Source organism: Nerophis ophidion, linkage group LG27 (assembly GCF_033978795.1).
Source record: "Nerophis ophidion isolate RoL-2023_Sa linkage group LG27, RoL_Noph_v1.0, whole genome shotgun sequence".
Classification (NCBI taxonomy): domain Eukaryota; kingdom Metazoa; phylum Chordata; class Actinopteri; order Syngnathiformes; family Syngnathidae; genus Nerophis; species Nerophis ophidion.
In genome coordinates this window covers 12,080,124-12,152,212 of record NC_084637.1, presented here as the reverse complement: position 1 = coordinate 12,152,212, position 72,089 = coordinate 12,080,124, and the positions used below count along the sequence as shown (strand labels likewise).

At 39.2% G+C, this 72,089-nt stretch overlaps 2 protein-coding genes across 2 annotated transcripts; both read right to left on the bottom strand.

Moving 5' to 3' along the window:
- Positions 1–1,094: 1,094 nt before the first annotated feature.
- LOC133544026 (thymosin beta-12) lies at positions 1,095–4,702 on the bottom strand. Its single transcript, XM_061889014.1, has 3 exons — positions 4,539–4,702; positions 3,698–3,810; positions 1,095–1,851 (listed from the first exon to the last, which is right to left on the bottom strand). Exons 2-3 carry the CDS (start codon positions 3,795–3,797, stop codon positions 1,820–1,822), a joined length of 132 nt encoding a protein of 43 aa, XP_061744998.1. The 5' UTR covers positions 3,798–3,810; positions 4,539–4,702; the 3' UTR covers positions 1,095–1,819.
- A 15,920-nt stretch (positions 4,703–20,622) lies between these two features.
- Positions 20,623–57,524, bottom strand: LOC133544023 (ribose-phosphate pyrophosphokinase 2). Its single transcript, XM_061889012.1, has 7 exons — positions 57,217–57,524; positions 37,718–37,901; positions 37,199–37,297; positions 26,477–26,601; positions 26,224–26,397; positions 25,989–26,148; positions 20,623–21,254 (listed from the first exon to the last, which is right to left on the bottom strand). Exons 1-7 carry the CDS (start codon positions 57,336–57,338, stop codon positions 21,162–21,164), a joined length of 957 nt encoding a protein of 318 aa, XP_061744996.1. The 5' UTR covers positions 57,339–57,524; the 3' UTR covers positions 20,623–21,161.
- Between the last annotated feature and the right edge of the window lie 14,565 nt (positions 57,525–72,089).

The following is a 72,089-nucleotide window of genomic DNA, read 5'->3' as shown; positions in this document are numbered from 1 at the left end:
GCCAGTGTCTTCGCAGAGAGACGAAAATAAGGCACTTTAAAGGTTTATTTAGGGATATTCCGAGACCGGTAAAATTTAGAAAAAAACTTCAAAAAATACAAGCCACTGGGAACTGATTTTTATTGTTTTTAACCGTTTTGAAATTGTGATAATGTTCCCCTTTAAGGGTTTGTAGGCACTTTGGGACTAGTCTGGGTCAAGGCGTCCTAGCCACTAATCCAGTGTTTTTTGACCTTTTCTGAGCCGAGGTAATTTTTTTTTCATTGAAAAAATGTACACCACCAGCAGAAATCATTAAAAAACTAAACTCAGTTGACAATAAAAATTCAGCACAATTATTGGATATGACTATAAAGCACAAACAAGCATGCATGACTATAGCTCTTGTCTCGAAGTAGGTGTACTGTCACCCCACACTGACTTATTTGCACTTTTTTGGGCTTTTTTCCTGTGTGTAGTCTTTTACTTGTTTGGTGGATTTTCCTGTAGCAGTTTCATAACTTCCTTCGAGCAATATTACCCACATCAACTTTGTTTTAGCAATCAAAAATATTTCAATTGTTTTTATCCCTCTTTGTGGGGACATTGTCATGTCATGTTTGGACGTACATTATCTTTGCTCCGCAGTAAGTTTTTGCTGTCCACCATTCTGTTTTTGTTTACTTTGTAGCTAGTTCAGTTTTGATTTGTTCCCCATAGCCTTCTCTAAGCTTCAATGCCTTTTCTTAGGGGCATTCATCTTGTTTAAGCATTAGACACCTTTTTACCTACACCCTGCCTCCCGCTGTTTCCGACTTTAGCTACCTGCTGATATGAAAGAGTATTACAGGGTTACTCTGCCAAGCTCTAGACAGACACTCAACATATTTGCAAACTATAATTACTGGTTTGCAAAAAATATTTTTAACCTAAATAGGTGAAATTAGATCATCTCCCACAGCACACTAGTGTGCCGCGGCACAGTGGTTGAAAAACACTGCACTAACCCACCAAGCTTTGCATTCAGATGTTTTAAGAGGGGACAGGAGGCAGATCTGGTTAAATGAAATTCTATTAGACAGTTTGTAGATTGCAAACACTTGACAGCACACATCTTAGTAACAAATCTTTTTTTATTACAACATTTCACGATTTTCCATTTCTTGCAATGGTTTGGTGGCAGAGTAATGCGATTCCAAAGACTAATTGGTGTAAAAAGCACATGGAACCAATAGACTTCTCCCCCCCTCTCCTCCTCAACACATCCTGACTCAGACAAAAAGGGACAAAGTGCATTTTAACCGTCAACAAGGTCCATTAGTTGCCAGATCGAGTTGGAATCCATTTTTTTCCATCCTCCAAAAAAAAATATACCATGAAGAAAACGTACAACTATCATTTTGTGGGGGTTCAATCACATTTTTTGGGGGGCCAACATATTTCCAAAAAGACAAGATAAGGAAAAGCTTGTCAGCTTTGGCGCAAAAGCAGCCGTACAAGAAGTTGTGGTGGCGGTGGGGGGGGGTGTTGAGACAGTGATGCACTTCCTGGGACTCAGGCCGGGCTCCGCCCCCTTCCCTGGGAGGCTCAAACCGCCTTCTTCATCCCACTAAACATGGCGGCAAGAGATGACTGAGGGGGGGTGCGACAACCACTGAGAAAACATCGCCCACCCACGCGAGAGAGAGAGAGAGAGTGTGTGCAGCACGGTTATTGTTGTCGTCATGTCGGTTACAAAGATAAACAGCGAGCAGAAGTGACTGAAAACAAGGCAATGCAGGAGGGGGGGTGCAGGGGGGTGGGGAAGGGGTGGCGGTTGCACAGGTCATGGCGAGGGGCTTCACGACGTCGCCGCCTTCTCCTGTTCGATGGCTGCGGAAGACAAAGGATATATTTTATCGAAAAATAGGAAATATTGCACGACTTCATATTTTGTTTACGTTTTGTAATCGATCGTAAGAACATTATGTCAAGACAAAAATCATTTAGTTCTACAATCGGAATCAGAAAATGTGCTATTTTCATTTTATCTTTTGGAAAAAAAAGTCATGAATTTTGATTAATGATAAAAATTGGCAATTTTTTTTAAAGACAGAAAGTCAATTCAAGGCAATTATCGCAATTTTATAAAAATGTGCTTGATATCCAAATTGAGTAAAAAAAAATGGTAACTTAGTTTTAAATGACATTTTTTTTAATATTGTTTACTTACCAAGTATTTATTTTTCTGATAATTAAAAGGGATTTCAAATATTCTTTAAAATAAAATTCAGGCAAAGACTTTTTGGTTTGCTAATATACAATTTGACTGCTTTACTTCCACTTTAAATAAACACTAACATAATTTAGATGTGACATTTAAAATTGTACTTATTCTTTATATCCACAGCCATGCAAATAGAAAAGCAGTTTTCCCTTTTTAAAAGGTTTCAACAATAAAATTGTTAAATTATTAGAAAAAACAAAGTTAAATAAAGGTGAAATGTTAGATTTTTCAAGTTTAATTTGCTAGAATTTAAATTCTTTTAATATCTAGATTGAGAACACATCAACATGGAAAAATTATATAATTGTAAAAAAAGAAAACTAATACTTTCTGGCTTAAGAATTTTGTCCTGATAGTCAAAAAGTTTATTGAAGATATTATTGAATATCAATATTAATGCAAATACATTGTTTTCCAATCCACAACAGCAAAAAACATTGTTTTAAGTGCTTTGGTTGTTCAAATAAAAAGTAAATTTTAATTTAGATGCTGTTTAAAATGTAATTTTATTCTTATTCGGATTCAAGCAAATGTCAAAGTTTTATTAGGATTCTTTTCCTACTTTGTGTAATACACAAAAAAATACAATACTGGCTAATTTATTTTGTTTAATAGTCTAATATATTATATTACAATTATAAATTTAATATTAAAATTACTAAATATCCTAATTGAGAATATATTTCCCCCACTTAATATTTAAATTTAGAATACTTCAACATGGAAAAAATTAAGGGTTCAAAACAGTAAAAAAAAAAAAAAAAAAATTAATTCATTAAACTATTTCTGGTTACACTAATCGTTCCTATTAAGTGATGAAAAATATTCAAACATGTAATGTCATTAAACATTACAATTTATAATTTCTTATCAAACACTGAAAAAAAAAAGTTTTTGATTGTCAAAAAAGTAATTTTTTTCATGGTGTTACATTGACAAATATTGAATATCCATAGTCCCAAAATTATTCTAACATACAATAAAGGTCTTAAACATTTTTTTAATTTTAGTCAAGTAAAGGCATAATTTTATTTTTTTTAGGCAGGGGGTTACATTTGCTATTTTGTTTCAATCATTGTTGAATATCCAAAAATTGAGAAGACCTTAAAAATACATTACGTGTTCCTTTAATTGTGAAACAAAGTTTCAATAATTTTTGCCTAAAGTCATTAAAGGTGAACTCAAATATTCACAAGGTTTGACTTAAGTTCTTGACTATAATAGTGTTTTGTAAATTGTACAGGATTGCTTATTTTTATTGGTTAGTAGTCTGTTTATTTCAATTGTTAGTGTTATTTATTTTACCCTATATTTGTTACCACTACCATACCCTGAGTCTTTAATCTCGTTATATGCAAATATAATGACAATAAAGTCCATTCTATTCTATAATCAAATCAACTATGGGCCACTAATCCTCCCCCCGCCCCCCCAGGGGCCACACACACTTACTTTCTTTTGTGGGAAGGGGATTTTTCTCCTGGGTCTCGGTCTTCTTCAGCTTGTTCTTGTCGAAGCTGGTCACCTCGGAGATGTCGGGTTTGTCGCTCATGTTGGCGGAAGGTCTGCCGAGAGCACAAAACAAGAAGTGAGGAAACTTTAAAAAAAAAAAAAAAGTGAAATGTGAGGTTTTTTGCAGGTCGAGCATGAAAACATCCACTTGATGGTCAAATCGGGGCGTTGTCTTCCATTGTGTCGGACACTTCACTGCTAACACTACTTTGGGCCAAGTCTTGCCTTCTTTTGTTCACCTCCGGCTGGGATTTGATTAGCATCCAGTAAACATTGATTGATTATCATAATCATCATCATCATCATCATCAGCCATAATTAAGTCCAGGCGTTAAAGCACATTTGCATAATAACGCAGAGGGTCAATGCATGTTTGCAACTATTTCTTAGTCATCGACGCTCCTTTTGTTTGCCCTCATGGCCAAATTCACGTAGTCACTTCCTCTCCTGCACCCCACCCCCCTCCCATCCCCCGCTGTGCAACATGAAGGAACCACCGCCCATGTTGCGCGTATCTTCAATCCGAATCGTGTTGAGCAACATATTCGCACCGTGGACGCCGAGACAAGGGAAACATGCGTGTGCGTGATTCTCTTCCACACACACACACACACACACACACACACACACATACATACAAACATACATAAACACACACAGCAGCCATGCTGTGCTATTAGCCACTCGGATCATGGAATTAGCTCTCCCACTTACGAGACAAAGAGAGCAATATAGTGTTTAATTGGCGACACCCGCATGAATAAAAGAGTGATTATCTTACCGATGACTGGTCGGGTGCTGGCGAGAGTTCCGATCAAGTGCGTTGCAGCAGTAAAAGGCGCGTCCTGGCGCAGGCGTTAGATATAGTCATCAATATGCTAATGAGCTGTGACGTCACCGGGCATCTTGCACCGCGCCGGCCCCCCCTGCTGGTGACTCGACGTAACTGCACCTTCCTGTGGCGGGGTCAAAAATGGCTGGTGTTGCCAACGAAAGTGTATCTACGTCCTTGTGTGGACTTTAAACAGGTTAGTTTCCACCCTTGGGTCGACTTGAATATGTACTCACTTATGTTATTCGAGCGGGATAGACTCGGGCTGTGTTTCAGTGTACGCACTTTAAATTCCTGAGGACGCGAATGTTGACAATGCAGAAGTGCACCTACCGGAAGTGACGATTACAACAACTATCCACTTCCGCCCTTTGTTTTTTTTTTACTTTTTGTGAAACAAATATAACATATGCAACAAATAAATCATGTTTTTTAACATGAATTAATCATAAGTAATTCGATACAAATGAAAATCAGGGAATTAAATGAAAAACAAATGGATGGATAAATGGAAAAAAATACATGATAAATGATTACTAAATAGTTATGGGATTTCTTGAAGCTTCTGTTTGTCCATACATTTAAATAGATGAGAAGTAGCAGTTGATTGGGAAAAGTGAAGGCTTTGTTTTCAGAAATAGAAAATGCCAAATACAAAAAAAATGTCAGTAACAATTAACATATTTGGGACATTTTCGTGTTTTTTTATGGCCCCGAAATGATCATTTTTGGACCAGGGGTCACCAACGCGGTGCCCGCGGGCACCAGGTAGCCCGTAAGGACCAGATGAGTAGACCGCTGGCCTGTTCTAAAAATAGTTTAAATAGCAGCACTTACCAGTGAGCTGCCTCTATTTTTAAAATTGTATTTATTTACTAGCAAGCTGGTCTCGCTTTGCTCGACATTTTTAATTCTAAGAGAGACAAAACTCAAATAGAATTTGAAAATCCAAGAAAATATTTTAAAAACTTGGTCTTCACTTGTTTAAATAAATTCTCTTTTTTTTTTTTATACTTTGCTTCTTATAACTAGAGAAAAAATACATCCTTAAAAATGATTTTAGGATTTTTAAACACATATACCTTTTTACCTTTTAAATTCCTTCCTCTTCTTTACTGACAATTTAAATCAATGTTCAAGTAAATGTATTTTTTTTATTGTAAAGAATAATAAATACATTTTAATTTAATTCTTCATTTTAGCTTCTGTTTTTTCAACAAAGGATATTTGTAAAATATTTATTCAAACTTATTTAAATAAAATAAAAATATTCTGGCAAATCTAGAAAATCTTTAAAATCCAATTTAGATCTTATTTGAAATTATTTTGAATTTGTTTTAAAAATTTTGTTCTGGAAAATCTAGAAGAAATAATGATTTGTCTTTGTTAGAAATATCGCTTAATCCAATTTTTTATATATTGTAACAAAATGCAGATTGGATTTTAAGCTATTTAAAACATGTCATCAAAATTCTAAAATTAATCTTAATCAGGAAAAATTACTAATGATGTTCCATAAATTACTTTTTATTTTTTTCAAAAAGATTCAAATTAGCTAGTTTTTCTCTTTTTTTTTCAGTTGAATTTTGAATTTTAAAGAATCGAAATTAAAGATCAACTATGTTTCAAAATTCATTTTTTCCCTGTTTTCTCTTTTTTTAAACAGTTTAATTAAGTGTTTTTTTTCATCCTTTATTCTCTAAAAAAAACCTTCCGTCAAAGGAAAAAAAAAATGTATGACAGAATGACAGACAGAAATACCCATTTATATATATATATATAGATTTATTTATTAAAGGTAAATTGAGCAAATTGGCTATTTCTGGCAAATGTATTTAAGTGTGTATCAAACTGGTAGCCCTTCGCATTAATCAGTACCCAAGAAGTAGCTCTTGGTTTCAAAAAGGTTGGTGACCCCTGTTTTAGACAATCAGGCGAGTTTGCCGTTTTAAAGTGTGAATTAATGCAGTACGTATAAGAGGGTGATGAATGAGGATGTTTTAGGGCGCATGCTCGCTGCCCTCAAACATTCCGGGCGTGCTGAGTGCAACATCCGGGTACTTGCGGCACAATGTCGTTTGACCTTAGTTGTGCACTCAATATGGTAAGTGCAACTATGGCTTGGAGACTGACGTGGCTGTGTTTATGTGAGCCAGGCTCCCCCTGCTGGTGACACTAGAATTGTAAACAATGCATTGTCAGCACATTCAGCACATGAAGACTCAGTTTGTGTGCATGTCAATAGACATGATGTGTGGCGAGGTTCATTTTTTTATGATAGAGTACTAGAGTACATTGTCTATTTAAAGGCCTACTGAAACCCACTACTACCGACCACACAGTCTGATAGTTTATATATCAATGATGAAATATTAACATTGCAACACATGCCAATACGGCCTTTTTAGTTTACTAAATTGCAATTTTAAATTTCCCGGGAGTTTCTTGTTGAAAACGTCGCGGACTGTAAGGAAATAATAGCGCTGCGCACACACACAGCTAAAAGTCGGCTGCATTAACCGCATAATTACACAGTATTTTGGACATCTGTGTTGCTGAATCTTTTGCAATTTGTTCAATTAATAATAGAGAAGTCAAAGTAGAAAGATGGAGTTGGGAAGCTTTAGGCTTTAGCCACACAAACACACGGTGATTCCTTGTTTAAAATTTCCGGAGGTGAAACTTTATTATGGATCAGAGCAGTCAAGCAAACATGGATCCCGACCACTTGTCAACCAGCAGTTTTCGGTGAGAAAATTGTGGTAAAAAGTCGCCACTTACCGGAGATCAGCTGAGCTTGTGCCGTCCATACAGCTGCCGTCGACTTCCATTAGAGAAAGGTGTCAACACACCCTTCCGACTATCAGGTACTATTAAACTCACTAAAACACTAGCAACACATTAGAAAGATAAGGGATTTCCCAGAATTATCCTAGTAAATGTGTCTAAAAACATCTGAATCGGTCCCAATGCAATAGCGTTTTTTTTTTTCTAGTCCGTCGCTATCAATATCCTCAAACACAAATCTTTCATCCTCGCTCAAATTAATGGGGAAATTGTTGTTTTCTCGGTCCGAACAACTCTTTTTGTTGGAGGCTCCCATTAAAAACATTGTGAGGATGTGAGGAGCCCTCACACCGGTGACGTCATCGTCTGCTACTTCCAGTAAAGGCAGAGCTTTTCTGTTAGCGACCAAAAGTTGCAAACTTTATCGTGGATGTTCTCTACTAAATCCTTTCAGCAAAAATATGGCAATATCGCGAAATGATCAAGTATGACACATAGAATGGACCTGCTATCCCCGTTTAAATAAGAAAATCTCATTTCAGTAGTCACTTCCTTTGAAGTCTAAAAGTTCCACTTAGATGTAGGGCAGACTTGGGCAAATTAAATGCGGCCCGTTGAGCTTTTCAATCTGGCCCACCGGACATTCCCAAATATATATATTTTTTTATATGTTTAAGATGGAAAGTGTAGCTGCCAATATGATGCGCAGTCATTTTTTCTAACGACCGTAAGTCTTGAACTATACTAAGTATTTCAATGGTTGGAATTTGCGCTTATGGATGATGTACCAGTTACTATGGTAATCTAATTAGTTACTATGGTCATCTAATTAGTTACTATGGTCATCTAATTAGTTGCTATGGTAATGTAAGTCACAGCAGCTCACACGAGGCACCAAGCAGTGTGGGTGGGAAGCGTTTCCACAGACGCGGAAGGAGATTTTCACAACAAAGTTCTAAAGCTTTGTGATGTATCAGATATATCAGATTATAGGTGGGTTTATTTTGTACCCTTCGCGTTACATATTTCACGGTTTGTTACATTTTTGTTGCGTTTCACTTGATCGTAAAATGTGTCGATCGAAAGGGGGTGTGACGTTCATATTCTGTCAATATTCAGTGTTTTATCCTTCATAGGAAAATGTAAAATTCCATGTTTTTTAGGGCGGTCTGTCATGACGTTTTTAGCATTCAATTAGACATTATTGTGAGGTTTTGTATTAGTGTTCCTAAATATAGATATATACCGGCCCCCAGACACATTTTTTTTCTCTAAATGTGGCCCCCGAGTCCAAATAATTTCGTAAGTTTTTCAACTTGTTTAAGTAAGGGGTCCTCGTTAATCAAATCATGGTAAACTTAGCAGACTTTGTGTTAATAACAAGAGAAAATGAAGGTAGCCAGCAATTCTATTTTGCATCCTTTTCTACTGACGTTTTCCTCAGGGTGCATGAAAAAGCATGAAGAAACACAGACTATTGTGTCGACCAGAGAGAAGATGGAAGGTATATTAAATAACATTTACGTTTTATGTGGCTTTCAAAATCCTGGAAATAACTTGAGTCAATAAAGTATCTTTCTGTCTAAGAATATAAAATAAAATGAAAAAAAAAAAATACTACTTCCTGGCGTAAGTAGATTGTCCTGATATTAAAAAACATTTATAATATTTAAAAAGTTACATATTATTGAAAATCAATATGAACAACCTCTAAAGGCCTTAGTGGCCACATGCGTGGACAGCACCTTTTAGCTCCTATTTCCAAAATTGTGTACACTACTGAATTGGGGTCTTATGCCGACATATGGACACTTATACTGCTATTTGGTGGTGTCAGAAGAGTATAACATACAATGGAATTTGGGGTAAAAAAATGTAAAAATAAAAATTTGCATGTCACTATACATGAAGTACACGTTTGTGGACTTATGGACTAAGTACATCATATTAAAAGATGATTTATAGTTTTTATTGTAATTAGGGTCCAATAAGCCTAAATAGCAAAGAGAAATAAATAAAAAAGCACGTAAACAAACAGCTTGGGCCTTAAGAGGTTAGTTAAGGCAAATACTTTGTTTTCCAATTTACAATAGTAAAAAAAAAAAAAAATTGTTTCAAGTACTTTGGTTGTCCTAATAAAAAGGCAATTTTAATTTAATTTAAATGTTGTGGTTAAAATATTGTATTCTTGAAATCCGGATTCAGGCAAATGTAAAACAAATATATGGATTTCTTCTGCTACTTTTCGTAATATGCAAAAAAGAATACATTGGCTAATGTATTATTTGTAATAGTAAATATCTTATTACAAGTATAATTTGTGTAAATGTAATATGAAAATGTATTGAAATTATTACTAAATATAAAAATGAAGAATTTTCCCCCCACTTAATATCCAAATTTAGAGAAAGGTTCAAAATTGTGAAAAACAAAAAAGAAAATAAATGAATTAAAAACAATAATATTTTGTGGTTGGTATTTTTTCCTGATAGTAAAGTGATTACAAATATTTAAAAAAGTTACATGTATTGATATTTCTAAACATTAAAATGTATGTTTTCTAATCGAACCAATTGTGTAAGAATAAAAAAGTTTGATTGTGAAATAAAATAGTTAGCGACAATTTTTTTTCATGGTGATACATTTACAAATGTTTGTTTAATCTTGAATATCCATATTCACAAAATGATTCTATCATACAATTGAGGTCTTTAAAACATTTTTTAGTCAAATAAAGGCATCATTTTAGATTATTTTGGGGCAGGGGGTTAAATTTGCTATTTTGTTTCAATCATTGGTGAATATCCAAATTAAGAAGACCTTAAAAAATACTATATACATACATACATATACAGAAATTAAACAATGAAACAAACCGTGAAACAATCAAGATGTACGTGCTTTAAGTGCAGACTTTGAGCTTTAATTTGAGGGTCTTTACATCGCCAATCAGGTGAACGGTGTAGGAATTACAACACATTTTATATGTGCCTTCCACTTTTTAAGGGACCGAAAAGTTATTGGACAAATTAACATAATCATAAATCAAATTCGCACTGTTTCATACTTTGTTGCAAATCCTTTGCAGTCAATGACAGTTTGAAGTGTGTAAGCCATCGACATCAAAGGACGCTGGGTTTGGTCCATGGTGCTGCAGCTGTCTTCACTTCCAGAAAGTTCTTTGGGCATTTTCTCTTCAGCAAGTGAAATTCACAGGATTCAGGTTTTAAAGGGGAACATTATCACCAAACCTATGTAAGCGTCAATATATACCTTGATGTTGCAGAAAAAAGACCACATATTTTTTTAACCGATTTCCGAACTCTAAATGGGTGAATTTTGGCGAATTAAACGCCTTTCTATTACTCGCACTCGGAGCGAAGTCACATAGGTAGTCAATCCCCCATTTTCTCAAACACATTACAAACACCAAGTCAAATCAGCTGTTATTTTCCGTTTTTTCGACTGTTTTCCGTACCTTGGAGACATCATGCCTCGTCGGTGTGTTGTCGGAGGGTGTAACAACACGTGCAGGGACGGATTCAAGTTGTCTTACGTGGCGTGTGCATCGATTAGCACGGCCTGCTAATCGATGCTAACATGCTATTTAGGCTAGCTGTATGTACATTTGTAGCTCTATTTGCATCCAGCCTTTCCCTCCACCCATGTTTAATGCCAAACAAACACTTACCAATCGACAGATTTAAGTTGCTCCAGTGTCACAAGATGTGAAAGTCCAATTCGTTTGGTCTTTCACATTTTACCGGCGATGCTAAGGCAGACATGGCACAGAGATGTATGGATGTATGGATAAAGTCAACAAAATCACAAAGGTGAGTTTTGTTGATGTTATTGACTTATGTGCTAATCAGACATATTTGGTCGCGGCATGACTGCCAGCTAATCGATGCTAACATGCTACTTAGGCTAGATGTATGTACATTTGTGGTTATATTTGCATCCAGCGTTTCCCTCCACCCACATTTAATGCCAAACAAACACTTGCCAATCGACGGATTTAAGTTGCTCCTGCACATTTTACCGGCGATGCTAAGGCAGACATGGCACAGAGATGTATGCATATCCTGCAGATGCATTTCCAACAATAAAGTCAACGAAATCCCAAAGGTGAGTTTTGTTGATGTTATTGACTTATGTGCTAATCAGACATATTTGGTCGCGGCCTGACTGCCAGCTAATCGATGCTAACATGCTACTTAGGCTAGCTGTATGTACATTTGTAGCTATATTTGCATCCAGCGTTTCCCCCCCACCCACATTTAATGCCAAACAAACACTTACCAATCGACGGATTTAATTTGCTCCTGCACATTTTACCGGCGATGCTAAGGCAGACATGGCACAGAGATGTATGGATATCCTGCGACACTCAATCGATGGTTAGAAGGCGATCGCCGAATAGCGTCAATAGCTATTCGCTCAATAGCTTTAGTTTCTTCTTCAATTTAGTTTTCGCTATTTGCCTCCATACTCCAACCATCCGTTTCAATACACGTGTAATCTGTTGAATTGCTTAAACCGCTGAAATCCGAGTCTGAATCCGAGCTAATGTCGCTATATCTTGCTGTGCTATCCGCCATGTTTGTTTGTATTGGCATCACTAGATGGAAAATGGACGGTGGCTTCACAGATAGCGAAAATCAGGCACTTTAAAGCCTTTTTTCGGGATATTCCATGTTGGGTAAAAATTGGGAAAAAAATTTGAAAAATAAAATAAGACACTGTGAACTGATTTTTATCGGTTTTAACCCTTCTGAAATTGTGATAATGTTCCCCTTTAAAAAACTTTGGTTGTTTTTGCAGTATGCTTCGGGTCATCGTCCATCTGCATTGTGAAGCACCGTCCAATGACTTTTGAAGCAGATAATATTGCCCCAAACACTTCGGAATTCATTCTGCAACTTTTGTCAGCTGTCACATCATCAATCAATATAAGTGATCCAGTTCCATTAAACTACCATCACCATGCTTCACTGATGAGGTGGTATGCTTTGGATCTTGAGCAGTTAGATACTCTTCTAGTTCCATCATTCTGCTACAAGGTGATCTTTGTCTCATCTGTCCATAAGATGTTGTTCCGGAACTGCACAGGCTCTTTTAGATATTTCTTGGCAAACTCTAATCTGGCCTTCCTGTTTTTGAGGCTCACCAATGGTTTACACCCTGTGATGAAACCTCTGTATTTCCTCTGGTGAAGTCTTCCCTTAATTGTTGACTTGGACACAGATAAACCTGCTGTAGCTCCTGGAGACTTTTCTAGATCTGGCCAACTGTTGTGAAGGGATTTTTCTTGACAAGGGGAAAGGATTTGTCTGTCATCCACCACACTTGTTTTCCATGGTCTTCCAGGTCTTTCGGTGTTGCTGAGCTCAGCAGTGCGTTCTCTATTTGTAAGGCTGTACCAAACAGTTACAATGAGATAATAATTATGATAATATAATTCACAATGAGAATGTTCTATTGCTCAATTATTGTGCAGAAATATGGGGAAATACATATCACAGCAACATTATGCATTTATTTATTTCACAAAAAAGAGCAATTCGTATCATTTTTACAGTAGGTTATAAAGACTACACAAATCCATTCTTCATTAGGTCAGGATTGTTAAAACTAATAGACATTGTAGAATTGCATACTCTATTAGTGATGTTCAAAGCTCACCTTCAGCACCTCCAAAACCTCAAATCTAGACTCCAAACATCCCAGAACAAGCTAGTCAGGTTACTTCTAGACCTCCACCCCAGATCACACCTCAATCCAACCCACTTCTCCAAGGTGGACTGGCTCAGGGTGGAGCACAGAGTAAAACAACTTGCACTGAGCCTACTCTATAAAATCTGCTACACCTCCCTGATACCGAAGTACATGTCAAACTACTTCCTTAACGTAAATGACCGCTATAACCACAACACTAGGGGGAGCTCCACAAACCACGTCAAACCCAGATTCCGATCTAACAAAGGTTTTAACTCATTCTCTTTCTATGCCACATAAATGTGGAATGCACTCCCAACAGGCGTAAAAGTCAGTACATCTCTATCCCCTTTCAAAACCGCTCTAAAACAACACCTCCAGGCAACTTCAACCCTTTACTAACACCCTCCCCCTTCACATAACCAAATGTAAATAATCAAATGTATTTTTAATGTATATATTTGTTGTTATGCTACGGAACTTACTATGTTCTCTGTACATATCCTACTAAGTCAGACCTACACTGCTGATATCAACCAAAGCTGGTTGTCAAATGTTAGAGTTGTATTAATAAATAGAGGTCGGTGTCTAGCAGGACCGATAATCAGCATTTCCGTTTTTTTGGCGTTGAGTTGCAAAAAGTTAGCAGACATCCATTGTTTAAATTCATTAAGACACGCTTCCAACTGACTACAGTCCGGCGTGTTGGTCAGCTTTAGGGGCATGTAGAGTTGGGTGTCATCAGCATAACAGTGAAAGCTAATACCGTATTTGCGTATGATGTCACCTAGCGGCAGCATGTAGATGCTGAAGAGTGCAGGGCCAAGGACCGAACCCTGGGGAACTCCACACGTTACCTTAACGTAGTCCAAGGTAACATTGTTATGGGAGACGCACTGCATCCTATCAGTAAGATAAGAGTTAAACCAAGACAGGGCTAAGTCTGACATACCAATTCGTGTTTTGATACGTTCTAATAAAATATTATGATCGACGGTATCGAAAGGAGCGCTAAGATCGAAGAGCAGCAACATAGATGACGCATCAGAATCCATCGTTAGCAATAGATCATTAGTCATTCTTGCGAGGGCTGTCTCCGTAGAGTGATTTGCCCTGAAACCGGATTGAAAGGTTTCACATAGATTGTTAGACGCCTGTGTTGTGGTTTGTGCAGCCCTTTGAGACACTAGTGATTTAGGGCTGTATAAGTAAACATTGATTGATTGAATGTATATACTATGATGATTAACCTGTGTGATGACTGTACGCTGATAGTATATATTTGTACCATGAATTGATTTACGTGGACCCCGACTTAAACAAGTTGAAAAACTTATTTAGATGTTACCATTTAGTGGTCAATTGTACGGAATATGTACTGAACTGTGCAATCTACTAATAAAAGTTTCAATCAATCAATCAAAGCTAGAAATAAAGTTATTTTGAAGGACTTACAAAAGTTATTTGTGTTCACGTCTGAAGATGAGAACCACAGAAGGCCGTAGGACTTTAAACATCCAAGAGTGCGAACACATTTGAAACAAATGCGCTTGTCTGTTGCTGATGTAAAATCATGGATTTCTCTAAAAAAAAGACTTAAAAAGTTGTAAGAATATTTTTTAATTTAAAGAGTTACAAAAAGAGACAACTGGAATTATATCAAACTTGTCATGTCTTTGTGATCATGTTCTGTTTTTGACTTCGTTAGTTCCTGTTTTTGCGCACCCTGGTTCGTTTTAGTTGCCATGACAATTAGTTTCACCTGGCTCATTTGTTTGGACTCACGCACCTGTCAATAATCACAGCACTATTTAAGCCTGTAGTTGCCAGGCAGTCAGCTTGGCGACATCACCTTCACACCCTTGATACCTGATTGCTCACTTCTTGCCATAGATTCATGCTTTTCACGTCACAGTAAGTGTTTTCGTTTTTGTTGTCCATAGCTCTGCCTTTGTGCGAATTTTTGTTTTCAGAGCCAAGTTTTGAACCTCTGCTGAGTGCCTTTTTTGTTTGTTCCTTTTTTTTGAGTTAAGAATAAAAGATGTCATTACCTTCACGCCATGTCTGGTCGAGTTAATTTGAACCACGGGGAATCAAACCACACCATAGTCCACGTCTTGACAAAACTTAATTTTGATTTGGATCGGACGTGTCATTGTGAAAATGCTTAAATGAAAATTAGAAAGTATGTTTGAGTTCGGGTGTTGGTGGAGGGAACAGTTATAAAGTCATTTAAAATGATTGGGGTTAAAAAGGGGGCAGAAAAATATAAGAACAGTATTCTTCCATCTGCTCCTTTCTGATCATGGAAATGTATAAGAAACAAAAAAAAAAACAATGAAAGTGTCAACTGCACATAGCTTGTAATATATGCATTTTTATGAAAGGAATAAAAAGAAATGATGATGATGAACAGTTGATTTGGCCACACCTCATGTTTTTGCGATCCCACTGATGGCTTTGTTTGGATTTTTCAGCCTAATGATGGCTTGCTTCACTGATAGTGACAGCTCTTTGGACTTCATATTGAGAGATGACCACACCTCCACATGTAGGCCTTTTTTCTGCTCTTTGGAAATTAAATAAATGGGGAAAAAAACAGGGAATAACACACACCTGGCCATGGAACAGCTGATTAGCCAATTGTCCAATTACTTTTGGTCCCTTAAAAAGTGGAAGGCACATATAAAATGTCACACATCATATATCACACATCATGTATCACACATCATGTATCATACATCATGTATCACACATCATATATCACAGATCATGTATCACAGATCATGTATCACACATCATGTATCGTACATCATGTATCGTACATCATGTATCGTACATCATGTATCACACATACATCGCACATCATACATCACATGTTATGTATCACACATCAAAAAACTATTAACTTGTTGCAGGTATGACCACAAGGTGGCGATAAGGCGCAGCCGGCGAGCTACGGATGGAAACTACCATTACCACTTCTAGCCTATCCTGGGTCATGTTCATAGTATACAAATGTAATCAAGGATTTCTGGTTCAGTAAAGTGTGATGGAAGTGGAAAAAAATACTGCCAACCACAGTGGAGTTCAAACCAAGCACCGTCTTAACCCCTGGTCTATCCTGGGTCTTGTGAAGACTAGATTTATTTAAATACGCAAATGTAAGCGAGGATCCCTGGCTCACTGAAGTATGACGAGGTGGAACAAAATACAGCCAAACAGAGTGGGGTCTGAACCTAGTACCTTTCATTCAAATCAACGGTCTTAACCACTGGGGTATCATCGGTCTTGTGAAGGGATGATTTTTTTTCCCTCATACACAAATGTAATCGAGGACTCCTGACTCAGTAAAGTATGATGAGGTAGAACAAAAAAACATCAACCAGAATGTGGTTCAGACCCAGCACCTCTCATTACGAGTCAGCGGTCTTAACCCCTGGTCTATCCTGGGTCTTGTGAAGACAAGATTGTGTTCCATACACAAATGTAACCGAGGACTCCTGCCACAGTAACGTATGATAGAGGTGGAATAAAATTACCGTCAAAATCTTGGCTTAACAAGACCCAGGATAACTCGATGGTTAAGACTGCTGCCTCTCACGAAGGACTACTGGGTTCAAATCCATAATTTGGAAGATCTTGTTGTTTCGCCTTGATCATAGTTCACTGATTGCATTTGTATATGAGCAAAAAACAACCCATAATGGGACCCAGGATACCTCAATGGTCAACACTGTGGGCTCCAAATACAGGGTACTGATTTCAAACCTCATACATGGAATCAATCATTTGGCTGGATGGTGTCAGAACGACATACATTGTGGGGTGTTTCTTCTCCCCCACTCAGAGTAATGTTATGTGCTAGTTGTTTGAGTAACATAGTGTTGAAAAAATAAGTCAACACTAAACATAATAATAATCAGAAAAAATTGTCAAATGGTCAATGATGACACCTCAGGGCTTACTAGTGAGTGAGAATGAATGTGTGCGTGCGTACAAGTTAGTCTAATTCCTGAGGTGGGCGGGAATATAAAGTCAATAATAAAGAGCGTTGACCAATGACCTCACCTGGGTACAATTATAAAAAATGGGTTAATTGTAATTGGATTAAAACATAGTTTATTAAATAATTATTTTAAAATTACATGGGAGAAGTGACACAGTTGACTTGAAGCCTCCAGGCAGTTTTTGTAAATTACATGTCAACCTAACAAGGATTCATACTTAGCACCCTTCAACCTGAGTCTACAGTCTTAATCCCTGGTCTATCCTGGGTCTTGTGAAGAAGAGATTGTGTTCCATACACAAATGTCATCGAAGACTCCTGGCTCAGTAAAGTATGATGAGGTGGAACAAAATGCTGTCAACTAGAGTGGGGTTCGAACCCAGTACTTCTGAATCCAAGTCAGCAATCTTAACCACAGGCGGACGGACGGGGAAGGTGCTGGGTGTAAGGAACAGTGCAATTTGTTCTGTCGGCACCATCACGTCTCCATCTCATCGCTGCCTGGGGGGGCCATAAACTACAGACTGTAGTTGACTGGGGGTTTTTTAATTATAATTTGGGAAGAGTCTGCTGCATTATGCTCACCTGCTAAACACCTTTCTGCTAACCCGCACCGTATCTCCTCTCTGTTACCGCTCTGAATACGCACTGCTGATTGTCTGTTATTGCTGTGTGTGTAACCAATCAGATGGTTCGGTGGGTGGGAAAATGCTGGGTGCTGCAGAGACGTACTGACAGAGGCAGAGGCAGTACGAAGCGGAGCAGCTTGTAAAGACTTTAGTTTAGCAGCAAATGATAATAAAAATACATTTAATAAAGTGAAATACAAATAAGGCAACAAGAGAAGTATCCTACACTTCTCTTTTGTAAAGTAAATCAGAACAGTCGATATGGGCATCTACATCAACTATGTGATTTGCCTGAGAAGCTGGACAGGATTAAAAAAAAAAAATAATAATAAAAAATTAATTTGGGTGTTGGCCTTTTGTTGTTAAGGCGGCCACCTTAACAACAGAGCAACAAATGTTTTAATAATTTCTGGCTAAAGCAGTTTTTTTTTTAAGTCGTTCTATCATTTGTGACAGAAAATTGCAATTTATTATGTATTTTACACGAGAATTTCTGACCATGCAAAAAAAAAAACGTATGGTAACACAGGGGTGTCCAAATTGCGGCTCGCATCTGGAGTTGTGTTGGTCTGAGGTATATGTAAACAAGGATGTGGAGAAAAAATAAAGAGCAAAAATTGGTGATGTAATAAAAAAAGATGAAAATTTGATACAAATAAATGGGCGTCCAAACTTTTTCCACCAAGATCGCATACTGAAAAATCAAAGTATGTGGAGCCATTTTTTAAAAAAAAGAAGTAATAACATATTAAAGACAAAAGTTATGGTCAGCTTTGTGTTAAGTGACAAAGTGTATTATTAGCTACCAGTATCACACTTTAAAATTGTTCTCATTACATCTTTACTGTTTGTTTTCCCTACAACAATTTATAATAGTACACTTTGTCACCTACAACACAAAGTTGTGTCTTTAAATAATGTGTATAGGTAGCGGCTTGAATAGAAACTATTATTAGTCACCTTGTGACCCTCTTTTTGAAACATAATGATCACGCTAGAAATCTGTCAGTAATAAAGTACTCTGACTTAAACATTCACAGCCAAATTAAGCTAAAAACATTGGGAGCTTTTCACCACCTGAAAAAGATTAAATCAGAGGAATAATGTCTAAATCAAACATAGAAAGACTAATCCATGCCTTTGTCTTCAGCAGTTTAGAATACTGGAGTGCCCTTCTCACTGGGCTCTCTAAAAAAAGCTGTAAAAACAGCTGCAGCACATCCGGAATGCTGCTACTCGAGCCCCGACTAGAACCAGGAAATAGGATTATATTAGTCCAGTGCTTAGGTCACTGCACTGGCTTCCTGTTGCTCAGACAATAGACTTTAAAACAGCTCTTCTTGTGTACAAGTCTTTCCATGGTCTTGTGCCAAAGACCAAGAAATGTTAGAGACATATAAACCATCTCTGCCTCTGAGAACCTGAGGGAGTGGTCTACTGTGGGGGCCCAAACATGGTAACGCTGCGTTTCAGTTTTTTGTTCCTCGGATCTTGAATAGTATTCCTAAAGAGGACAGGCCTTAATGTTGACAATTTTCAAATCCAGATGAAAACATTTAATATTTGTGCATATAAATGAAAATATTTTATCTACACTCAATGATTTGAATTATAGTAGTTTTACAATTTCATATATGTTTTTAATTAAACTATATATTTTTTTGTAATGTTTACCCTCTTGTAATTTTCTGTACAGCACTTTGAATTGCCTTGTGTATAAATTGTGCTCTATAAATAAACTTGCATTGCCTGTTTTTAGCATTTGTTTTTACAAACTAAAAAATGTCAAAATGGCCTTTGCGTACTTTTAACTTTTTAGTAATGTGGCCCTTGGTGAAAAGGTTCATATCAACTAATTCATATTTGTTGAAATTAAATGCTTGTTCCTAGGGCTGGGCGATATATTGAGTTTGTAAGATATGTATCTAAACAAATATATGAATTAATAAAATATCGTAACATTTATTTCACGTTAAAATGACCAAACGCCGCTTATTTCTTGTGTTCCTTGTTCTACCCCGCACCCCTCCATGGGCTACTAAACCCCACCCCTTCCTCCTTCCAAGACGTGCTTGCACGTATAAGAACATCTATGTGGCTTGTGCAGCCCTTTGAGACACTTGTGATTAAGGGCTATATAAATAAACATTGATTGATTGATGATTGGTTGGTTGTTTAATATGCTGAGTCACGATTGGTTGAGATTAGGCCAATCAAAGGCAAAATAGGGCGGGTCATCAAACCAGGAAGAGAAGTCACAAAGTGCCTGCCTGCAAATGTATTTTGTTTTTCCCGAGTTTAATACATTTTTTATTATGTGCACAGCTATGTGATTTATTGTACATAGAAATAATATTTGTGTATTTTATTTATGTTATGTAATTCTGTTCTGTTAATACCCATCTTGACTAACTGGGATAATAAAAGTGCCACTGACTGTTTACAGTACAGTTGTCATTCACTTCAATTTCACTGAATATCGCTCAAAAATTAATATTTGTATAATGTAGACTTTCACCGAAAAGTATATTGAATATGGAGTTTAAGTAAAAATATCGAGATATACTTTTTCGTCCATATCGCCCAGCCATACTTGTTCCCCTGACTTGTGATTTTTAAATAAAAGCATGGTATACATTAAAAAAAAAAAAAAGTACTAATAAAACGCATAAAGGAATTGTGTAATATGAGGTTATACATTAAAATTCATATTTATTCTTTGTAACAAGCGGCCCCCAGAGCGCAACCATATCTGCCATGTGGCACTCAATGAAAGGGTGTTGACACCCTTGCTATAGGGTCTTGTAATTTGGCACGCCTTTAAAAGATTCCTGTCAACTTTTAACACTTGCACCCGCCTGACCGAGACAAACCAAGGCGCACAAGACTGTTTAAAAGCAATTGTCAAAGATTTATTGTCAAAAGAAACTGCTTGATTTGTTTAAATATAAAAAAAGTGACCCATTACTGCTAAAAAAAACTAAGGTGTCACAACTCGAATTGTGACAAGGTTTTAATCAACACGATCACAAAACTGTGGATTCAATTAGATTCCATGACCTTTTGGAGCATTTTTTTAACACACCGAACAACCCGTCTATGGTGGGGCTTGGAGGTTTGTAGCAGCAGTTGAGGTGATTTGGGGATTTGCGGGGTGTTAGCGATCTATTTTTTTTATTAAGAAAAAAGCGCCAAAATGTTTCCAATCATGTGGCATAAAAGGAATGCTTCATAGAGAGTGAGGTACAATACATGACAGGGAACATCATGGCGAAAAAGGTGAATGGGGGGGAAAAAAAGAGAGAGAGTGATGTTTCACCTCATCTCCTGAGAGAAAACATTCATAGAACATCTCGTAGGTCAAACTTTGGAACTCTTCAAGAAGAAGTGTGGCGCCAGCAGCCAAGGCCCCCCCTCCGCAAGTTGACTTTATAAGGGGACATGGCTAAAGAGGTAGGACACAGATTCACCGTTGTGGGTTCTCCTGATCGCCTCTGCGAGGATCATGGAAATGTCAATCACCTAGAAAGTGGGACAAGTAACACTAGAATTGTAAACAATGCATTGTCAGCACATGAAGACTCAGTTTGTGTGCATGTCAATAGACATGATGTGTGGCGAGGTTAATTTTTTTATGATCGAGTACTAGAGTACGTTGTCCATTTAAAGGCCTACTGAAACCCACTACTACCCACCACGCAGTCTGATAGTTTATATATCAATGATGAAATATTAACATTGCAACACATGCCAATATGGCCGGTTCAGTTTACTGAATTGCAATTTTAAATTTCCCACGAGGTATCCTGTTGAAAACGTCGCGGAATGATGACTCGTGCGCGTGACGTCACCCGTGGTAGCGGACATGTTCTCCCAGCACCGATCACGGCTAAAAGTAGTCTGTTTTTATCGCATAATTACACAGTATTCTGGACTTCTGTGTTGCTGAATCTTTTGCAATTTGTTCAATTAATAATGGGGACTACAGCACAAACACAGCCGGTGTTTTTTTGTTTGTTGTGAAGCTTTAATATGGAACAGAGCGGTCAAGTGAACATGGTTCTCTACCACATGTCAACCGGCAGGTTTCGGTGAGAAAATTGTGGTAATAAGTCGGCTCTTACCGTAAACATGAACGCTTGCGTCGTTCCTCCTGCAGCTGTCAAAGAGGCAGCTGCGACTTTCTTGGCTCCTCCATGGCTTCCCTTGGAGACACTGGCAGTCACCCCCCCCCCCCATATAATCTCACTAAAACACTAGTAACACAATAAGAAGATAAGGTATTTTCCAGAATTATCCTAGTAAATGTGTCTAATTACATCTGGATCGCTCCTACTGCCCTTCACTGTCACTATCCTCATCCACGAATCTTTCATCCTCGCTCAAATTAATGGGGAAGTTGTCGCTTTCTCGGTCCGAATCGCTCTCGCTGCTGGTGGCTATGATTGTAAACACTGTGAGGATGTGAGGAGCCCTACAACCAGTGACGTCAGGCGCACATCGTCTGCTACTTTTTATTAGCGACCAAAAGTTGTGAACTTTATCGTCGATGTTCTCTACTAAATCCTTTCAGCAAAAATATGGCAATATTGCAAAATGATCAAGTATGACACATAGAATGGACCTGCTATCCCCGTTTGAAATAAGAACATTTCATTTCAATAGGCCTTTAATAAAAATGGTGATAGCACTTACTTGCATGAAATACAATATGCATGCTATATAAATATATGGTATTTATTAAAAAATAAAAACAACTATGCAACCTAACGTGAAGGATTTGCACTCTGGTTTCTGCCCTGTAGTTGATAGGGGGAGATTGGATCATTTCAAAGAGTTTTGAAAACAATGGTAGTATCAGTCATGAATTGATACTAAAGTTTAAAGTTAAGGTTAATTTTGAACATGAATTAAATTTTCAATATGATACATCACATTTTGTACTTTTTTGTTTTGTTACATGTCCGAAAATGAGTGGGAAGAATCTAATTTAATCCTACCCCTGTCCACCTTAGAACAATTACTAACACGGATGTTAGTAATCCGTCCATTAATCTTCTACCACTTGTCCCTCTCAGGGTCGCGGGGGGTGCTGGAGCCTATCCCAGCTGCACTCAGGCGGAAGGCAGGGTACACCCTGGACGAGTGGCCACCTCATGGCAGAGCCAACACAGACAGACAACACTCACATTCACAGGTGCACACATCACTCCAAATACAACAGTTATTTTCATAAATAGTTATTTCAGTTATGATTCACTTAATGAAATAAATGATAAATCATTTTCAATAAGTTCAAGATATCAATCATAATCCTTCTTTTTACTTTGTGAACACTTGTCGTTTGAACAGTTTCTTAAATTTACTTTTTCAAATTTTTTTGTAATCAGACCATATTTGCGCTATATTAGATGGAATTTTTACCTGACATGTTTCGACTGTCATTTGCAGTTTTCTTCATAAGGGTCTTAAAGTGGATCATAGTAGTACATTGTTTGATTTCTTTGCTTCAGTCGTTCCATAATTTAATTCCACATACTGATATGCTAAAGGTTTTAAGTGTTGAACGTGTAAATAAATGTTTTAATTTTTTTCCTAAGGTTAGACTTCTCCTTTTTTTTGAGAAGAATTGTTGTACATTTTTGGCTAGCAGATAATAGTTTGCTTTGAACATAATTTTAGCCTTTTACAAATTTACCAAATCATTGAATTTCAATATTTTGGATTTAATAGATAAAGTGTTGGTATGTTCTTTATATCCAAAATTATGTATTATTCTAACTGACCTTTTTTGTGACAAAGTGTACTTTTATAGTTATTTCCCCATATTTTTACACAATAACTCAGATATGGTAAAACTAACGAGCAGTAAAGCATATGATTATGATTTTGTGCATGCAGCCATTTCTATGCTTTGAAAATTATTAATTTATGCCAAAAATACACATGCTGTATAAAATAAAGTTGGGAAAAAAAATGAAGCAGCATTCTTCGAAGTGCGATGAGGTGAGGGAGGACTGCATTGACAGTTAAAACTGCCCAATTAGCGTCATCTAATGCAAGTGGGGCGGCATAGCTCGGTTGGTAGAGTGGCTGTGCCAGCAATTTGAGGGTTGCAGGTTCGATTCCCGCTTCCGCCATCCTAGTCACTGCCGTTGTGTCCTTGGGCAAGACACTTTACCCACCTGCTCCCAGTACCACCCACACTGGTTTAAATGTGACTTAGATATTGGATGTCACTATGTAAAGCGCTTTGAGTCACTAGAGAAAAGCGCTATATAAATATAGTTCACTTCACTTCACTTTATTTGCGCAAACAATTGTGTCTAATAAAAAGGGAATAATTGTAATAGGTTATTGATATTGTTACATTGTCTTATATTGTTGTAAAAATGTACTAGGGATTTATGGTATATTGGCACTAATAAATTACTGCAATACTAATGAATTGAAATCAGTACTATACTGCCCTTGAACAACACCAGTACCGTTCTTTCATCCGAATGCCGCTGTGCGGTAGTGACGAGAGAGCTGAGGCGCATGACGTTGAGTGTGCCAAAACATACAAAGTGCATACAAGCAATAACGTCTTGGTGGGGAAGAATGGCAAAAAAACGTAAATTGCACTGGTAAATAAAGAGAGCAATATGGAGGTATTTGGGCTTCAAAACTAACGATAAAAGGTGGCACTTTAAACAGGGAGGCACAGCGTTGCAAGTGTTGCTTTAAAACACGCCTCGCCAAATGTGGCGATTAGTATCACCACCCTTGCTTCAAACTTAGGGATAATCCTTCAGACATGCACAAGGAGTTATGAAGAGTAACAGGTAGTAATGTAGTTGTTACACCTGGCCTGCTGTTCGGCTCCGGTGCAGATGGTAGTCGGAGAGCACAGGGGCAGACTTTCCCTTCAGGGTCGATGTTTTCGTCGGGGGTAACACCCTTTACCAATGGGTCTGCTAAACTGCGCTTTCGGGTCAGAATGACGAGGCCCTTCGATTTTTGACAATTTGCTTGCTTTATTATTAGTTTAGCAGGACACAACCGGACCCGTTCATCTTTCTATTGCGCAGTGCACAGGCTCCTTCTCCTTTCCCTTTACTCACCCACTCACTGACGTCACTCAGCCAATACGTTGCCATTCTTGCAAACGCAAATACTGTATGTACTCTCATGAGTTAACCAGATCCTGTTGTGCACATGTAGATACCAAATATTAACAGTTAAAACTGCCCATTTAGCGTCATCTAATGCAAGTGAAATGACTACATTTAGTAACAAATTCCTAAAATTGTGTTTTACCTTTAACAATGTGTGTTTTACCTGCTACACGGCTTATCTGTGTACATTTATCCATAGTTTTGTATTAGTACTTACTCAAAATTGTATTTCTCTTAAAGCACAGACCAGAAGTGGCAACCATAAATCATGAAGCATTTACTATAATGCCAATAAAGCAGACTATGTGTAACATGGAAAATTGTAAATTGTTATTTGAGGGCAAGAAGAAAAGCTCATTGTGTTTAATGACCTTTAATTTATATTTTAACCTTGTAAAATTGTTCTTTGGGTGCAATCGGAAAAATATCTTTAATGTATTGGAAGATTTTTCTGTTTAAATAAAGGCAATATTGACATTTTTCCTACTTCCCTTTATTCGGAAAAATCCATCCATCCATCCATTTTCTACCGCTTATTCCCTTTTTGGGGTAACGGGGGGCGCTGGCGCCTATCTCAGCTACAATCGGGCGGAAGGCGGCGTACACCCTGGACAAGTCGCCACCTCATCGCAGGGCCAACACAGATAGACAGACAACATTCACACTCACATTCACACACTAGGGCCAATTTAGTGTTGCCAGTCAACCTATATTGATCCATCCATTTTCTACCGCTTATTCCCTTTCGGGGTCGCGGGGGGCGCTCATTTAAATACCGGTGCCAAATTATTGGTATCGTGACAACCCTGATATGAACTGTTAAATTAATAGCTAAATCACAAAATCATTCAATGATGTTGAACATTTTCAAGTAAAAGCTATATTGGTCTTGTATTTATTTGGTTTTGTATTGATACCAACATTTGCAGTATTGTCTAACTATAGTATTGTTATTGGAAATGTATTTTTAATGAAGAAAATTATACAAAACATACATCTATTACTTATTTTAATGGACAATAATGTATTGTTGATAATGTTAGTTAAAACATTTTCATTAAGGCTTTACCTGCCAACGTTGACGGTCGGTACACACCTGTATTTTTGGGCACGCCTTCATCTTCTCTTCTTGCGGGATCGTGTTGGTCACCACCACTGCCTCAAACGGCGCGTTGTTGATACGCGAGATGGCGGGCCCAGAGAAGATGCCATGTGTAAGGATGGCGTAGACTTTTACGGCGCCAGCATCAATCAACCTATAGAGCGAAGAAGGAATGTCCAAATACTTTTCATAAAGGAAATAATCAGTGAAAAGCAAGTGTGATACCGACTTGTCAGCAGCGTGGCAGATGGTACCGCAGGTGTCGGCCATGTCATCGACCAGGATCGCCACACGGTCCTTGACGTCGCCCACCAGCACCATGCGGTCCACTTCATTTGCTTTCTTCCTCTCTTTGTGGATGAGGGCAAAGTCCACGTTCAATCGGTCGGCGATAGACGTCACACTGCACAAATGAGGCGAGCGTCACATCTCCTGGCCCCCCGTCCCGACGGTTTAGCCTCAGAAACAATGGCAATTTTTACCGTTTTGCACCGCCAGCGTCAGGAGACACAATGATGCAATTTTTCCACTCGGGGATATTTTCCCGGATCCACTGCAGGACAGCAGGCTCCGCATAGAGATTGTCCACAGCAATGTCGAAAAAGCCCTTTAAGGACAAAAACAGTGTCATTTGTGGTATGTTTTGATTATTACAGAATCAGTTTCAGTTAACGTGCATACAGCAGAACTTGTGCAAAAGTCCACCTTGTCATCAAGTCCCGGATCTTATGACTAAAAAGTGCCTGCTTAAAGGCCTACTGAAACCCACTACTATCGACCACGCAGTCTGATAGTTTACATATCAATGATGAAATATTAACATTGCAACACATGCCAATACGGCTTTTTTAGTTTACTAAATTGCAAATGTAAATTTCCCGCGTAGTGTCGTGTTGAAAACGTTGCGGTATGAAGACTCGTAAGATGACGCGTGCGTTTGACGTCTCGGGTTGTAGTGGACATTATTTTCCAGCCTGATCCAAGCTATAAGTAGTCTGCTTTAACCGCATAATTAAACATTATTCTGGACATCTGTGTTGCTGAATCTTTTGCAATTTGTTCAATAATGGAGAAGTCAAAGTAGAAAGATGGAGGTGCGAGCTTTTAGCCTTTAGCCACACAAACACAGTCGGTGTTTCCTTGTTTAAAATTCTTGAAGGAGAAGCTTTACTGTGGATCAGAGCGGTCAAGCGAACATGGATCCCGACCAAATGTCAACCAGCAGTTTTCGGTGAGAAAATTGTGTTAATAAGTCTGCCCTTACCGGCGACACGCGGCGACATCAGCGGAGCTTCCAGCAGCGTGACTTGCCTTAGAGACACTGAGTCAACACACGTACCCATGGCTACACCCCTCCGACTTAGGTACTATTAAATCTCACTAAAACACCAACTCAATGGGCAGATAAGGGATTTTCCAGAATTGTCATAGTGATTGTGTGTAATAACATCTGCATTCACCTTTAGTCCTTTACTCTCAATATCCTCATTCACAAATCTTTCATCCCCGCTCAAATTAATAGGGAAATTGTCGCTTTCTCGGGTGGGAATAGCTCTTGCTGCTGGAGGCTCACATTAAAAACAATGTGAGGATGTGAGGAGCCCTACAACCCGTGACGTCACGCGCACATCGTCTTCTACTTCCGGTACAGGCAAGGCTTTTTTATTAGCGACCTAAAGTTGCGAACTTTGTCGTCGATGTTCTCTACTAAATCCTTTCAGCAAAAATATGGCAATATCGCGAAATATCAAGTATTACATATAGAATGGACCTGCTATCCCCGTTTAAATAAGAAAATCTCATTTCAGTAGGCCTTTAAGTCGATGTTGACCTAATTGTGCTGTAAGTACGGATGTAACAGTAAACTGTATAATGATAAACCACGGTTAAATTTTAGACGGTTAGTAATATTGTTCAAATTTTTTATCCTCGAAAAACCGTCATTTATTAATGCATTTTATGCAACACTGCTTTTTTCCTAGGTCAGTTTGGCTTGAGAAAACATGGCGGATAGCAACTAAACAGACTTTGCTATGGAGATTTTCTCTCCGAGTAAACTGAGCCCATTGCTTTGTTTTCTATTTTTTTCCCTTGCTTCCCTTCCGTAGAGTTTCGGCGTGCGTTTAGGAACACACTGCTGTTATCAGATGGCGACAGGTGTGGACAATATTGGACACAGACACATTTGTTCCAAACTAAAAGTATACTGTGGAGGAGAAGAAATGTGATATTGCTTTTATTTCCCCAACAAAGCATCCTTCAGTCAGCTACTGTGACAGAGTTAACGACGTGAGGAAACATGCAACAAACTATGTGCAAACGCTGCCACAACTTGTTTATAAAGTCTTGCTGTTTGTAAACTGGGATGGTCACTCATCTTTTAGTTCAATGCTAACTTTGTCAGTGTTCCAATAACATCAACACTAACTAAATGGTTTTCTCATCGAATGTAACGCAGGCTGTGATGTGTCAACATGCGAATTGTTAGAGAGGCACAAAGATTGTGTATTAGATGTGTGAGGTATTACTCCCGTTTATTTTTTGGGGCCAAAATGTTGCAATGAACTAGGGGTGTAACGGTAAACAAAAATTTCGGTTCGGTACATACCTCGGTTTAGAGGTCACGATTCGGTTCATTTTCGGTACAGTAAGAAAACAACAATATATAAATGTTTTGGTTATTTATTTACCAAATTTGTAAACAATGGCATAACATACATATACACACAGGGTCCATTGCCAAGGTTAATGTGGTCAACATATATAAAATAAAAAATAAATGAGATAAGGCTCAGAATGGTTTCTTAACAAAACCTTTCTACATATCAAGTGCTTTTTTTGATTGATTGAGACTTTTATTAGTAGATTGCACCGTACAGTACATATTCCATACAATTGACCACTGAATGCAAACACCCCAATAGGTTTTGGCTAACTTGGCAATAAGAGGATATATGGGCTTATTGTTCTTCCACCATAGAAGTGGGTCAAAATCTAGTTTTTAATGCAATACAGCAACCCTCTGCGACCCCGAACGGAATGGATGGATGGTCTTAAATCTGCTGCTATAAAAACATTTGTATTGCTTCAGCCCTGCCTGACTCGCCGAGGAGAGCTTGCTTAAATGCAGTGGTGTTGCTTCAAAGGAGTTAGCATGTTTGACGTGTTGGCAGAAGCAAACCCTACTGCTGCTGAACAATGTCGGCAAACCTCCGTCCTCCATTGTTGTATTGCACCGCGCAGCCAAAGTGTTCCCAAAACGGGAGATGTTAACGAGACAGAAGGGTCTTCCAGCTGTGCCTTTCGCATGTTGTCCTAGCCCGGTCGCTGCTAGCCTGCCGTGTGTTGTGCCTCGCTCTGCATTGTTTACACAACCTGCGGTGCGCTACTTAATATGTCTGTGTGGAAACTCGTTGGGTACACCTCCGAATCGAACCGAAACCCCCGTACAGAAACAGTTCAATACAAATACACGTACCCTTACACCCCTACAATGAACCACATGGTGTTAGAAGACAAAGCTTGTTTATGAGAATTTATCTTCCTTAGCCGAGCTGCTTTGTTTTATATTAATATAAAAATTAAATATCAATTTTTTTTACATTACTTTTGTTTTTTTTCATTTCAGAAAATTATTATTTTAAAAAACATTAATTTTATTAATGTTTTATGGTGTATTTTTAGTTTCTATAAGACATACTTCGGCTTTAACTCTTAACGGATCTGTCCCAATACAGCATGAACATACATTAAGTACATGTAAATGTACGTAACTTTAAAAAAATACCGCTAATAAAATAGAAGAACAGAGATAAAGGAATCACATAATGGGAAAAAGCTGACATTTTGATATTAATAATGAACAAAAACCCAAATATTTGTCTTTTAATATACTGTATGAATAACGTTATCAAGTTTTTTTATTATACATTACAAATTTAATGATGGCGTCGAGTTAACTCCCCACTTCAACACTGTTTTACCAAACATAATGAATTGTTGGGATTTCAATCTTGATAAAAAGAATCATGATTATTATTTTGGCCATATTTCGTGCAGCCCCGTATGTAAGACTATAGATCATGTTTAAACACAATTTTATATCTATATGGCCAAAAAGGTCAGTTATGCCTTATGGCCATCAGGTGCCATCTTGCAAAATTCTTACATTTCTTTTACTGGTTTATCTCTTATGTGCATTATGTGCCATCTTGCACAATGTTCATGTTTATTTGTTATTTTGTTTCTGCCATATTATTTTGTTTATATTGCTTTCACATGTGCCTTCAATTTCTACTTGAGGTACATGAAACAAGTCTTCTTTTCTACAGTCATGTTTCTTCTACTAAAAGAAAATCATTTTGAATGTGTTGTTTGTGGGCATTAAAAAAAATAAATAAATAATAATAAAACTTTGTTAAAAAGAATAAGAGACTTATTATACTCTACAAATGTTGGTCATACTTAAAAATGCACAAATTGAGTTGTATTCAGTGTTGAAAAATGTTATATGGCTCTCACGGAAATACATTGTGAAATATTTGGATTTCATGGCTCTCTCAGCCAAAAAGGTTCCCGACCCCTGGTATAGATAGTTAGATCGGCACCGTTGTACCTAATATGGTTGTGTGTGATTGACCTTTGCCAATTTGCATTGCAAATTGTCACTGCTTTTTACCTGAAATTCCTGATAAATAAAAAAAGTACTTTGTTTGAAAGTTTAGCTGGCACACTTTGGTTAAAATGACTAAAATGAATGAATCAATTAACTTTATTGTCACTGTACATGTAAAACAATTTGGAAATGAAAGACCTTGGGCGCGTCATGTAATAAAGACTAAAACACTATTAAAACATCCATCCATTTTCTATCGCTTGTCCCTTTCGGGGTCGCCTATCTCAGCTGCATTCGAGCGGAAGGTGGTGTACACTCTGGACAAGTCGCCACCTCATCACAGGGCCAACACAGATAGACAACATTCACACTCACATTCACACACTAGGGCCAATTTAGTGTTGCCAATTAAAACAGTATATAGACTAATAGAATTTAGAGAATAACTGTGGAATATAAAAATAACCAGTAGCTAATCCAGACATCTATATACACACAAAGGTAAGCACAAATGTAAACATGTTGCGCGAGTATTCACATATTGCACCAGGAGTAAACCTAAGTGGGGAAAGATAAACATATTGCACTGGGGTGATCGAAAATTGCACTCTCCTCTGGTAGCGCACAGTAGTGATAGTGGTAGTTATTAATATTTAAACCTTAGCAGCATTCAGTGCACTTATGGACCTTGGGTAGAAGCTGAACTTGAATCCATTTGTCTGAGTGGGCATGGTGCTGAGGTGTCTGTTGCCAGGGTGATATGGGTCTGAAAAAATCTTGACTGCCTTTTTAAGACAGCGTGAGTGGTAAAAATTTTCCAGGGAGAATAGAGGGCACCTGATCTTTTGGGCCATTTTGACGACCGTCTGGAGCGCTCTCCTCTCTGCGGCTATGCAGCTGAGGAACCACTAGCAGATGCAGTAGGTTAGAATGTTTGAGACGGATCAGCGTTAGGACTAGGGTTGTCCCGATCCGATATTTGGATCGGATCGGCCGCCGATATTTGCCAAAAAGTAAGTATCGGCAAGGCATGGAAAAATGCCGATCCAGATCCAGTTTAAAAAAAATCTGGTCTGTCTTTTCCAACGCACCGATTTAAATAATACATTCCACTCTTCTGCTGCTCCCTACACTCCATTCCGCATTTTCCAGCACACCAACAGGTCTGTGTTCTAACCGTTAAGACGGCCGTGCGAATTAAAAGTTACTGTAAAAATGTCAGCTGTGTGGGATTATTTTACCATACAAAACAAAAAAGATGAAGAAGTGGAGTGCAAAACATGCCACAATAAAGTCAAGCGTGGTGGTAAAGTTGTAAGACATTTTAATTACTCTAGACACAGAGGCTTTTTAGCACTCATCATTAAAGAACACAGGAGCAGGCTGACACCTGAGCATCTTGAAATGCTCTTCTTTGTTAGAAAAAATCTCCCCATTATGCTTGGACTTCAATTGTTTGCGCCCCCCTGACTGGGGCAAACAAATGAAAGGAGTGTGTAGATTTTTTTTGATTTTTTTAAGTTTACACTTGTTCAAGAGCAAGTATTGATGCTGAGTTATAGACATTTTATCCCACTCAGGTTGTTTGTGTGTTTTGCTTTTTTTAATAATGTTTACAGCATTATTTGCACTTTATACTGTTTAATGATGCCATTTCTGTTTGTCATGTATAATTTTTGATATTTTGTGTTTATTCTCGAATACCAACCATTGTGTATTATTCAAACTCACCTAATTCAGCTGGCTAGTTGTTATCAAGAGTACTAAAACCCTTTTCAACATGAATCTGACAACTAACTTAAACTTTAATACATGCTCGGATAGGCCAGTATCGGTATCGGATCGGAAGTGCAAAAACCTTGATCGGGACATCCCTAGTTAGGACACAAGCAGATCCTGTCTTAGATGGTAGTTTTTGAGTATTCAAAGGATGTAGAGACATTGTTGTGCTTTCTTAATAATTGCCGTGGTGTTAGTTCTCCAGATGGACGGTCAGGAATCTGAAGACTGAGACTGTCTTAAAACAACTCCCATCTGAAGTCTACTACCATCTCCTGAGTTTTCATCTTGTTCAGCTGCAAATTGTTGGCTTTTCAAAGCCCTGACAGCAGCTCCACTTCATCACTGTACGCGGTCTCGTCACCTCTGGAGATGCAAAGGCAGGTGGCGTGCAGAAATCCCAGGTCTAGTAGTTTGGGTACCAGTCTATCCGGGAGGATGGTAGTAAATTAGGAGCTGAAGTCCACAAAGAGCAGCCGAGCGTAGCCCCCCCCCCTCCAGGTGAGTGTATATTGGGAGGCCGCCTCCTTGCAATTTCCCCTTGGCCTCCTTTGTTCTGTCCTGGCGATGGATAGTGCGGCCCGCTAGCTCGATAATTAGCTCCTGAATGGATGAATGGAGGCAGGTTTTTGTGGCAATTAGGATGTAGTTATTCCTCACAGTATTGTTGATAGCAACCTGAAGTCTCAATTCCTCCATCTTGTTGGCCAGAGATCTTGCATTCGTTAGAAAAATACTCTTCAGCGGTGGTTTGTTTCTTTCCTCAACCTTGCTAGCAAGCAGACTCTGCAGCCTCTTGTTTGTTTACGTTCTTTACGCCGTCCTCTCCGCTTGATTCTGGGGACAGCGTGGCGAAGTTGGTAGAGTGGCCATGCCAGCAATCTGAGGGTTACTGGTTTAATCCCAACCTTCTACCATCCTAGTCACGTCTGTTGTGTCCTTTAGCAAGACACTTCACCCTTGCTCCTGATGGGTCCTGGTTAGCGCCTTGCATGGCCTCTCCCGCCATCAGTGTGTGAATGGGTGAATGTGGAAATAGTGTCAAAGTGCTTTGAGTTCCTTAAAAAAAAAGGTACAAAAGCGCTATACAAGTACAACCCATTTCCCATTTATGGCGAACCATGGTGCGCCAGGGCTTCTGGCTAGTTCCTCCAGTATATTACTCTCACAGAGAAACCCGGCTGTGACTGTGTTTTCACCGCGTAATCTGACTTCTAGAAGATCTTCTCTGCTATGACAATTCCTTGCCCAACATTAAGTTGTTGGGGAAAGTACAGAAACAAACATTAATATCAACAAAAAGAACCAAACGGGGGAGCACTTAGCCTCTGCGACTGGTCCCAACACCATCTTTAAAAGGTATATAATTATTTTTCACACAACTTCGCCTCACACATGCTAGCTAGCTAGCAAGGTAACTATCTTAATAAGTAGATATCGCATCTTCCAGCTGTCCGACATTATGCCTCTGGTTTAAATTATGGCTGGGCGATATGGCCTTTTTTAAATATCTTGATATTTTTAGGCAAAATCGCGATACACAATGTATATCTCGATATTTTGCCCTAGCCTTGAATTAACACTTGATACATATAATCACAGCAGTATGATGATTCTATGTGTCTACATTAAAACATTCTTCTTCATACTGCATTATTATATACTCATTTTAAACTTTCATGCAGAGAAGAAAATCACAACTAAGTCAATTGACCAAAACTGTATTTATTAAACAGTTATTAGCGGGTGACTTTTCAAATGATGCTACATATTAGTAGGGTTGGGTATCGAGTATCGATTGGAACCGGGACTAACTTTCCGATTCTCCCACAGTCGTTCAAAAGTTTATATTTCGATTCCTAGTTTTGATACCCAGTCCGCCGACCGGAAAAAAAAAGCCGCTGAACACCAACGAAGAAGCGCCCACCGCCGGAAGTATTAGCATAGCCGAGCCTATGTAGCCGAGCGAGTCAGTCAAGCATGGATAGCGGGCGTCGACGGTCGAAAGTGTGGCTTTATTTTACTAAAAAAAATAAAATACCGGCGAAATGTAACACGTGCGACAGGACTGTTTCGTGCTTAGGAAGGTGCATGTCGAACATGATGACGCACCTCCGAGTTCATGGAGTACAAATAAATGCGTGTCCCGTCTTCGACGCAGTGCGCCGACCGTCCTCCTCTGCCTCTTCCTCTGGCTCCGGCTCCGACGCCCAGCAGCTTGGTGACTGCACTGCAGTCCGAATCCAGTAAGTAAAACAATATATATGCAATAAATAATGTGTTTTGCGCCAATGTTGAGGCAGCTAACAAATTAGCCCACATATTTTTTCATAGATAATTTACAACCTGCTAGCCAGGCTCCGCGATGTGCTCAACGTACTCCGTTCACCATAGCGGCAATGGGGAAGATGTCGGTGCCACAGACGGAAGAGTGCCACAGAAAGGTCACTGCACACATAGTCAAAAGACTGCATTCCTTTTCAGAGGTGGAATCTCCAACATTTAGGTTAGTTAAGCAATAACGTTAGAGCTAAGCTAATTGATACTGGGCTAAACCGTAACAGCAACATTACATGTTTGTTTATATTTGCAGGGATATGGTGAAAACTCTCAACCCAAAAACATACCACCTTCCAGGGACTAACTGTCAAACACATTGATCCAGACATGGTACAAGAAGAATCGTAATCGAGAATCGTCAGGAATCGGAATCGAAACAAAGAATTGGAATCGGAATCGTTCGAATTCAAACGATACCCAACCCTACATATTAGCAGTAATGCTACTTCTGGTAGCAACGCTTGTGCCCCACACTTGACAAATTAAAGTTGTCTATTCGACATCTTCCCGCTTGAAGCCAAACCACCGCCAGATGATGAACCCCCAGCTGTTTTTCTTGGGAATTAATTATTCCTTCATTTGTTACCAGATTCGCACCTTCTGTCTCTCGTATTACCACTCGCACGGCTTCGCTAGCATCACAGCTAACGTTACCCATGCTGCTACCTCTATGCTCGGGAAGGGCATGTGACGTTGCACGTGTGACGTATGTAAGAAGGTGCGCTAGTTTTAAGTCTCTGTGAGAAGGAGAGACAAGAAAGAGGGAGAGACACATGCAGTTTAATGCCCGCAGCTAAAAGCAACTGCGTGAGAACGTATACTCAAATATCACGATATAGTAATTTTCTATATCGCATAAAGACAAACCCGCGATGTATCGCGTATATTGATATATCGCCCAGCCTTAGTTTGAAGGTCTACTGAAATTAGATTTTCTTATTTTAACGGGGATAGCAGGTCCATTCTATGTATCATACTTGATCATTTCGCCATATTGCCATATTATTGCTGAAAGGATTTTGAGCGAGGATGAAAAATTCGTGTTTGAGGATATTGATAGCGACGGACTAGAAAAAAATAAAATAAAATCAGGAAAAAAAAAAAGCGATTGCATTGGGACGGATTCAGATTTTTTTAGACACATTTACTAGGATAATTCTGGGAAATCCCTTATCTTTCTATTGTGTTGCTAGTGTTTTAGTGAGTTTAATATTACCTGATAGTCGGAAGGGTGTATCCACGGGTGTGTTGACGCCAGTGTCTGATGGAAGTTGACGACAGCTGTATGGACGGCACAAGCTCAGCTGATCTCTGGTAAGTGACGACTTTTTACCACAATTTTCTCACCGAAAACTGCTGGTTGACAATTGGTCGGGATCCATGTTCGCTTGACCGCTCTGATCCATAGTAAAGTTTCACCTCCGGGAATTTTAAACAAGGAATCACCTTGTGTTTCTGTGGCTAAAGGCTAAAGCTTCCCAACTCCATCTTTCTACTTTGACTTCTCCATTATTAATTGAACAAATTGCAAAAGATTCAGCAACACAGATGTCCAAAATATTGTGTAATTATGCGGTTAAAGCAGACGACTTTTAGCTGTGTGTGTGCGCAGCGCTAATATTTCCTAACACTCCGTAGACGTCACGCGTACACGTCATCATTCCGCAAGGTTTTCAACAAGAAACTCCCGGGAAATTTAAAATTGCAATTTAGTAAACTAAAAAGGCCGTATTGGCATGTGTTGTAATGTTAATATTTCATCATTGATGTATAAACTATCAGACTGCGTGGTCGGTAGTAGTGGGTTTCAGTAGGCCTTTAAATGTTCCAGTATCACAGATGTACTGCCAAAAAAACCAGAGTCTGCTTTGCAAAACGAGCACAGTATTCACATCATTAACAAGATTGGGGTGAAATGTTCCCTGACTTAAAATGTTTTCACCTGTGTTGTCACGCTGACTCGGTTTCGTCCGGAAAAACACAAGATATGGCGTCACCGACTATTGCCGGCAATAAAATTTAATTTTATTGTCGATGTATCATTGCTCCTCTGAATCATTGACATTTTAAAGTCTAACACACAAAAAATAACATGCATAATGGAGTATCAACAAAAACTATGGCAAAAAGACAGCAAAGATTTTCTGAAAGGACAAAAAAAAGTCAGCCATTGTTCCGAGGGTTAATGTTATGGGTTCAGTTGAAACGAATGTTGAGAAAAATATATTTATAATGACAGCCAGACCTTGTTATCAAACATTGTGACTTTAGCTCAGTGAGTATCCCAAGAAATAACTCCACAAGTTTATTTTGCATGTGTGTGTTGTCACTACAGAAGGGTAGCAGTGATGGCAACAAGGAAACCTACAATGACCCTAGACCTTGAATACTTATGAAAGTAAACTTATTGCGATGTAGGAATCGCCTCACAACAATACGGTATCATTTGGGAGAACAACTCTGCGCTCACCTGAATTTGTGAGGCGTGAAGGTCCATTGTGATGATGTGGTCGGCGCCGGCAACAGACAACATGTTTGCCACCAGCTTGGCTGATATGGGTGCTCGGCTCTGGGACAAGCATGCAGACACAGTGGCTTAAGGATCAGCGCGTAAGAAGGAAATTGGCATTTTTAATCAAACAATAACAGGAAGTCTTTCTTGTACTGGCATCCATAGATGTGCAACAAATCCTTCTGGGATTCCTACTTCAGCCTGCATAAACGGAGTGGATTCTTGCGCCAATTTCACTCTCATTCCTATCTCAACGGGAGTCTCAAAAGGGCCCCTTGAGGTTTTGTTGCCAAAACAGTACAGTAGGTACTGGTGATGCTGAGCTGCGAGTTCAGTCATAAGATGACCGAAACAATAAAGTAAAACTTTTGCATTAATTCAGTTGAGAAACTGTGCGGTTACAAAAAATGTTTTCAAAGGCTTTTTTCTCTGTTCAGCTGCACAGACCTTGTTCAAATTAAAACAAAAAATGTCTACCTTGTCCTTCTTGTCCTGCCGGGCATAGGGGAAGCAGGGGATGACGGCAGTGACGCGGGACGACGAGGCAATTTTGCAGGCGTTGATCATAATCAACAGCTCCATGAGGTTGTCGTTTATCTCGCCACAACCGCTCTGCACGATGTACACGTCCTCGCCGCGCACACTTTCTCCAATCTCCACGCTGTTAGGAAAAAGAGCAGAGAGAAAAAAAATTGTCATGAGAGCAGAGTAGGAAACTTATATACTGTAGAACACTATATGATGGGTCATGATTCACAACTCAGCAAAGGTATATAACTGTAAATCAGGACCTCACAAACTCAGTAGGTAAAATTAATTTGGACAAATAACGACTTAAAAAGCACGTACAGTTGACAATTCGCTTCGACATTAGCGGTTGTTAACATAACCAAAACACAATGAAATACCGTCTGAAAAGAAGAAAATATTTTTGGTCCTATGCCGAAGCTTTGGAGGGAAGGAACAGCTTCCCTGTGCATCCTGTTTGCATTTCTTGATTTCGACTTATCAATAAATCTGCTTTTCCAAAACCACTTGAGCAATAATGATAAAGTTGACGATACCACAACAAGTCTACTTTAACAGCTGGATTTTCCTAATTAGCTTTTTTGGGTCTCAAATTTTAGGCCGACCAAACGGGTGGAATCTTTTTCGAATTTTGACATTCATTCAAAATTTCGATGTAAGACAAGAACACATATTTACATGCATTCAAATTTTGAATATACCGTATTTTTCGGAGTATAAGTCGCACCTGCCGAAAATGCATAATAAAAAGGGAAAAAACATATATAAGTCGCACTGGAGTATAAGTCGCACCCACCGAAAATGCATAATAAAGAAGGAAAAAAAACATATATAAGTCGCACTGGAGTATAAGTCGCACCTGCCGAAAATGCATAATAAAGAAGGAAAAAAAAACATGTATAAGTCGCACTGGAGTATAAGTCGTATTTTTTAGGGGAAATTTATTTGATAAAACCCAACACCAGGCTGAATAAGTATACGTAATATGACGCATAAATAACCAACTGAGAAGGTGTCTGGTATGTTAACGTAACATATTATGGTAAGAGTCATTCAAACAATGACTCTTACCATTGTCACTCCTAATCGCTAAATCCCATGAAATCTTATATGTCTAGTCTCTTACGTGAATGAGCTAAATAATATTATTTTATATTTTACGGTAATGTGTTAATAATTTCACACATAAGTCGCTCCTGAGTACAAGTCGCACACCCAGCCAAACTATGAAAAAAACTGCGACTTATAGTCCGAAAAATACGGTACTACAATGGAGCTAATGGGAATCATCTACTACATCCATAAAGCCCATTAAAAAAACATTCAAAAACCGCAAACAATACTCAATTTACATGTACTAACCTGAATATTAACAAAATATTAGCCATATTGTTATAAGCACTAATCCTGAGGAACGACTTCTAGCGGCGCCGTGTTGACAGACGGAAGCAGCTGTTGACAGCCTGAGTCTAAACGGGAAAATATTAACATCTTTACAGTTGGTATCTTAGACAGGAAAGACCTTGTACAGTAAGTGATGTTTTATAATGTGTGTTTTCTCTCATGATGAGTGGCATTCAGCGATGTCAAATGAAAAAGTGAACGTTGCGATGCAATTTTTGAACTAATGTGCCACCGTATATTTAAAATGATCAAAATATGAAAATATTACATGTTATGAATGTGGCTGTTACTACATTACACATACTCTATACTTACCGCATGTGTATAAACCTTAATGAAGGTGTTTGGATGTTTTAAGCACTTTATTGGCTCCATTGTAACTTTTGATTACATTTATTTACTAGTTAGAATGCATAAAAAAGAATAACTCGCATAAGGATTGTGAATTTTGGGCATAATAAAAATAAATTAAAAAAAAAGTGCGGTTTCTCTCCAAGCTGGCAGTTTTACAAATAAAACACTGACTTGTGTTACTCAACTCATAACATTCTGAGATGACTTAAACAGGTTCCTCAGTATTTATCAACATTTTAAATATCAATCTATTTATCTTGCACACTTTCAACTTACCTCAGAATTCAACTTGCATCATCGGTAGGCCTGTTCTATTAACTTTAAGTTTTACTGGAGGCAATATGACAGTTTAATTTCCATTTCTTAGTACATAAGTGAAATTCAAACAGCAACAAGAATAGACTATATTCTCCATTCCTCATCAGATGCTGTTATGCAACATCTATGAACCTCGACTGACAACATGAATGTAGTGCAGGCAGAGGGGGCAGCGTGTGTGAGAAAAGTTCCTGTTTGGGACAAGGCGCTCTACCTTCATGCCACTATGGCCTTGATCATGTGATCACTGACCCACACCGCGTTTCACACTCACACACCGAAATCCAGCACACTTTGCACAGTCCACCTGAGTCCTCCTTGAAACGTGTAGTTTTGTCTGAGCTGGAAGTCTTTGCCTCAGTGTGTTGCAGAAGCCTGCCTGTGTTGTCTGTCTATCTGTGTCAGCCCTGCGATGAGGTGGTGACTTGTCCAGGGTGTATCCCACCTTCTGCCCGATTGTAGTTGAGATAGGCGCCAGCGCTCCCCGCGACCCCAAAGGGAATAAGCGGTAAAAAATGGATGGATGGATGTGTGACACAAGTACAATCATGTTGTCAAACATAACGGTCTGCGGGCTAAAGAGTGTTTCTGTTCGGGTTCCAGTACTCTGGAATGCCCTCCCGGTAACAGTTTGAGATGCTACCTCAGTAGAAGCATTTAAGTCTCATCTTAAAACTCATTTGTATACTCTAGCCTTTAAACAGACTCCCTTTTTCTCCTCTGTCCCCCTCTCCTTTGTGGAGGGGGGGATACAGGTCCGGTGGCCATGGATGAAGTACTGGCTGTCCAGGGTCGGGACCCGGGATGGACCGCTCGTCCAGAGTCGGGACCCAGAATGGACAGCTTGCCTGTGTATCGGTTGGGCACATCTCTGCGCTGCTGATCCGCCTCCGCTTGGGATGGTTTCCTGCTGGCTCCAATTTGGACGGGACTCTCGCTACTATATTGGATCCACTTTGGACTGGACTCTCACAGTTATGTTAGATCCACTATGGATTGGACTTTCACAATATCATGTTAGACCCACTCGACATCCATTGCTCTCGGTCCCCAGGGGGTCCCCTATGCGGTCCTCTCCAAGGTTTCTCATAGTCATCATTGTCACTGTCACCGACGTCCCACTGGGGTGAGTTTATCCTTGCCCTTATGTGGGCTATACCGAGGATGTCTTTGTGGTTTGTGCAGCCCTTTGAGACACTTGTGATTTAGGGCTATAAAAATAAACATTGATTGATTGATTGATAACCAGCACTAACAGTACAGTGGATCCCTGCATATTTGCAGATTGCTGATTGAAAGAAAAACACTTCTGTGCAAATAAACCTATTTGTGCTTTCCCTTCGAAAATATGCTACTTTTTCCGAGGAAAATGCATCCAAGTTTGTCATACATTCATTTATTTATTTTTGGCATCCCTCCATATATAAATCTGATCTTTATCAGACTCCAGTAAAATCGCGTACAGGCCTCAATTTGGCCTCGACGTAACTTGCATGCACAGTTCGATAAAGTGAAAACAAAGGAAGCGGAACAGATTCCATAAACTAACAAGGAAGTCGCTACTACACGAGAAAACATGGACGCCACAGACCAGCGTGTTAGTGGGTTTGTGCAGTGGCTGTTGTGTAGAGGAAGTAGGCAGATGATGGGAAACACCTATAGGAGGAGGTAGAAGAGAATTGCAAAAAGGAAATTGATTGTGCTACACACACGAATGATGTTCCTCGACCAAAGATAACGTAAAAGTCACAAACGAGTGGCATAGCTGTTTGGAATGCGATCACATTGCAAACGGATTCAGACTACCTCCTGATGTGGCCCAAATCTGATAAAAAAATATGAGATTTGAAAGAGTAGGGTCGCATGATTATTCGACATTGAAGTTTTCAATCAATCAATCAATCAATATTTATTTATATAGCCCTAAATCACAAGTGTCTCAAAGGGCTGCACAAGCCACAACGACATCCGCGGTACAGAGCCCACATAAGGGCAAGGAAAAACTCACCCCAGTGGGACGTCGATGACAAGGACTATGACAAACCTCGGAGAGGACCGCATATGTGGGCAACCCCACCCCCTCTAGGGGAGACTGAAAGCAATGGATGTAACATGATATTGTGAAAGTCCAGTCCATAGTGGATCCAACATAACGGTGGACATAAAGTTTTAATTAGTGCAGTTACGTAACTGAAGGAGGCTGAGGTGTTTGTCTTTTTTTCCTCTGCCATCACCAGCGTTTGAGGGTCAAATGTGTTTGTCAATCAGAATTGTTGAGTTTCACTTTTCTTCCTCGCGTCTAACAGGGAGAAAGAAGTCTCACTTTGTACATAGCTCACAGGCCCTGAGTGTGTTTATTTAATGGTAGAATTAACAGACGGCAGAGAGCTCTCTTTACGATCACTGGAAATCTTTATCTTGGTGGGCGGAGAGCGACTCAGCAAGACCGCACACACACAGGAAGCACGTACAGAGAGGTTTGTGACTAACCACTGGTGTCAAAACCAGGAAGTCCTTCATACCGACAGCCATCAGACTGTAAAATGCATTTGTTCCTTTTTGACTGTACTTGAATGTATAATAGATTGTATTTATATTATTCACATGTAAAAATACCTACCGTATTTCCTTGAATTGCCGCCGGGGCGCTAATTAATTTAAAATCTCTTCTCACTCCTGCGCTTACCAAAGGCATGCGGTAAAAGTAAGCATGCGCTGATTATTTTAAAACCTCTTCTCACTCCGGCACTTATCAAAGGCATGCAGTAAAAAATTTGAGTGTGATGTAAGGATACCATCATGAAAAGCATTTAATAAAATACGTTATTATGGTCTTACCTTTACTTATAAATATAGTCCATGCCAGCTCCTTCTGATCAAAATCATTGATAACTTGTTTATAGAAGTCTTCCTTATCTTTCTTAAGTTTTAAAAGTCTATGTCTCTCGATGGAGATCTTCCTTTATTACCTCCTGCTTCGATTGAAAATCCAGTTTCGAAAACTGCTATCAGAAGTTCCGTCATATATGTCCCAGCACATATCACGTCACTCAATCACTTTTTCTGCAGCCGAGTAGTCGCAAGAAAGATCACTACCACCAGGAGGCGGGAGTCATTTAATGACCCATATTGGACACACACAGCTATGGTATTGTGACGGTCTTCAGCTGTCATCTTGCGGGTTCCCAGGACCACCAAGGAAGGACATGGCTTGGGCATTTTGACTTTGTTTATTTTTCAATAAAACCTCAGTCCAGGTCGCTCTTCCGCTCCTCCTCTCCGCTCGCTCGCCGCCATCCCCAGCGTGCCCTGCCTGTCTGTCGGACCGTTGACTCCACAGGTATATTAATAAAACATAGCTACTTACTGTTCTTTTACCCATCCATCCATTTTCTAACGCTTATTCCCTTTTGGGGTCGTGGGGGTTCTTTTATGCGATTTCAAATTACCGGTATTGAAATCAGCCTCCTCCATTTTGAAATTGATGACAGATTAAGTGTCCCCCGTGATGTCAGGAGTTTGACCCGGCGGTAATACTAAGCATGCGCTAATTATTTTGCGAAGCGAGTTTGACCTGGCAGTAATTCAAGGCAGGCGCATACTATATGCCCGGCGGCAATTCAAGGAAATACGGTAAATGTTTGTTGTGAGCTAACTGTGGTGCTGAATTTCGCCCAAGGATCAATAAAGTACTTTCTATTCTATTCTATTTACACAGAGTAACAAAAATTAGGAGTACAAAATATGATTACAAAGCCAAATGTCGCATTGTGGTAATATTTTCAGCCTCAAATCGGATGCCAATATGACCTAGTTTGGGGAAAAAAGCACTTTAAGATGTTCAATATTTAAGTAAAATGTTTGCTGACTGAAATAAGTTGATTTAATTTGTTTGCTTATTTAGGGAAAAAAAGTTGAAAGGCAAAGGTTAAAAGTAACATTTCCTTCTTCAATAGTTATTTTTGCAATTGTATGCAATATAGAAATTACAAATCGAAGTGCCATTTTGAAAATAATAAAATATTAATATTACGTTTTTCTCAAAATTGTGTAGCCTGGAGACTGGAAAAAAAGATATCCGATCTGGGTCACTTGAGGGCAAAAAAAAAAATCACAATGGAGTCAGAGAGGAAAGTTTCATAAAAAAAATTGACCCAATTAGAGCTGGGTGGCAATCACATCCAAGCATTTCCAGGTTTCAGGTGAGAATCTAGAGTCCAATTAAGCTACTGTTTATTTACCTGAATCAGTGCAGATCTGGGAGTATTTTGGAAGCTTTAGAGGAAAATAAATAAGAGATCATGGAAAAAATATTTCAAATTGAGTGGATTTATACACTTAAGAAAAATATATTTTAATGATTTAAAAAAAAAAAGTATCACCAAGACGTATGCTCACTACAACCTCACTTAATTTGACAATTACAATTTTTAGAGAAAAAAACATTAGAGGCACATCATGTCTTTACATCTGTGGGGTCCACAAATTAAGCATTAATCCGTAGAAGACAATTTAATTTATGTGCATAGGTAAGTAACATATTTGATTGACATAAAGTGCCATGCTGATGTGATTGCGACGCTAATGAGAAAAATATGTTTGTTTGCAGTTGATTTCCTGCAACAAATAGTCTGTCATCTGAAATTCATGTTTGCAGTTGTTTTTATGATATGAAGTTTATATTTTTGTCTCATTATTTAGGTATAGATGTCCCTGTTCAGCAATGTTTGCTAGCAATATCAACATTCAGTACATGCTGTTGAGCCTACCGTCGTAATACTGTGAGAGTTTTTTTCTTGATGCTAACAAATAGCACCAAGGACGCTATAATGTGGTCATCCGTGTCGAATAACGCACTTGGCTTTCCTGCACAACAACAACGAAGTTTTTAGTTTCTGTTATGAAAATGGACAATGAAAATATGGTGGATTGGACCAACAATCACAATATTTATTACTTAACATGATGTTAGTGTATTTGCACAACCAGGTCTCTGTAGTTATATTTAGGCATAACGACCACAAAAGAACACAAACTAATGCGATATCTTGTCCTTTTCTTAGATTGAATTCTGCTATCAAACACTACTAATATAGTGGAGAACAAACTTGATTGCATTACAGAAAATGTTTTAAACAAATCAAATGTTCAAACATTTTACAAAGTGATCGCTGCAGACACAAGCAGGGTCCGATTGTATTCCACATAGGGCTGGGCGATATATCGGATATACTCGATATAACTCGGGTTTGTCTCGGTGTGATTTTGAAAATTACTATATTGTGATATTCCAGTATAAGTTCTCACGCAGTTGCTTTTAGCTGCGGGCATTAGACTGCAGGCTCTTCTCACTCTTTCTCGTCTCTCCTTCTCACAGAGGCATAAAACAAGCGCACCTTCTTACATACGTCATGTACTGTCGCGCGTGCAACATCATACGCTCTCGCTCTTACCTGTGATGCTAACGGAGTGGTGCGAGTGGTAATACGAGAGAAAGAAGGTGTGAATCTGGTAACAAATGAAGGGAGAATTAATTCCCAAGAAAAACAGCACAGGGTCCATCATCGGGCGGTTGTTTGGCTTCAAGCGGGAAGATGTTGAACAAGTACGCGGCGAAAGCGTTGCCACAAAACGTAGCATTACTGCTCATTTGTAGCATCATTTGAAAAGTCACCCGCTAGAGAGTGAAGAGTGCTTGAAACTCCGCATGTCAACATCTGTGTTCGGTGCCACACGCACAAAATGCCCAAACAAACATTTCCAGATCAACACCGTATGAAAAAAAATAGTAAACAGAAGACGATATTGTTCGCAGTAACCTACCCCATAGCAAAGGACATACACTATTTGATTTCCTATTATGCAGCTCATTTTTATTTGACAGTTATTGAAATATCTTGTGACATCATGCACAAAAGTGCACTTTATTTGTTTTAAAATATTGTGCATATTTAATATTTAAAAAGTGCACTTTAATTTAGTGTTTTTTTGATATGTCATCTTAGTGACATCATGCACAAAAGTGCACTAATAGCTTGTTTTAAAATGTCTTTGACAATCTTGCACTTTCTGTTTTGGAAATTACATGAATGTTTGTGCCACTGCTTAATAACTGTTTAATAAATACAGTTTTGGTAAATTGACTTAATTGTGGTTTCCTTCTCTGCATGAAAGTTTAAAATGAGCATATATTAATGCAGTATGAACGAGAATGTTTTAATGTAGACACATTGAATCATCATACTGCTGTGATTATATGTAACAAGTGTTAATTCAAGGCTAAAGCAAAAATATCAAGCTATATATGGTTTATCATAGGCGCGTAACGGTACACAAAAATTTCGGTTAGGTACGTACCACGGTTCGATTAATTTTCAGTACAGTAAGAAAACAACAAAATATACATTTTTGGGTTATTTATTTACCAAAATTGTAAACAATACAGTAAAATGTGGCATAATTACTTAGTAACCATCTTGCATTAAGCAAAAACAAGAGAAACCTACAGTGTAGGTCTTGTCGATTGGCATTTGAAGTTCCTTGGAACACGATTGGGATTTGGCCGCGTACCAGGCAACCTCAGTCATTGAGAGTGGAAGGGTACTACAGAATTTTCATTGCAGTACCACTTCTGGCCACATTACTACATATGGCACCTTTAAGTGAACACAGTCTTAGAGACATAACCTGCAGAGGCACTTTTGATGTCCGGCCCCTGAGCCCTTGAACTCTTGAAACTGCGGCCCTTTTCATTATGTAGTTTAATAACCCTGCTCTACGCTAACTCTCACTTGTTTTAATCATTCGCTGATGCTGATTGACCATGTGAATTAGGCCGCAAAGAAAAAAAAGACAGATATGACGTCATATACAACCCAGCTATTGGAAGAGACTTCAGTGTAGGACTATGTTTTTCTCTTAGCAACATAAGGAATGTAAAAAATGGAATGCATGTATGAGAGTTCTGCATGTCTGTTAGGACTTGAAGGCCAAGAAAAAAACATGTACTGCTGGTAAAAAGTCCCAATGTGTGTAAGAGAAGCGTGCCTTGACTGATTCCATTATTCTGGTGTACAAACCAAGTGCATGTGATTTAAGCACTTGACTAATGAACGGGCTACAAATATGCACTAAGTTTAACCCAAAATATAACAGAACATTGCATATTTTATTCCATTATTGTGAACGACCTTTCAGCCAGGATGTCCCTGCCTGTCAAAGTAACAAGCCCCGCTTCTTCGTATGTCAATCAACCAGCGTTTTTCAACCTTTTTTGAGCCAAGGCAAATTTTTTTTTGATTGAAGAATGCGGAGGCACACCACCAGCAGAGACATTTAAAAATGAAACCCATTGACAGTAAAAAGTATTTCCCGCAATTGTTGGATATGAATTCAAACCATGATCAACTATGCATCACTATAGCTCTTGTCTCAAAGTAGGTCTACTGTGACCACCTGTCACATTGTGAAAACTTTTGAGGTTTTTGGTGTTTTCCTGTGTACGTCTTGCACTCCTATTTTGGTGGCCTTTCCTGTTTTGTTGGTATTTTCCTGTAGCAGTTTCATGTCTACCTTTGAGTGCTATTCCCCGCACCTGCTTTGTTTTACCAACTAATACCATGCCAACTTTATTTATAAAGGCCTTTAAAAACAACCACAGTTGAAAAACAAAGGGCTGTACTTGGGCTGGGCGATATGTCCTTTTTTTTAATATATCAATATTTTTAGGCCATATCGCAATGCACGATATATATCTCGATATTTTGCTTTAGCTTTGAATGAACACTTGATGCACAGCAGCATGATGATTCTGTGTCTACATTGAAACATTCTTGTTCATACTGCATTAATATATGCTCATTTTAAACTTTCATGCAGAGAGGGAAATCATAACTAAGTCAATTGACCAAAACTGTATTTATTAAACTGTTATTAAGTAGTGGCATAAACATTCATGTCATTTCCAAATGAGAAAGTGCAAAATTGTCAGAGACATTTTAAAAAAAGCTATAAGTGCACTTTTGTGCACGGTGTCACTAAGTTGACATTTCAAAACAACACTAAATTAAAGTGCACTTTTTGTACAGAACGCCACTACAATAGTTTAAAACAAATAAAGTGCACTTTTGTGCATGATGTCACACAAGATATTTCAATAACGGCCAAAGAAAAATTAGCTGCATGATAGGAAATGAAATAGTGTATGTCCTTCGCTATGTGGTAGGTTACTGCGGACATTATCTCATTTGTTGTTGACTGTTTTTTTCATTCAGTGTTGATCTGGAAAGGTTTGCCTCGGCATTTTGTTGGTGTGGCACCTAATGGAGATGTTGACATGCGAAGTAAGTACTCTTAATTCTCCAGCAGGTGACTTTTCAAATGATGCTACGCATTAGCAGTAATGCTACTTTTTGTAGCAACACTTTTGCCCCACACTTGACAAATTAGTTGTCTGTTCAACATATTCCCACTTGAGGCCAAAACACCGCCAGACGATGGACTCCCTGCTATTTTTCTTGTGAATTAATTCTTCCTTCATTTGTTACCAGATTCCCACCTTCTTTCTCTCGTATTACCACTCGCACGAATCCGATAGCATCACAGCTAACGTTACCCATGCTGATACATCTCTGCTCCGCGAGGGCGTATACGTATGTGACGTATGACGTGACGTATGTAAGAAGGTGCGCTTGTCTGTCCGTGAGGAGGAGACACAAAGAGTTGGAAGAGCCTGTAGCGTAATGCCAGCAGCTAAAAGCAACTGCGTGAGAACGTATACCCGAATATCACGATAGTCATTTTCTATATCGCACGATATATCGAGTATATCAATATATCGCCCAGTCCTAGTCTGTACACCACAAATAAATACAGGCAAAGGACGGAATAAAATATCATTTAAAACAGAGGTAAAATTCACACACACATATACATATATACACACACACATATACATATATATACATACCGTAATTTCCGGACTATAAGCCGCACTAGCTAAATTTAGGGGGAAATACAGATTGCTCCATATATAAGCCGCACCCGACTATAAGCCGCAGGCGTTTTGATGTGTAATTACCGCAGTATATAGGGGTTCCTGCTACCACGGAAGGGATTGTCGGGACAGAGATGACTGTTTGGGAACGCAAACATTTATTAACAATAAATCTTTCAATCACTCAATCAAACTTTCACATCTTTGACATGGCGAACAGCATTCGTGCAGAGTACAAATAATACAACGGTGCAAAGTAATACAAAGTCCTCGCCTGTAACACGGCAGTAAAAGTGCAGTCCCGCGGCCGTTTACGTTACCTGTAAAATCTTCAATATTCATTTCTTTGGCGGTTGTTTGGTCTTTCAGTCGGATTTGCACGGTGGAAACACCCCGGCAGTCTGCTCTCTGTATGTTCACCCAGTCCTCAAGAAAGTTTTCAAGTTCCGGCCATCTGATTTTATTACCTCTGAAGGATTTTTTTGTCTTTTTGCATTGAATCAGTTCTTCATGCTGCCGTCTCCAACGTCTCACCATTGATTCGTTGATTTCAAGGGTACGTGCTGCAGCTCTATTTCCTTCTTTGACAGCCAGATCGATTGCCTTTAACTTAAAAGCAGCATCATTTGCACTTCTCCGTTTGTTTTCCATATTGAGGGTGTTTGCATGAACACTTCCTTCGCGCAAACTGTCGCTGACGCTCTCCTACTCTTTGTTTTGCTCTCGTTACCTGGCGCTATCACGCTAAATTTCTTCCCCCCTGCAAACACCCCCCCCCCATTAACGTACGGGGTCATGATTAATACAGACGTTTTGTCAACGCTATATTATAAATATTTAACGCTATATTATAAAAATACAGCCGTTTTCTTAACGCTATATTACAAAAAATTTTTTTACAAATTATAAAAACAATTTACAAACACAAGCTACGGGATGACGCATTTACTTCCGGGGTCACGTTTCCCTCTTGTGGCATCCCATAGCTTGTGTTTTTTTGTAACATAGCGTCTGTATTAATCATGACCACGGAAGTAAATGGGGGGGAAGGTTTTGGTAGGGCGGAAGAAATTTGGCATGACAGCGCCAGATGTCTGCCTCGGTCTGGCGCATCCTCGGTAGTGCGCCAGTTTTATAAGCCGCAGGGACCAGAACGAGGAAAAAAAGTAGCGGCTTACAGTCCGGAAATTATGGTACATATATATGCACATAGAAAAAGCAGATAAAATGATCTTAAGAGCAATTTGTTAGACAAAAACGCAGTTAAAAAGTTAAAAGCAGTTTAAACAGTTCAAAGATTTAGCAATCAAGACAATATAAGTGTTTTTTTATCCTTCTTTGTGTGGACATTTTTGATTGTCTTGTCATGTACAAATGTACTTTGTGGAAGCCGTCTCTGCTCCGAATGCTGCAAGTCTTTGCTGTCATACAGCATTCTGTTTTTGTTTACTTTGTAGCAAGTACGGTTGTGCATAGCCTTCCCTAAGTTTCGTCTTTTCTTTGTTTATTTCTGGTTTAAGCTATGAATACCTTTTTACCTGCACACTGCCTCTCGCTGTCTGCATATTGCAATCATGACAAATCATGTTCCCGACATCTACAAAACAATTATCTACCTGCTGCCCCATACTGATATGGAAGAGAATAACACTGTTACTCTGCCAAGCAAGAGACAGCACAGTTACTCAACATCGGAACATTATTTGTGGATTATAATTACTGGTTTGCAAAAAATATTTTCAACCCAAATAGGTGAAATTACATAATCTCCCACGGCACACCAGGCTGTATTTCACGGCACAGTGGTTGAAAAACACTGAATTAAACATGAATTGCACTCGTGTTGCTTAGTTCAAATGACTCACTATTTTATGTCCACTAATTACACAGCTATAGCTGCCAAATTGGCGCGACAGTCCCGTGATAACAATGTGAACAATTTTCCGCGAGCAGCAAACAAAACCAACGAATTAAAAAGTGATTGTACGTAACAACAGTTGAACTGTTTAGGTCTACCACCATGTGACAACAGGAAACATGCTAGCGAGCAATAGACAACATATCCTGAAGGAGTTTACAAAAGTGGAGCTAAGGAAAATAAGGACAAAATATATTACATACGGAATTCTTCCCAAAATCAAAGAAATACAATTTCAAATTATTAATGGAATAAACCCTTCAAAGGATTTTTTGAAACTTAAATTCAACAGAGGTTGATGGCTGTTATATCTGTGGAGCTGTAGAGGATGTCAATCATCTGTGGAATGTGAGAGTGTACATATGTTTTGGGAGGAGACCAGAGATTTGCCAAGAAACAATGGTGGGGAGAAGTACCCATTCCCTATAGAAGATTTCAAATTTGGTGTTTTTGTAAACGATTGTAACATAGAAGTGTTTGTCAACATTATTATGCTCCCATGCAAAATTATTTCTACATAATGTAAATGTTGATTTATGAAAGTAAGGCCTACATTTTCTATTTGGCTTAATGGGGGATTGGCAACACTAAATTGGCCTCAGTGTGTGAATGTGAGTTTGAATGTTGTCTGTCTATCTGTGTTGGCCCTGTGATGAGGCAGCGATTTGTCCAGGGTGTACTCCGCCTTCCGCCCGAATGCAGCTAAAATAGGCTCCAGCACCCCCTGTGACCTTGAACGGTAAAAGCGGTAGAAAATGGTTGGATGGGTTACAATTATCAATCAAATCTTAGAGAATGATTAAGAGTACAAAAGCTCTTAAATTGACATCCATTTGAACTGATTTAGGTAGCTCAGTGGCGTTGTGGTACGAGTGTCCGCCCTGAAACTGGGAAGTCGTGAGTTCAAACGAGGGCTGGATGATGTATCGATAAATGCGATATATCGTGGGTTTGTTTCTGTGCGATATAGAAAATGACTATATCGTGATATTCGAGTATACGTTCTCACACAGTTACTTTCAGCTGCGGGCATTAAACTACAAGCTCTTCCCACTCTTTCTTGTGTCTCATTCTCACAGACAGCAAGCGCATGTTCTTACATACGTCAAATACTAATACGCCCTGGCGGAGAAGATAGGTAGCATCATGGGTAATATTAGCTGTGATGCTAGCGGAGCCGTGCGAGTGGTAATACGAGAGAGAGAAGGTGCGAATCTGGTAACAACTGAAGGAATAATTAATTCCCAAGAAAAACAGCAGGGGGTCCATTGTCTGGCGGTGGTTTGGCTTCAAGTGGGAATATGTCGAACAGACAACTTTAATTTGTCAAATGTGGGGCACAAGTGTTGCTACCAAAAGTAGCATTACTGCTAATATGTAGCATCATTTGAAAAGTCACCCGCTGGAGAATGAAGAGTGCTTGAAACTGCATGTCAACATCTCCGTTCGGTGCCACATCCACAAAATGCCGAAGCAAGCATTTCCACATAAACACCGCATGAAAAAAAAATCAACAACAGAAGGAGATAACGTCCGCAGTAACCTACCACATACACTATTGGATTTCCTACTATGCAGCTCATTTTTATTTGACACTTATTGAAATATCTTGTGTGACATCATGCACTAAGGTGCACTTTATTTGTTTTAAACTAGTGTAGTGGTGTTCTGTACAAAAAGTGCACTTTAATTTAGTGTTGCTTTGATATGTCATCTTAGTGACATCTTAGGGCTTCACGGTGGCAGAGGGGTTAGTGCGTCTGCCTCACAATACGAAGGTCCTGCAGTCCTGGGTTCAAATCCAGGCTCGGGATCTTTCTGTGTGGAGTTTGCATGTTCTCCCCGTGAATGCGTGGGTTCCCTCCGGGTACTCCGGCTTCCTCCCACTTCCAAAGACATGCACCTGGGGATAGGTTGATTGGCAACCCTAAATTGGCCCTAGTGTGTGAATGTGAGTGTGAATGTTGTCTGTCTATCTGTGTTGGCCCTGCGATGAGGTGGCGACTTGTCCAGGGTGTACCCCGCCTTCCGCCCGATTGTAGCTGAGATAGGCGCCAGCGCCCCCCGCGAGTTGGTGGTTGAATCGCCAAATTATTCCCGAGTGTGGCGCACGCTGCTGCTCACTGCTCCCCTCACCTTCCAGGGGGTGAACATGGGGATGGGTCAAATGCAGAGGACACGTTTCACCACACCTAGTGTGTGTGTGTGTGTGTGTGTGACAATCGTTGGGACTTTAAAGGCCTACTGAAACCCACTACTACCGACCACGCAGTCTGATAGTTTATATATCAATGATGAAATATTAACATTGCAACACATGCCAATACGGCCTTTTTAGTTTACTAAACTGCAATTTTAAATTTCCCGGGAGTTTCTTGTTAAAAACGTCGCGGAATGATGACGTGTACGTGTGATGTCACAGACTGTTTGGAAATATTAGCGCTGCACACACACACACAGCTAAAAGTCGTCTGCTTTAACCGCATAATTACACAGTATTTTGGACATCTGTGTTGCTGAATCTTTTCCAGTTTGTTCATGTAATGTAGGAGAAGTCAAAGTAGAAAGAAGGAGTTGGGGAAGCTTTAGCCTTTAGCCACACAAACACACGGTGATTCCTTGTTTAAAATTCCCGGAGGTGAAACTTTACTATGGATCAGAGCGGTCAAGCGAACATGGATCCCGACCAAGCAGTTTTCGGTGAGAAAATTGTGGTAAAAAGTCGCCACTTACCGGAGATCAGCTGAGCTTGTGTCGTCCACACAGCTGCCGTCAACTTCCATCAGACACTGGCCTCAAGACACCCGTGGATACACCCTTACGACTATCAGGTACTATTAAACTCACTAAAACACTAGCAACACAATAGAAATATAAGGGATTTCCCAGAATTATCCTAGTAAATGTGTCTGAAAACATCTGAATCCGTCCCAATGCACTCACGTTTTTTTTTTAACTTGATTTATTAATTTTTTTCTAGTCTGTTGCTATCAATATCCTCAAACACGAATCTTTCATCCTCGCTCAAATTAATGGGGAAATTGTGGCTTTCTCGGTCCAAGTAGCTCTTTTTGTTGGAGGCTCACATTAAAAAAAATGTGAGGATGTGAGGAGCCATCAACGGGTGACATCGTCTGCGACTTCCGGTAAAGGCAGGGCTTTTCTGTTAGTGACCAAAAGTTGCGAACTTTATCGTCGATGTTCTCTACTAAATCCTCTCAGCAAAAATATGGCAATATGGCGAAATGATCAAGTATGACACATAGAATGGACCTGCTATCCCTGTTTAAATAAGAAAATCTCATTTCAGTAGGCCTTTAATGCCTTATTCTGCATGGCCTCATTATAAACCTAACCCTAAACAAATAACTCCAAATTAAGTTTCTGTTACTTTGAATATGTTCTCCATATTAAAGTGAAGTGAAGTGAATTATATTTATAAAGCGCTTTTCTCGAGTGACCCAAAGCGCCTACTGAAATTAGATTTTCTTATTTAAACGGAGATAGCAGGTCCATTGTATGTGTCATACTTGATCATTTCGCCATATTGCCATATTTTTGCTGAAAGCATTTAGTAGAGAACATAGACGATAAAGTTTGCAACTGGAGAAAAGCCCTGCCTCTACCGTAAGTCGCAGATGATGACGTCACATGTTGATGGCTCCTCATGTATTCACATTGATTTTAATGGGAGCCTCCAACAAAAACAGCTATTCCGACCGAGAAAATGTCAATTTCCCCATGAATTTGAGCGAGGATGAAAGATTCGTGTTTGAGGATATTGATAGCAACGGACTACAAAAAAAAATAATAATAAAAATAAAAAAACGCGATTGCATTGGGACGGATTCAAATGTTTTTAGACAAATTTACTAGGATAATTCTGGGAGATCCCTTATCTTTCTATTGTGTTGCTAGTGTTTTAGTGAGTTTAACAGTACCTGATAGTCGGAAGTGTACGTGTGTTGACGCGTAGTGTCTCAGGGAAGTCAACGGCAGCTGTATGGACGGCACAAGCTCACCTGATATCCGGTAAGTGACGACTTTTTAACCACAATTTTCTCACCGAAACCTGCTGTTTGCTTGACCGCTCTGATCCATAGGAAAGTTTCACCTCCGTGAATTTTAAACAAGGAATCACCATGTGTTTGTGTGGCTAAAGGCTAAAGCTTCCCAACTCCGTCTTTCTACTTTGACTTCTCCAATATTAATTGAACAAATTGCTAAATATTCAGTAACGCAGGTGTTCAAAATACTGTGTAATTATGCCGTTAAAGCAGACGATTTTTAGCTGTGTGTGTGCGCAGCGCTCATACTTCCTAAAAACCTGTGACGTCTTGCGTACACGTCATCATTACACGACGTTTCGAAGACGAAACTCCCGGGAAATTTAAAATTGTAATTTAGTAAACTAAAAAGGCCGTATTGGCATGTGTTGCAATGTTAATATTTCATCATTGATATATAAACTATCAGACTGCGTGGTGGGTAGTAGTGAGTTTCAGTAGGCCTTTAAAGGCATACTAAAATGAGATTTTCTTATTTAAACGGGGATAGCAGGTCCATTCTATGTGTCATACTTGATCATTTCGCGATATTGCCATGTTTTTGCTGAAAGGATTCAGTAGAGAACATTGGCGATAAAGTTCGCAACTTTTGGTCACTAATAAAAAAGCCTTTCCTGTACGGGAAGTAGCAGACGGTGTGCGCGTGACATCACGGGTTGTAGGGCTCCTCACGTCCTCACATTGTTTATAATCATAGCCACCAGCAGCAAGAGCGATTTGGACCGAGAAAGCAACGATTTCCCCATTAATTTGACGAGGATGAAAGATTCTAGGATGAGGAAAGTTAGAGTGAAGCACTAGGGGAAAAAAAGTAAAAAAAAGGCGACGGCAGTGGGAGCGATTCAGATGTTATTAGACACATTTACTAGGATAATTCTGGAAAATCCCCTATTTGCTTATTGTGTTACTATTGTTGTAGTGAGATTATAAAGTTATACCTGAAAGTCGGAGGGCTGCGGTGACCGCCAGTGTCTCTGAGAGAAGCCATATGGAGGAGCTGTCACGCCAAATTTCTTCCCCCTACAAAAACCTTCCCCCCGGAAGCCCCTCCAATGCCTGAAGGACCCCAATGAGAGCGGAACAATACCAAGTTATATAACTCTTAAGGGTTACAGCTGCAAAATAAGCGAAGCAAAAATAGATTGAAAGGTTAGCATGCTGGAATGCTAGTATTTTTTTCCTCACCGTTATTTTTCACCAATGACAATCAAGCCAATTATAATGCTTTTAAAACAGGCAGCTGTGTGGGCTGCTTTAAGGTCCTTCCACCCTCATTGGGGTCCTTCAAGCATTAACGCATAATGTCTTCCGGGGGGAAGGTTTTTGTAGGGGTAAGAAATTTGGCGTGACAGAGCCAAGAAAGTCACAGCTGCCTTTTTGACAGCTGCTGCAGGAGGACGCAAACTCCGCTCAAGTCTCCGGTACGAGCCGACTTAATATCACAATTTTATCATCCAAAAACTTGCTGGTTGACATGCGGTAGAGAAACATGTTTGCTTGACAGCTCTGTTCCATATTAAGGCTTCACAACAAACAAAGAAACACCGGCTGTGTTTTGGTTGCTAAAGGCAACTGCAATCCACCGCATTCTTCTTTGTAGTCTCGATTATTAATTGAACAAATTGCAAAAGATTCAGCAGCACAGAAGTCCAGAATACTGTGTAATTATGCGATTAAAGCAGACGACTTTTAGCCGTGAGTGGTGCTGGGATAAAATGTCCGCTCCAACTAATAACGTCATAAGCACGCGTACTCATTTCGCGTCGTTTTCAACAGGACACTTCACGAGAAATTCAAAATTGCAATTTAATAAACTAAAAAGGCCGTATTCGCATGTGTTGCGATGTTAATATTTCATCATTGGTGTATAAACTATCAGACTGTGTGGTGGGTAGTAGTGGGTTTCAGTAGGCCTTTAAGAACCACTGTAGACAAAGTGGTTGCGGAGAGAAGAGTCTGGGCTTCCCTGCTTAGGCTGCTGCCCCCGCGACCCGACCTCGGATAAGCGGAAGAAGATGGATGTTTGTTTGGAAAAAAAACAAAAAAACGTAAAAAAAAAAAAAACATGCTAGCTAGCACTCACACGTTAACGTTGGAACTTTACGCCATTCCCAAACACGCATGCGCTACATTTTTATTTGCCGCACGTTACAACTGTGCTAAACAAAATAAAATACGTCAAAACCCAAACGTGGTGTCCGATAAAGGACGCACTAGCATTAGCCTGCTAGCCCGCCGTGTTTACATGAGGCTACTCAGTCACGTGTGGACCGCCAAGTAAACTATTGTTAGCTTCGAGCTAACGTTTTCCCGCAAAGTGATCATTAAGGGCTGAACTATTTCCACGCTTTATAAACCGCGCACTCGGCAAAGAAAGCAGAAATATACTCGCCATGTCTCCTGGTTGCTGAATTTCTTGGTGATCACTTTGCCCAGATCCAGTCCCAGCCGATCCGCCACTTTCTGGGACAAGTCGTGGTGCGAACTCCCGCTGAAGAGGACTATGTTCGGCATGGTACAGCGAAGGGGAGGCCCGAATAAAATAAAATAAAAATTGCAAGAAAGAAAAGGGGGGGAATAAAAGTAGAAGCAGGTCTCCCCACCGAAATAGTCGCGGTAACGGGAGGTTAGCTAATGTTGCATTGCCGTGTTGCACTGGCGACCGTCGACGGCAGAGAGAGGGGATATCACGGATATCGCACGCTTAGGGATGGGCGGATCGATCCAAATATCGACACTAGTTGTAATATCACTCTTAGGTCAATACTAGAGCGATGATATCGTTTTTTGTATTTTTAGGAACCGCCAGGCCCATTGCAAAAGGACTCCCTATTGAATCTGTAAGGTTTTATTATTCTTTCTTTGTTATTATTCCGCACCCTAATTTGACCCCCTTAACATGCTTCAAAACTCACCAAATATGACACACAAACCTTCCCAACTTATTAAGCAACCAAAACCCCAAAAATCAAAATTGCACTCTAGCGCCCCCTAGGAAGAAAAAAAAAAAAACAGACTGCTTGTAATTTCCGTTAGCAATGTCGTAGAGACATGAAACAAAAACCTCTATGTAGGGCTGACTTAGACCTACATTTCATAATTTTACCTTCTAGGGTAAAAATCAACAAAAATTTAGCAAAAACCCATTCAAAGCAAAATGTTTGTCTCTTTGAGCGGTAATTTGACCCCCTTGAAATGCTTCAAAACTCACCAAATTTGACACACAAACTTTCCCAACTTATTAAGCAACCAAAACCCCCAAAAATTAAAATTGCGCGCTAGCGCCCCCCTAGGAAGAAAAAAATAAACAGACTGCTTGTAACTTCCGTTAGCAATGTCGTAGAGACATGAAACAAAAACCTCTATGTAGGGCTGACTTAGACCTACATTTCCTAATTTTACCTTCTAGGGTAAAAATCAACAAAAATTTTGCAAAAACCCATTCAAAGCAAAATTTTTGTCTCTTTGAGCGGTAATTTGACCCCCTTAACATGCTTCAAAACTCACTAAATATGACACAAAAACTTTCCTAACTTATTAAACAACCAAAACCCCCCAAAAATGAAAATTGCACTCTAGCGCCCCCTAGGAAGAAAAAAAAATAAACAGACTGCTCATAACTTCCGTTAGCAATGTCGTAGAGACATGAAACAAAAACCTCTATGTAGGGCTGACTTAGACCTACATTTCATAATTTTACCTTCTAGGGCAAAAATCAACCAAAATTTTTGCAAAAACCCATTCTAAGCAAATTTTTTGTCTCTTTGAGCTGTAATTTATCTCCCTTAACATGCTTCAAAACTCAAAACTTCAAAACTCTCATAATTTTACCTTCTAGGGTAAAAATCAACACAAATTTTGCAAAAACCCAGTCAAAGCAAAATGTTTGTCTCTTTGAGCTGTAATTTGACCCCCTTAACATGCTTCAAAACTCACCAAATTTGACACACAAACCTTCCCAACTTAATACGCAACCAAAACCCCAAAAATCAAAATTGCACTCTAGTGCCCCCTAGGAAGAAAAAAAAAAACAGACTACTTGTAACTTCCGTTAGCAATGTCGTAGAGACATGAAACAAAAACCTCTCTGTAGGACTGACTTAGACCTACATTTCATAATTTTACCTTCTAGGGCAAAAATCAACAAAAATTTTGCAAAAACCCATTCAAAGCAAAATGTTTGTCTCTTTGAGCGGTAAGTTGATCCCCTTAACATGCTTCAAAACCCACCAAATTTGACACACAAACCTTCCCAACTTATTAAGCAACCAAAACCCCAAAAATCAAAATTGCACTCTAGCGCCCCCTAGGAAGAAAAAAAATAAACAGACTACTTGTAACTTCCGTTAGCAATCTCATAGAAACATGAAACAAAAACCTCTATGTAGGACTGACTTAGACCTACATTTCATAATTTTACTTTCTAGGGCAAAAATCAACAAAACTTTTGCAAAAACTCCCTTAAAAAGCAAAATGTTTGTCTCTTTGAGCTGTAATTTGACCACCTTAACATGCTTCAAAACTCACCAAATATGACACACAAACTTTCCCAACTTATTAAACAACCAAAACCCCCCAAAAATGAAAATTGCACTCTAGCGCCCCCTAGGAAGAAAAAAAATAAACAGGCTACTCATAACTTCCGTTAGCAATGTCGTAATGACATGAAACAAAAACCTCTATGTAGGGCTGACTTAGACCTACATTTCATCATTTTACCTTCTAGGGTAAAAATCAACAAAAATTTTGCAAAAACCCATTCAAAGCAAAATTTTTGTCTCTTTGAGCTGTAATTTGACCCCCTTAAAATGCTTCAAAACTCACCAAATTTGACACACAAACCTTCCCAACTTATTAAGCAACCAAAACCCCAAAAATCAAAATTGCACTCTAGCGCCCCCTAGGAAGAAAAAAATAAACAGACTGCTTGTAACTTCCGTTAGCAATGTCGTAGAGACATGAAACAAAAACCTCTATGTAGGGCTGACTTAGACCTACATTTCATAATTTTACCTTCTAGGGCAACAATCAACAACAATTTTGCAAAAACCCATTCAAAGCAAAATGTTTGTCTCTTTGAGCTGTAATTTGACCCCCTTAAAATGCTTCAAAACTCACCAAATTTGACACACAAACCTTCCCAACTTATTAAGCAACCAAAACCCCAAAAATCAAAATTGCACTCTAGCGCCCCCTAGGAAGAAAAAAAAAATAAACAGACTGCTTGTAACTTCCGTTAGCAATGTCGTAGAGACATGAAACAAAAACCTCTATGTAGGACTGACTTAGACCTACATTTCATAATTTTACCTTCTAGGGTAAAAATCAACAAAAATTTTGCAAAAACCCATTCAAAGCAAAATTTTTGTCTGTTTGAGCTGTAATTTGACCCCCTTAACATGCTTCAAAACTCACCAAATTTGACACACAAACTTTCCCAACTTATTAAGCAACGAAAACCCCCCAAAATTAAAATTGCGCGCTAGCGCCCCCTAGGAAGAAAAAAATAAACAGACTGCTTGTAATTTCCGTTAGCAATGTCGTAGAGACATGAAACAAAAACCCCTATGTAGGGCTGACTTAGACCTACATTTCATAATTTTAACTTCTAGGGTAAAAATCAACAAAAATTTTGCAAAAATCCATTCAAAGCAAAATTTTTGTCTCTTTGAGCGGTAATTTGACCCCCTTAACATGCTTCAAAACTCACCAAATTTGACACACAAACCTTCCCAACTTATTAAGCAACCAAAACCCCCAAAAATTAAAATTACACTCTAGCGCCCCCTAGGAAGAAAAAAAATAAACAGACTGCTTGTAACTTCCGTTAGCAATGTCGTAGAGACATGAAACAAAAACCTCTATGTAGGGCTGACTTAGACCTACATTTCATAATTTTACCTTCTAGGGCAAAAATCAACAAAAATTTTGCAAAAACCTATTCAAAGCGAAATTTTTGTCTCTTAGAGCTGTAATTTGACCCCCTTAAAATGCTTCAAAACTCACCAAATTTGACACGCAAACTTTCCCAACTTATTAAGCAACCAAAACCCCAAAAATCAAAATTGCACTCTAGCGCCCCTAGGAAGAAAAAAATAAACAGACTGCTTGTAACTTCCGTTAGCGATGTCGTAGAGACATGAAACAAAAACCTCTATGTAGAGCTGACTTAGACCTACATTTCATAATTTTACCTTCTAGGGTAAAAATCAACAAAAATTTTGCAAAAACCCATTCAAAGCAACATTTTTGTCTCTTTGAGCTGTAATTTGACTCCCTTAACATGCTTCAAAACTCAAAACTTCAAAACTCTCATAATTTTACCTTCTAGGGTAAAAATCAACAAAAATTTTGCAAAAACCCATTCAAAGCAAAATTTTTGTCTCTTTGAGCTGTAATTTGCCCCCCTTAACATGCTTCAAAACTCACCAAATTTAACACACAAACCTTCCCAACTTATTAAGCAACCAAAACCCCAAAAAATTAAAATTGCGCTCTAGCGCCCCCTAGGAAGAAAAAAATAAACAGACTGCTTGTAACTTCCGTTAGCAATGTCGTAGAGACATGAAACAAAAACCTCTATGTAAGGCTGACTTAGACCTACATTTCATAATTTTATCTTCTAGGGTAAAAATCAACAAAAATTTTGCAAAAACCCATTCAAAGCAAACATTTTGTCTCTTTGAGCGGTAATTTGACCCCCTTAACATGCTTCAAAACTCACCAAATTTGACACACAAACCTTCCCAACTTATTAAGCAACCAAAACCCCAAAAATCAAAATTGCACTCTAGCGCCCCCTAGGAAGAAAAAAAACAAAAACCAGACTGCTTGTAATTTCCGTTAGCAATGTCGTAGAGACATGAAACAAAAACCTCTATGTAGGGCTGACTTAGACCTACATTTCATAATTTTACCTTCTAGGGCAAAAATCAACAAAAATTTTGCAAAAACCCATTCAAAGCAAAATTTTTGTCTCTTTGAGCTGTAATTTGACTCCCTTAACATGCTTCAAAACTCAAAACTTCAAAACTCTCATAATTTTACCTTCTAGGGTAAAAATCAACAAAAATTTAGCAAAAACCCATTCAAAGCAACATTTTTGTCTCTTAAATTGCTTCTAAGTGCAAGTTAAAGCTCTACTATGCAAATCAAAAGCCATTTATCAACAACATCCAGAAACGTCAAGCTGTAATTTGACCCCCTTAACATGCTTCAAAACTCACCAAATTTTACACACACATCAGGACTGGCAAAAATTGCCATCTAATAAAAAACCAAACCCCAAAAATCAAAATTGTGCTGTAGCGCCCCCTAGGAAAAAACACGGACAAAACTGCTTGTAACTTCTGTTAGGAAGGTCGTAGAGAAATGAAACAAAAACCTCTATGTAGGTCTGCCTTAGACGAGGGCTTGAGTCGCGGGGGCAGCAGCCAAAGCGGGCCCGACCAGCGCTGCTTGTTATTTTGTTGTTTTTTGTCCATATTGTTGTTGGTATTCTTATATCACTTGCAAACTCAGGGAATACGTTGATTTAATCTTAACAAACTGGAGTTGTTGGCCCTTTTGAGTGCACTGACTGACTCACACAATTGAACATAAAATTGGGGAACGCTTTTACAAACCCCGTTTCCATATGAGTTGGGAAATTGTGTTAGATGTAAATATAAACGGAATACAATGATTTGCAAATCCTTTTCCAACCCATATTCAATTGAATGCACTACAAAAAAGACAAGATGTTCAAACTTTATTTTGTTTTTGCAAATAATTAATAATTAACTTAGAATTTCATGGCTGCAACACGTGCCAAAGTAGTTGGGAAAGGGCATGTTCACCACTGTGTTACATCACTTTTTCTTTTAACAACACTCAATAAACGTTTGGGAACTGAGGAAACTAATTGTTGAAGCTTTGAAAGTGGAATTATTTTCCATTCATGTTTTATGTAGAGTAGGGATCTCAGACACGCGGCACGCACCTCGATATGTTAGTGTTAGTGTGGCCCGCAAGTTTTATATGAATGGCGCTTGACAGCGTCATATTTGCTATATTTACCAACCCTCCCGAGTTTTCCGGGAGACACCGGAATTTCAAGGCAATCATTCAAGGGTAATCATTCCTGCGAACATCCGTCAGTTTTCGCCCAAACAACAATGTTCAATGGGTGCCGTGTTGACACTGCCTTTGACGCCCTCTTCAACTTGTACTAACAGGGGTCCATTCCAGACCTTTCTGTATTTGGCTTTATATGAACACAAGTCATAGCATCTACCTTTTCATCAAACATACAGCATACAGTCTCAGCTACATGTTCTGTAAGGTTCTGTCAGTGACTGCAAGGCATACTCACAGGTCACACTGACGGTGGCCGTATAAACAAGTTTATCACTGTTACAAATATGCGCCACACTGTGAACCCACACCAAACAAGGATGACAAACACATTTCGGGAGAACATCCGCACTGCAACACAACATAAACACAACAAAGCAAATACCCAGAATCCCATGCAGCCCTGACTCTTCCGAGCTACCACCAAACCGCGCCTCCCAACTCTGATTAGGGGGTACTTGAATAAAAAAAATTGATTACAGGGGGTATATCACTGAAAAAAGGTTGAGAACCACTGTTGTAGAGGACATTAAAGGCAGTGCAGTCATGGCACCCCCTCAATAATGGGGACAAATTCGGGAGAATGGTTGCACCGGTAGATTGTCGGGAGGTGCACTGAAATTCGGGAGTCTCGCGGAAAAAGCGTGAGGGTTGGCAAGTATGTTGTTAAGGCGGGAATTCATTAAAAAGTGCATGTTAGATATTTTAAGAAATATTTTCTTGCGGCCCAGCCTCACCCAGTTTCTGCATCCAGTGGCCCCCAGGTAAATTGTGAAGTGAAGTGAATTATATTTATATAGCGCTTTTCTCAAGTGACTCAAAGCACTTTACATAGTGAAACCCAATATCTAAGTTACATTTAAACCAGTGTGGGTGGCACTGGGAGCAGGTGGGTAAAGAGTCTTGCCCAAGGACACAACGGTAGTAACTAGGATGGCACAAGCGGGAATCGAACCTGCAACCCTCAAGTTGCTGGCACGGCCACTCTACCAACCGAGCTATGCCGCCCCAAATTGAGTTTGACACCCCTGCTGTCGAGCTTCAGTTGTTCAACAGTCCGGGGTCTCCGCTATCGTATTTTACGCTTCATAATCCGCCACACATTTTGGATGGGAGACAGGTCTGGACTGTAGGCGGGCCAGGAAAGTTACCAGCGCTCTTTTTTTACGAAGCCACGCTGTTGTAACACGGGCTGAATGTGGCTTGGCGTTGTCTTGCTGAAATAAGCAGGGGCGTCCATGAAAAAGACGGCGCTTAGATGGCAGCATATGTTGTTCCAAAAGCTGTACAGTACATATTCCATACAATTGACCACTTAATGGTAACACCCGAATAAGTTTTTCAACTTGTTTAAGTCAGGGGCCACGTTAATCAATTCATGGTAAAATCACGAATATCTCAAAGGGCTGCACAAGCCACAACAACATCCTCGGCGGAGATCCCATATGTTGTAAAATTTGCATGAAAAAAATGTAAAGGAAGTTAAACAGAAGGGGTGAACGATGGTAAAAAGTAAATAAATGGTTAAAATAGTTAAATAAAAGGTAAAAAAAAAAAAAGGTAATAGGACAAGCGGTAGAAAATGGATGGATGGATGGATGGAAGAAGGTACAATAAATTAAATATCAATCCATGTTCTACTGCTTATTCCCTTCCGGGTCGCTCAAGTTCAATAAAAAATAGAATATGTACAAATGTAAATCAAAGGTAAAATAAGTTAATTCAAGGTTAAATGTAAAAAAAAGTTAAATAAGGTAAATGAAGGGTTTAGAGAAAGTAATAAAATGTTAATAGAACGTAAAACCAGCTAAATAGAAGGTAGAGGAATGTAAGGTAAAAATAAAGCAAGAGAAGTTAAAAGAAGGTAAATAGTTTTGGCGAACATTTTTGGAAAAACAAAATCATACAAAATGTTGAATGTGCCAAACTGAGGCAGTGTTGTATTGGCAATTCTGGCCATGTAGTTGCTATTAGTTTTAGACAGATAGCAACATTTGTAGAATTACCTTATTGCAGGGGTCACCAACCTGAAACCAAGAGCTACCTCTTGGGTACTGATTATTGTGAAGGGCTACCAGTTTGATACACACTTAAACAAAATTGTCACAAATTTGCTCAATTTGCCTTTAATAAATAAATCTATATATTTAAAAAAAAAAAGGGTATTTCTGTCTGCCATTCCGTTGTACATTTTTTTTCATTTTACGGAAGATATTTTGTAGAGAAAAAATGATGAAGAAACAATTGAACGGTTTAAAAGAGGAGAAAACAGGAAAAAAATTAAAATTAAATTTTGAAACATATTTTATCTTCAATTTCGACTTTTTAAAATTCAAAATTCAACCGAAAAGAAGAAAAGAAAAACTAGCTAATTCGAATCTTTTTGAAAAAATTTTAAAAAGCATTTATGGAACATCATTAGTAATTTTTCCTGATTAAGATTAATTTTAGAATTTTGATGACATGTTTTAAATAGGTTAAAATCCAATCTGCACTTTGTTAGAATATATAACAAATTGGACCAAGCTATATTTCTAACAAAGACAAATCATTGTTTCTTCTAGATTTTCCAGAACAAAAATTTTAAAATAAATTCAAAAGACTTCGAAATAAGATTTAAATTTGATTTTAAAGCTTTTCTAGATTTGCCAGATTTTTTTTCTAATTTTAATCATAAATTTGAAGAAATATTTCACAAATATTCGTCGTCGAAAAAACAGAAGCTAAAATGAAGAATTAAATTAAAATGTATTCATTATTCTTTACAATAAAAAAAATAAAAAATGTACTTGAACATTGATTTAAATTGTCAGGAAAGAAGAAGAAGGAATTTAAAAGATAAAAAGGTATATGTGTTTAAAAATCCTAAAATCATTTTTAAGGTTGTATTTTTTCTTTAAAATTATCTTTCTGAAAGTCATAAGAAGCAAAGTAAAAAAATAAATGAATTTATTTAAACAAGTGAAGACCAAGTCTTTAAAATATTTTCTTGGATTTTCAAATTCTATTTGAGTTTTGTCTCTCTTAGAATTCAAAATGTTGAGAAAAGCGAGACCAGCTTGCTAGTAAATAAATAAAATTTAAAAAATAGAGGCAGCTCACTGGTAAGTGCTGCTATTTGAGCTATTTTTAGCGGGCGATTCATCTGGTCCTTATGGGCGACCTGGTGCCCGCGGGCACCGCGTTGGTGACCCCTGCCTTATTGTATTCTGGAAGGAAGTGGGCATCATAATCATCAATTTTTTTTCCTACATAAAGATTTTGTATGTTTTTGCTTTGCAGGCCATTTTCGCCTCACTTGTCATTTGAAGAGTCGGTCACCTGATTTGTGCTCCTTGAGTCCATAACATGATTTTCCACTTAGTGAGTGGAAGTCAGCTGAGGTTTTTTATCCCACTCATGTGTCCAACCCTGTCACCGTCATGTGCCAGGGAGCGAGTAGTCCTTCATATTTCTTTCAAGAATCTGGTCATTCAATCTGCCCCCACATGCACTTTTCGATAATTGATTATGTAATCATGCTCTAAAGCAGCTTCTTACTTTAATGCCTTCGATTTTTCCGGGGAACTCCCAATTTTTGGTGCCCCTCCAGGGATATTAAATCTCCCTAATTTCAACCCAAGCAACAATATTAAGGGGACACTGCGTAAGCACTGCCTTTAGCGTCCTTTAAAATTTGTACAAACTGCGTGGCAGCCTAGCTATATGTTGTATTTGGCTTCAGTAGACATGGTAAGCGACTGCAAGACATAGTTGATCAACAGCCATACAGGTCACACTGAGGGTGGCGGTATAAACAACTTTATCACTGTTACAAATATGCGCCACACTGTGAACCCACACCAAACAAGAATGACAAACACATTTTGGGAGAACATCCGCACCTTAACACAACAGAACAAATACCCAGAATCCCATGCAGCTCTAACTCTTCGGGGCCACAATATACACTCCCTCCAACCCCGCCCCCTATTGTAGCCCGGAAGAGTTAGGGATGCACTGGATTCTGGGTATTTGTTCTGTTGTGTTTATGTTGTGTTACGGTGCGGATGTTCTCCCAAAATGTGTTTGTCAATCTTGTTTGATAGATAGATAGATAGATAGATAGATAGATAGATAGATAGATAGACAGATAGATAGATAGATAGACAGTACTTTATTGATTCCTTCAGGAAAATTTAAATTCCAGCAGCAGAGTACAGAGTTGAGATCAATTTAAAAAAAAGTAAAAAGTAAATAATGGGGGTTTAAATGGAAACAAAATAGAGAAATATTACAATAAGAATAAAAAATAAAAATCAACAATGGGAATAAAATTATAACAGTAAAATAAGAATATAACAAGAGAAAGTAGGCAGTAGTGACCATGTTATGAAAACGTATTGCACTGTTATTGTTTTGCATCCCCTGTCATCCTAATACCCTCCGTCCCCCGCCCCAGAGAGGAGTTCTACAGTCCAATGGCGTGTGGGACAAAGGAGTTTTTGAGTCTATTAGTCCTGCACTTGGGATGAAGCAGTCTAGCACTGAACAGGCTCCTCTGGCTACTGATAACACTATGCAGAGGGTGACTGGCATCATCCAGCATGCTCACTAGTTTGTCCACAGTCCTCTTCTCTGCCACCGTCACCAGTGAGTCCAGTTTCATTCCCATTGTAGAACCGGCCCGCCTGATCAGTTTCTCAAGTCTGGAGCTGTCCTTCTTAGATGTACTGCCTCCCCCAGCACACTACCATGTAGAACAGAACACTGGCAACCACAGACTGGTAGTACATCCACCGGAGTTTTCTACAAATGTTGAAGGAGTGCAGTCTCCTGAGGAAGTACAGCCTTGGTGTGGGTTCACAGTCTGGCGCGTATTTGTAACAGTGATAAAGTTGTTTATACGGCCACCCTCAGTGTGACCTGTATGGCTGTCGATCAAGTATGTCTTGCAGTCACTTCCGTGGGTCTGCAGAAGCTTCATATATAATGCGACTGAGCAGGCACATTGTTTGTATGGTGGAAAAGTGGACGAGACGGCAGGTTGTAGAGGACACCAAAGGCAGTGAAATCACGGCACGCCCTTAATATTGTTGTCCGGGTGCTTTAATAGTGGCTTTCAGCTCTTCAGCATTGTTGGGTCTGGCATCTCGCATCTTCCGCTTCACAATGCCCCGCAGGTTTTCTATGGGGTTAAGGTCAGGTGAGTTTGCAGGCCAATCAAGAACAGGGATACCATGGTCCTTAAACCAGGTACTGGTAGATTTGGCACTGTGTGCAGGTGCCAAGTCATGTTGGAAAATGAAATTTTCACCTCCATAAAATTGGTCCGCGGCAGGCAGCATAAAGTGTTCTAAAACTTCCTGGTAGACTGCTGCATTGACCCTAGACCTCAGGAAACACAGTGGACCAACACCAGCAGATGACATGGCATCCTAGACCATTACCGATTGTGGAAATTATACACTGGACTTCAGGCAACGTGGATTCTGTGCCTCTCCTGTCTTCCTCCAGACTCTGGGACCTTGATTTCCAAAGGAGATACACAATTTACTTTCATCTGAAAACATAACTTTGGACCACTCAGCAGCAGTCCAGTCCTTTTGACGTTGTCTCTTATTCAAGAGTGGCTTTACACAAGGAATGCGACAGCTGAAGCCCATATCTTGCATACGTCGGTGCGTGGTGGTTCTTGAAGCACTGACTCCAGCTGCAGTCCACTCTTTGTGGATCTCCCCCACATTTTTGAATCGGTTTTGTTTGACAATCCTCTCCAGGGCGCGGTTATCCCTCTTGCTTGTACACTTTTTTTCTACCACATCTTTGTCTTCCCTTCGCCTCTCTATTAATGTGCTTGGACACAGAGCTCTGGGAACATCCAACCTCTTTGGCAATGACCTTTTGTGTCTTGCCCTCCTTCTTTAAAGTATCAACGGTCATCTTTTGGACAGTTGTCAAGTCAGCAGTCTTCCCCATGATTGTGTGTCATACAGAATCAAAACGAGAGACCATTTAAAGGCTTTTCCAGGTGTTTTGAGTTAGTTAACTAATTAGAGTGTGGCACCAGATGTCTTCATTACCTGACCTTTTCACCATATTCTAATTTTCTGAGATGTTGAATTTAGGGTTTTCATTGGTTTTCAGCTATAATCATCTCATTTTTGGCAAAAAAACACTTGAAATGTATCAGTCTGTTTGGAATGAATGTATACATTCTACAAGTTTGACTTTTCTAATTGGAATTAATGAAATAAATCAACTTTTTCATGATATTCCAATAACATGACCAGCACCTGTATGTTGCTAGGACGGGAAGGCCTGAATTCATTAAAAAGTGCATGTTAGATTTTTTTAAAGAAATCTTTTCTCGCGGCCCAGCCTCACCCAGTTTCTACATCCAGTGGCCCCCAGTTAAATTGAGTTTGAGACCCCTGCTTTAGAGTTACAGACTTTGCAAAAGACGCTGCTTCTCAGGATTCGGGTCAGCCAGATAATCGTATTCAACGACTGAAGAAGTCACAAGTCCTCAGGGAGAAAAAAAAAGCTAATTTTCCACCCAGAGAACAGAAAGAAAACAAAAAAAACCCTTGTATTTTTCAGAAATATATTTTATAGATGTCAGAGATGAAACTTCCAAAGCGTAGGTCCCCAAGAAATAACATTTTTCATTGTTAGAGACAGACGGCATGAACAAAAAAACAAAAAAAAACAAAAAACGTATTTTTCATGTACATGTAAACCTAGGATTGCTCTGGAGCCACAGTGGTTATTTGTAGGACTGGCCAAGGTGGGTGTGACAATCAAATGTCCTCCTCCAAACCTTTTCTCCATTAAAAGCGCAGCATTTCTCCAGCGTTAACAGTGCCTGTTTGAAACATCTTTGAAAGAGGAACATTCTTTGGGAGAGTCTTTTATGAACGTAGCAGAGGTTTGGCAGAGCAAACACAGTCCATCCATAGTCTAAGTGCTAAAATCACTTGTCAGAAACAAGAAAAACCGAAACCAAGTGTTCCCAAGCGGAGCCATTGGGGACAAAGTCTTTTCAAATGTTTGCACGCTGGATAGGAAGAAAAAAAAACCCATCCTGCAATACTACAAGGAGGTTTTTTTGTTTTTGTTTTGTTTTCTTCTTCCTCTGTTGTGCAAGTACATTTTTATTACACAGACAAGCATGCTGACTCACAAACCATGCAGAGAGTTAAAAGTTGGTGCGAGCAGGCATTAAAATAAAACATTTAAAAAAAAGCGATATTGAATGTCTACAAAACAATAATATAACCTGATTCTTTTTTTTTTTTTTTTATAAAGCCAAATTAATCAAATGGAATGTTTTCGCTAGATGTTTTGTTAAAAAAAAAAGAAAAAGGAGTACATTTTACAAGTTTATAAAAAGACAACTTAGAATAAGCGTGATGGTCGTCACGAGGTGTTAGTGGATATGACGTTGGGGGCAAAAATGATATTTACAGCGGGGGCAAAAAAGTATTTAGTCAGCCACCGGTTGTGCAAGTTCTCCCACTTAAAATGACGACAGAGGTCTGTCATTTTCATCATAGGTACACTTCAACTGTGAGAGACAGAATGGGAAAAAATTCACATTGTAGGAATCTTAAAGAATTTATTTGTGGAAAACAACCATTCAAAGCTCTCACGGATGGAAGGTTTTGGCTCAAAATCTCACGATACATGGCCCCATTCATTCTTTTCCTAACACGGCTCAATCGTCCTGTCCCCTTAGCAGAAAAACAGCCCCAAAGCATGATGCAAAAGGACTAGCAATGGGCCAAAGGACCCTATTGAATCTGTAAGGTTTTATTATTAAATGATAAATGGGTTGTACTTGTATAGAGCTTTTCTACCTTCAAGGTACTCAAAGCGCTTTGACACTACTTCCACATTTACCCATTCACACACTGATGGAGGGAGCTGCCATGCAAGGCGCCAACCAGCACCCATCAGGAGCAAGGGTGAAGTTTCTTGCTCAGGACACAACGGACGTGACGAGGTTGGTACTAGGTGGGGATTGAACCAGGGACACTCGGGTTGCGCACGGCCACTCTCCCACTGCGCCACGCCGTCCCTATTATTATTCTTTCTTTATTATTATTCCGCACCATCGCACCCTAATTTGACCCCCTTAACATGCTTCAAAACTCACCAAATTTGACACACAAACTTTCCCAACTTATTAAGCAACCAAAACCCCAAAAATCAAAATTGCATTCTAGCGCCCCCTAGGAAGAAAAAAAAAAATAAACAGACTGCTTGTAACTTCCGTTAGCAATGTCGTAGAGACATGAAACAAAAACCTCTATGTAGGACTGACTTAGACCTACATTTCATAATTTTACCTTCTAGGGCAAAAATCAACCAAGATTTTGCAAAAACCCATTCAAAGCAAAACTTTTGCAAAAAATGCAATTTTTGCCTCTTGAGCTGTAATTTGACCCCCTTCAAATGCTTCAAAACCCACCAAACTTGACACACATCAGGACCGCCGAAAATTGCGATTTAATAGAAAAACAAACCCATCCATCCATCCATCCATCCATCCATCCATCCATCCATCCATCCATCTTCTTCCGCTTATCCGAGGTCGGGTCGCAGGGGCAGCAGCCTAACCAGGGAAACCCAGACTTCCCTCTCCCCAGCCACTTTGTCTAGCTCTTCCCGGGGGATCCTGAGGCGTTCCCAGGCCAGCCGGGAGACATAGTCTTCCCAACGTGTCCTGGGTCTTCCCCGTGGCCTCCTACCGGTTGGACGTGCCCTAAACACCTCCCTAGGGAGGCGTTTAGGGCGTTCGAACCACCTCATCTGGCTCCTCTCGATGTGGAGGAGCAGCGGCTTTACTTTGAGTTCCTCCCGGATGACAGAGCTTCTCACCCTATCTCTAAGGGAGAGCCCCGCCACACGGCGGAGGAAACTCATTTCGACCGCTTGTACCCGTGATCTTATCCTTTCGGTCATGACCCAAAGCTCATGACCATAGGTGAGGGTGGGAACGTAGATCGACCGGTAAATTGAGAGCTTTGCCTTCCGGCTCAGCTCTTTCTTCACCACAACGGATCGGTACAACGTCCGCATTACTGAAGACGCCGCACCGATCCGCCTGTCGATCTCACGATCCACTCTTCCCTCACTCGTGAACAAGACTCCTAGGTACTTGAA

What these genes read in the sequence shown, in the direction of transcription:
- LOC133544026 (XM_061889014.1), bottom strand. Translation starts at nt 3,797, where the DNA reads ATGAGCGACAAACCCGACATCTCCGAGGTGACCAGCTTCGACAAGAAC. An exon ending in TCCCCTTCCCACAAAAGAAA is followed by an intron (nt 1,852 to 3,697) that starts GTAAGTGTGTGT and finishes TGTCTTCCGCAG; the next exon opens with CCATCGAACAGGAGAAGGCG.
- LOC133544023 (XM_061889012.1), bottom strand. Translation starts at nt 57,338, where the DNA reads ATGCCGAACATAGTCCTCTTCAGCGGGAGTTCGCACCACGACTTGTCC. An exon ending in TTCAGCAACCAGGAGACATG is followed by an intron (nt 37,902 to 57,216) that starts GCGAGTATATTT and finishes TTTTCCTAACAG; the next exon opens with CGTGGAGATTGGAGAAAGTG. An exon ending in TTCACGCCTCACAAATTCAG is followed by an intron (nt 26,602 to 37,198) that starts GTGAGCGCAGAG and finishes TTGTCCTTAAAG; the next exon opens with GGCTTTTTCGACATTGCTGT.